The 51,115-nt window shown below is 34.5% G+C and overlaps 1 protein-coding gene and 1 long non-coding RNA gene across 2 annotated transcripts; both read right to left on the reverse strand.

Annotated features, from left to right (window-relative positions):
• Positions 1 to 1,984: 1,984 nt before the first annotated feature.
• LOC143057938 (uncharacterized) lies at positions 1,985 to 7,501 on the reverse strand. The gene is made up of 3 exons (XR_012972885.1): positions 7,096 to 7,501; positions 2,895 to 2,957; positions 1,985 to 2,149 (listed from the first exon to the last, which is right to left on the reverse strand). It is a non-coding gene; the product is annotated as an uncharacterized LOC143057938 (long non-coding RNA).
• Positions 7,502 to 22,991: 15,490 nt separating this feature from the next.
• LOC143060287 (uncharacterized) lies at positions 22,992 to 26,158 on the reverse strand. Its single transcript, XM_076233593.1, has 2 exons — positions 25,865 to 26,158; positions 22,992 to 25,594 (listed from the first exon to the last, which is right to left on the reverse strand). Exons 1-2 carry the CDS (start codon positions 26,130 to 26,132, stop codon positions 23,178 to 23,180), a joined length of 2,685 nt encoding a protein of 894 aa, XP_076089708.1. The 5' UTR covers positions 26,133 to 26,158; the 3' UTR covers positions 22,992 to 23,177.
• Positions 26,159 to 51,115: the final 24,957 nt, after the last annotated feature.

Here is a 51,115-nt window from a genome sequence, read left to right on the forward strand (position 1 = left end):
TGACCATACTTCACATTAATCCAGAAGCCTTGTCCTACACATTTGACCTTGTCAACTATAATGGTTTTATAAGTGACCTTGTCACCACCAATATATTATCAGTAAAATCCATTTATACACGTGACCATGTCGACTTAATCTTTATGACCGTGTCACCGCCACCTAGTAGGATCTAACATAATCGCCAAGACTGGTGTTATGAATTGTTCTTGAGCAAATAGAATTTGGTTTCGACCCTCTTACAAAGATACCTTCTATATTTTTAAATTCAATGACATCTGTAACATGAAATGAGTTGCGGCCCCTGACTAAGGTAACGGGTCTGTGAGTAGCTCCGCAAAAAAAAACTTTTAGTATCAATTCTCGGTGAATATTGAATGCAGATTATTTAAAATAGTAAAGACTACAAGCAATGATAATCATTGACTCGTAAAATTGCATTTGCAATTTAAAACTAGCAAGATATTATAGTGAACATGACCAAATCAAACACGCAAGAAGAATCCAATATGGCGCCGTATGCCGAAGCATTTAAAAGAGGTCCTAAATCAGAAACAACTGACTCTCTGTCCTCAGTAAAACCTGTGTTTGTGGAAGAATCAGACGTCTTTAGTCATATCCCAAAAGAAGCCACTAGAGGCTTATTTTTAACCATATCTGAAATGTATAAGGCTGTAGGTGCAGTCGTGCCAGACAGATCAGTTATGGGCCTTCAGAGAATTAAAGGTCTGTGGAGAATATATCTTGACACATTAAAAGGAAAAGAATTTCTCCTTTCAGAAGGTCTTGAAATTCGAGGCAAATCTATCTCTATATACTCTATGAATCCTAGAGTTCGAATACAAGAAAATTCAACAGATGTGAAAATTCGCATTAAAGATGTACCACTCTCGGCTGACGATGGACAGATTTTGAGAGCCTTAGAGGGGTACAATTGTGTAATTTTGAAGCACTTAAGAGAAAGGTTACGTTACAATGACATGATAACAAACTGTCAAACTGGTGACAGAATAGTTTATTGTGAAGGTCCATTGACCTCTGTTATTCCAAAGTCTATTCCAATTGGGAAATATAGAGCAACGGTTATTTACAGAGGTCAACAAAATGACGAACATTAAATGCAACAAGTGCATGGAGCTCGGACACACAACCAAAAATTGTGAAAATGATTGGAAGTGTAGAATCTGTGGTGAATCAGGTCACAGGCAAAATGAATGCACCAGTGAAATGTCTTCTGAGCAGGAGCAAGAAGGTGCCACGAGCGCAAATCATGAAAATCATTATGATACGAGTGACGTAAACACACAACCAACATACAACAATGATAACCTTGATGATATGCAACCAACTGTAAATGAAGCACATGCAGAAAACGATTCTGCCTCACTTACGATGATTCTATAAGATCACAATCAATCTTGACTGAGGACCAGAGCTCGAGCCCTATATGAGATCAACAAAATCAACCTCCGGCAGCGAGACCGAAAATAAAACCAGGTCGAAGGGAAACGAACAAACCCTCACATACATCCAGTGAGGCTACCAGCAGAAATTCCCGTGGTCAATCACAAATCACCAGTTTTATTCACGGTCCAAATCAGTCTACACGTAGAAACCAACATCAAGATACTCCAGTCAAAACTTCTAACAGAAGTGGTTTAGAGAAGTCTCCAGTGACGCCCACAGAGAAACTACATGACGGTGCCAGTAACAACACAAGTAAAAAATCAAAAACAACAAAAATCTAGTTTAAGTTCTGGAGATATCATATATATTGAACATTGAAATTAACAATAAACTATTTCAACTTAGTTGATATTATTTTTTATCATTTAAAAAAAAATTAAAAAAATGTCACTGTATATAACACTTTTCACTTTTTCTTTTCTCATTGCTGGTATATATTTAGAATGTAGTCCGCTGTATTCTAATTTTCTGATTTTGGCAAGTGATACCTATCACAGACTAAAAAGTAAAGAAACTGTAAAATACAAAACATTTAATTGGTATCAAACTACTTATTTTTTACAATCACTATTATCAAGCACACTGTTAAATGTTTCCAGTAAAGCTACATTGGAAAAAATCAAATTTTTATTAATCTGGTCATATTTCTTCATTCAAATTCAGTCAGAGAGGTCTTCTTATCCTAAAAATAAAAATAAATATCTTTTACCATGTATGTATATAAATATTGTTCTGTTTTTTAAAATTGATTTGCATATGTATTTCAATATGAAACACATAAATAATTGTACTTGTATTTGTTTAACAAACATTGAGTGTGCTAAAATTAAGAGGCACATGTTAATGCCTGTTTCTGAAGTCACATGGATGACCCAAATAATGACCTATGGGGTATATGTAAAAGAAAACAATAGATTGTATCTATTTACGAATGTATATGTAACTTGTTATTGTATGCTTTTAATAGAAACAAATTGTGTTAACACTTTACTTGTGAATACATGTAAAAACATTCAAACGAAATACGCATTTCATCCTTTTTGCAAAAGGATTGTAAATACAAATACAGGTAAAAAATTTACCCTGTTTATAAACATTATTTACAAAGATAACAATCATGACAATCATAACATTGTCAATAGTAAAAATTGTATAAACTATAAAATAAACAATTTAAGTTTCAAATGTAAAAGAAAAACCAATAACTTATGCTTATTCATAATACAAATCGTAGATAAATGTCCTAGAACAGAGAAAAGTGATAAAAATAAAACAACTGAAAAGATGTCTATTTATAGTCTCGTGCTCTGTGAAGGTCAACTTCAGTGTGACCCAATTGTATCACTCAACGGAAATTTACCTATGTTAACTTTTAAAATACACATAACACCGTATTTAAAAAGACTACAAATAAATTAACTACTCACCAATCATGGTATTTAACAAACATCTTCATATCTGTACAGTTAATTGTAAAGGTCTGCAACAATCTGATAAAAAAAAAGATTGATTGAATGGTCAAAATCCCAAAAATGTGACATTCTTCTAATGCAAGAAACACACTTTACAGATAATTTAATAAACAATTTAAATACTGAATTTGAAGGTAAACTTTTACTAAGTAATGGTTCTAGCAATTCAAGAGGTATTGCCATATGGCTGAATAAAATTTTAAACTTTAAAATAATTGATGACTATAAAGATAAAGAAGGAAGACTTTTACTTGTTAATATTGAAATAAATGATACTATAATAACAATAGTTAATATTTATGCACCAAACAATCCAAAAAGCAGAAATACTTTTTTCAAAACTGTCCAAACATTAATAGAAGAAAAAAGTTTAGGTCAACTTATTTTAGGAGGAGATCATAATGAAATTTTATCTCAAATTGATTCAAAAAGTAAAACTAAACAACAAAAAAATAGGAAAAAGTTCACAATTTAAATAAACTTATAAAGTCCCTAAAACTCAATGATGTGTGGAGAACCAAAAATCCAAATAAAGTTCAATTTACATGGAGCAGTAAAGATAGGTCAGAGTCAACACGAAAAGATTATTTTTTAATAGCTCCAGAAGTATTCAAAAACTGTGTTTCATGTGACATTAGACCAATAGTATTACAATACACAGACCACAACTGTGTTTCTTTAAAAATAAATTTAAACAGAGGCCAAAAAGGAAAAGGATACTGGAAATTAAATAGCAGTGTACTTCAAAATGAAGACTATGCTGAAATAATTAGGAAAATAATTAAAAAATTTAAAAACAAAGCTAAAACAAGAACAGATCTTGACATACTGTGGGACAATTTCAAAATAGAAGTTAGAGACCAGACAATAAGCTATTGCAAAACAAAAGCTAAGAATAAAAAAAACCTAATCAGCAAATTGGAAAAAAAATTAACAGAATTAAATAATATTATTGATACATGCAATAATAAAAACAACAATAATATATTAAAAGAAATAGATAATATAGAAAATGAAATAGGAAAACTCTATAACGAAAAAATAAAAGGGAATCAAATAAGAGCAAGGGTAAAATGGGTTGAAGAAGGAGAGAAAAATTCTGCATATTTTTTAGGGATGGAAAATCAAGACAGAGTAGAAAAACAATAACCCAATTATATGATGATAAAGGTCAAATTACAAGAGATCAAGACAAAATATTAAAATTAGAAGCAAATTATTATAAAAATTTATATTCTACAAAAAACCCTGAAATAGAAGCAACTAAAAAGTATTTAGATTCTCTCAAGGAATATAAGAAATTAACTGATTGTGAAAGTAATTCTTGCGAAGGGGAAATAACTGTAGATGAATGTACTGATGCGATTTTTAAAATGAAACTTAATAAAGCACCTGGGCTAGACGGACTAAATGTGGAATTTTATAGAACATTCTGGGATGAACTTAAATCTTTTATAGTCTCCACTTTCAATTACTGCTATAAAAAAACTATCTAACACTCAGAAAAGTTGGCTTAATATCTCTAATTTATAAAAAGAATGATCCCTTTTCTCTAGACAATTACAGACCTATTACTCTTTTAAACTATGATGCTAAATTACTTGCTTATGCCTTAGCACAAAGATTAAAACCCCTGCTACCAAGGATTATACATACTGATCAAAAAGGATATGTCAAAAATAGGTATATTGGTTTCAACATAAGACAAATACAAGATGTCATAGACTATTCTGAAACTTTCAAAATTGATGGGTCAATTTTATTTCTTGATTTTACAAAAGCATTTGACTCATTAGAATGGGACTTCATGTTTGAGACTTTAAAAAAATTTGGATTTAAAGATAATTTTATAAGGTGGGTTCAGACAATGTACTCTGATATTAAAGGATGCATTATTAATAATGGATGGGTTTCCTCCCGTTTTAGGGCATCTCGCGGGATCCGACAAGGATGTCCGTTATCATCGTTACTATTTGTTCTAGCTGTAGAAGTTATGGCGATAAAGATAAGGGAAAATAAAAACTTAAAAGGACTAGAAATAAAATTAGACGGTAAGAGTAACACCCTGAAAATCTGCCAATTAGCTGACGACACTACTCTATTTCTTCAATCAAAAAAAGATGTATCTCTAGCAATTAATTTAATAGAAACATTTGGAACTCTCTCAGGTTTGAAATTGAATAAAACAAAAACCGAAGGAATATGGCTTGGTCGATTAAAACACAGTCGGAAAACATTTGAAAATATAAATTGGTGTACTACACCAATCAAAAGCCTCGGAATTTACTTTGGTAATAATAAACAAGAATGTCAAAAACTTAACTTTGAAAAACAACTGTTAAAAAGTAAAAAAAAAATATCTGATTGGAGTAAAAGAAATCTTACTATCATAGGAAAAATAGTTGTCATCAAATCTTTAGTTTTACCAAACCTAACATATGTTGCATCAAACACCATTATTCATAAGGAAATGTTGCAAGACTTTAAAACTTTAATATACAATTTTATTTGGAAAGGCAAAAGAGATAGAATAAAAAGATCAACACTTTCAAATGATTTTTTGGAAGGTGGACTTAAAATGACAGACATTGATGCTTATATAAAATCACTACATATCAACTGGATTCTTAAATTAAATGAAAATAAAAATGACAACTGGACAATTATTCCCAAATTCTACTTCAACAAATTAGGAAAAAATATTCTTGTATTTAAAATGAATTTAAAGAATATAAACGATATTGATAAAGATAAGTTACAATATTTACCGGACTTCTATAAACAACTAATTAAAGATTGGATAAGTGTAAAGGGAGGTAATAAAAAATATCCTAAAAATTTTCTTGAAATTAGAAAACAAGTTTTGTGGGGAAATGATAATATCCGGTTTAATGGAAAATGTTTAAACTTTGAAGATTGGATAAAAAGTGACATTATCAATATAAATGATGTAATTGATGAACAGGGCAATATCTCTGAAACTATCATTTTAACTAAACTAAAATATAAACAAAATTGGATAAGGCAAATATATATGTTAAAAAAGCAATACCAACTGATTGGAAAACAATTCTTTGCACTGAAGATTCATTCAAAACTAAAGTTAAATTTATAAACGACTTAAAAATTATGCACAGGACAATTACTCCCTTGATGAGTACAAAAGAACTCTATAAAATATTCACACTGAAAAATAGTTGTGATAAACCAAATGGTTTTCTTATGTGGGAAAAAATATTTGAGAAGCGCTTAAATTCTAAATTGAAAAATACTTTTGTTTTCATTTTTCAATATCTAACTGATAATAGGTTGAAAATATTTAGATGGAAACTTATTCACTACATACTGCGAAGTAATGAACTTTTAAACAAGTGGAAAATTACTGAAGACAACTTATGTAAGCATTGTAAAAAAAAGGAAGACTATGAACATTTTTTTGTCAATTGCTCATATAATAATGACTTTCTAAAAATAATAATGACATTAATTAAATCCCTAGGTATTGAAAAAGATATTATAAACCTAGAAAATTTAGTAACAGGGTACAAAATTGAAGACTTAGCATACTTTGATATTAATTACATATTAACTATTATATCCTTCTCAATACACAAATCACATTTTGTCTCAGAAAAGAAGACAAAAAAATAAACATTTTAAAAATTTTCCAGAAAGAAATTTCAGAAATTATTGAAATAAACAACTTTAATAACAAAAAAACTAATCAGATAATTCTAAAAACAAATAGATTCATTGCAAAAATTCAATTGAATCAGGACTAATCTTTTTACGAAGCACAAAATATTGTGTACACAATTGATTATTGTACACAAGACAAATATGGTAATATTTATAATCAAGTTCAACCATGCATGTTCAATATTTGTAAGCATGTTCAGCCATGCATGAGTCACCACATATAAATTATACTGCATTTTTTATATTTTAAAATGTGTATTTACAAAAGATAAAAAGAATTGTTATAGTATAAATGTATCCGTACGTTTATTAATTAATGTGGAAAAATAATGTATCATTTCGGATGTCGAGTGTTCCAACTTGTTACACTTAAATTACCTATTTGTGAATTACACACATACATTTCGACAAAAAAAGATCAGTAGATAATTAAAGAAAACTTGAATAGTAAACTCACCATATATAATCGTTAAATCCAGTGGATAATATTTATATAATTTAGACGACACACATCAAAACTATACCCGATAACGCACATGCGAAAAACAACACTGTGGCCAATACTAATGGAAACACGGATCATACCGATAACGGAGTTGATTCCGGAAAAAAAATTCTATGAAAAAGAGAAAAAGAAGCAAAATGTAATGTATGTGTATGATCATAATAATTTATCAAATATATTTTGTGAAATATTTTATGTTATGAATACTAATATTATGAATAAATAATACCTTGCCAAATAGTGCTTCCCTTAACTATTAGGTAAGCTAACATGAGGGATACTAAGTTAAAGCTGTAAACTTAGTAAATTGTTACAGCAAATATGCAATAAAGATATTGTTACGTTGAAAAAAAAAGAAAAAAAAAAGACATCTGTAACATATATCATCTGGTATTTTTATCGAAAATCTTAGTCCAATAGGCTGCCGATTTCCATTTAGGAACAATCAAGGTACTATTAGCCTTACAGTAAATCAAGTGTTTAATACATCGAACAACAGAATTAACAGGTTGTACTCACCAGTTCTTCTGATTTGACCAATCTTGTCTGAAAGAATCTACAGATATTGCGCATGGGTTCCAAAATAGAGAATTATATCATTATCTACAGATTTTTGCATTCTGAATATAAGCAAACCAGTATACTGTGCAAGGACCCCATAAATCATTCATAAATTGAAAAAAATCTCATTTGATACACCCCAGTCATCTCAATCAACCATTCTACTGATGCAATCAGCTTTAGATACAGACCGAAAATATCGACAAAGCTAAAATTTGTAGTGTCTCATTCATACTACCAGCTTTTACAATTTTTACACAGTTCTAGTTATCTGTGTACCATTTAAAATAGGGACGAAAGATACCAAAGGGACAGTCAAAGTCATAAATCTAAAATAAACTGATAACGCCATGGCTAAAAATGAAAAAGACAAACAAACAATTGTACACATGAAACAACATAGAAATCTAAAGAATAAACAACACGAACCCCGCCAAAAACTAGGAGTGATCTTAGGTGCACGGGAAGGGTAAGCAGATCCTGCTCCACATGTGGCACCCGTCGTGTTGCTTATGTGATTACAAATTCGGTAAATTAATAATGTCGTCATAGGTAAAATAGCGATGAACAGATTATCATTGGTCATCTTAACTCGATTGCTTTTCTCGCTTTCGACGTACGGGCTCAAGCGAGAAAATCAATCTCGTTGAGATGATCAACAATAATCTATAAATATTGTCAAATTCTGTCTATATCGGCAATAAAAGAGGGACGAAAGATAGCAGAGGGATAGTCAAACTAATAGATTGAAAATAAACTGATAACGCCATGGCGAAAAATTAAAAAGAAAAACAGACAAAAAATTACAGAAGACACAACATAGAAAACTAAAGACTAAGTAACACGAACCCCACCAACAACTAAGGGTGATCTCAGGTGTTTCGGACAGGTAAACAGATCCTGCTCCACGTGTGGCACCCGTCGTGTTGCTTATGTTATTGCAGTAAATAGTCTAATTCGGTAGGTCACATTCGTGAAAGGGAAGGGAATTGTAGTTACGACGTAAGGAACATATCCGATATCATGTGTGAAACGGTTATTACATAACGGTCAACCAACTCGAGATGGCGTCCGTAAAATTTACGAAGGGATGATTTCAACTTCACCATTTGGAACTCTTGGTTAAATAGCTTCCTTGTGAGCAGTAACCCTCTATCAAGAAAATCATGATAGGAAATGCAAGCCCGGGAATATCGTATCAATTGGGAGATATATACCCCGTATGAAGGTGCTGCTGGAATGTTGCTGCTAATAAATGGAAAGTTCACAATTGGAAAGCTGAAATCATCTCTTTTGTCGTTTAGTTTTGTTTTCAACCGACCCTCTAGTTCGATGGAATAGATACGTTCCACATAGTCACCAAGTTTTGAATTATTTAATGAAAGAACATCATCTATATAGCGGAAAGTAGAGTTAAAGGATATTGCTAACTTCTTGTCTTTCTTCCTAAGAAGATCCTGAATGAAGTCAGTCGCATAATAATAAAGAAACAAGTCGGCAAGCAGAGGGGCACAATTTGTTCCCATTGGAATTCCGACTGTCTGTTGAAAAACACGTCCTCCGAACGTGACAAATATGTTGTCAATCAAGAAAGCATCATGATAATATTAGTTTCAGAGAATGTTTTGTTTGAATCATAGTGATCCTTTACAAAGTAGGATTGATCCCTTCCTAAGACAAGATACTTTGTCTTTTAGTTTGGAATGTGGAATACTTGTGTAAAGAGAAGAAAAGTCAAATGTTTTAATACTGTTACAAGATGAAAGAGATTTAGATTGTATGTATTCTAAAAGATCTTTGGAATTTTTAAGTATCCACATCTGATTCACGCTACCTCTAGATTTAAGTGTTTTGCTTTCAAAAACATTTTTGAAAGATATCAAGTTCAGCTCTATAGCTTTCAACTCCTTCCATGTTGAAATTTCTTTTGCTTCAGAAAAATCCCACTTTTCATGAACAATTTTCTTGTCAAGTTCTACTGGATATGCACCTGTCCCTTTACCACTGGCGTCACGTCAGAGTAAATTACAACATGTGATTTTGAGTAATGACCCAACAACTTAATGTTTAGATTAGTAATACTTTGTAACCAAAACTGAAGTTCTGATAAGACTTTTTAAGGACATGGAAACAACATCCATTTGTCCCATTCTGTTCTACACTCTATTGCCATATAGCAAAATTTTATCATAACTCTATCAACATTGCCAATGACTGGAGCCATGGAAATAATTCTACCTACAACCCGAGCTAAGTTCCAAGCAGTTAGTTTTGGAAATCTTCCAATAACTGATACATGGGATACATGCAGATCATCTACACGTCTTTCTGGGATAACAAGACAAATGATTCATTCAGTAGTGCCGATTTGTTATTCGATATTACTCTTAAAGAGCATTTTAAACGGTGGGGCCATAAATGGAATGACATAACAGTTTCTTATTGTGTCAATAACAAAAGAATTTGCTCCAATACTTTTCCAAAATTTTACATGCTTCGCTAACCGTCCTTTAACACCCGTAAATGATATGAAATTATGACTAATTTCTTCAAAATAATGAATTTGAGTTGATAAATTATCTAATTCATACTGTGACCCATATTCACATTCATAACAATCAAAATCAGTAAAATTATACTTATCATTTACATTTCTGAATGCATCTGCAGATTGACGTCAGATTGGCAACTTCAGACGATCCGCCACCAACGGATCCAGATTTGAGGGAGCAATTTTTACTCCAAACTGCTTAAAAAAAGTCAACTGGAATGCCTCAAGCCGTTCGACGCTGTTACGAAAGGGCTGCCCCAGTAGCTGTTGATCGTAGGTGGGATTAACATAGGATTCGGCTGTAGGCAATCTGGGTTTATTAGAATACGGAGCAAGACTCCCGTTTGAGTTATCTTTCTTCGTGAGCATGGTTCGGATCTCCGCCTGGCAAATTTTCTTCATATCTTCACTGTCAAAAGCAATATCAGTATAAAATTATAATCGTACTCACGGACTTTTGACCATCCTGTCGGTGAAGAATCTGCGATCCATATTAGCTTATAACCGCCTTTAACTTTATCTAGCAAATCCAAAACAACACGAATACTATGTGCTTCTGTTGACGGAATAAACTTATAAAGCTTATTAAGTTCATTAACGGTTTCTTCGTTAAACTTGAACTGAATTCCTGTTTGAACTTGATACAAACTTCTTTCTTTATCTTATTGGACATCGCGTCTTGTTCGCGTATTGAATTGGATTCAAGATTATCCATTTTCCCGTCCATGTACAACTTAAATACAGAGAAGGGGCGTGTAAGTTCCTAGCATAGATTGATCTGGTTGCAACATCATTGCTGATATCAAGCAATTAGTCGTCCTGTAGAAGTAGACTTTATTCTGTTTGTTCGGTTATATTGAAGAGAAATGAACAGAATAAATTGTCCGAAAGCAAGCGTCGAATGACACAAAATTACACAAAGATTTACCGTTACAATTCTTTCCGCTTAGTTTTGCTCGTGAAATACTCAGAGTATACCTTATACCGATATCTAGTCATGTGACAAATGTCCAAACAAATACACGTGTTCATTATAACATTAATAAAAACATAGTTTCGTTCCACTAAAGGTTATTCATAAACATAGCCGTATTGAAATTGATACTTTAAACAAAGCTTTTATTGAAGTGTTTTATTTAAATGACTATAACAAACAAACCCAAGTTAAGTAGATATAGTCAAAATCCACATATATAAATGCATCAATGCACAAAACAAACCAGAGAGTTTTTCTCTACTTGTGTGTTATTACTTAATAAAAGAGTCGATCCGAAATCAGAAGGAACATGACTTTTTTTTCATTATTTATTTTTTTACATAAATTAGATCGCTAATTTTTTCATTTGAAGTGTTTTACATTTTTCATTCCGGGGCCTTTTATAGCTGACTATTGCTCATTGTCGAAGGCCGTACGATGACCTATATGTGTTAATTGCTGTGTCATTTGGTCTCTTGTGAATAGTTGTCTTATTGGTAATCAAATCACTATTTGTTTTTTCTATAGTTACGTTTTCATGATACTGTTCAGTTAAAAACTTTGTTAAACTTATAGTAAAGTCGTTCCTCTTGTTCCTCTAAGACAACACATATATTGTTCTCCCCGCAGATAAAGCTCCAAACAACATCGTTTTTGTGTCAATATCATTACACAAACTGCTTGATAAATGAATTAGGTATTGACAATTCACATGGAAACGGAACATATACCCTCACGACATTTTTACCAAAGAGGAAATCCTGGATAATCATAGGTCTACTCTATGTTCCTTTGGAATTTGAAGAAAAGATGAACCATCACTGTATTGGATACCTAAACTACATAAGTGTCCTTACAAACAACGGTATATTGCTGGTTCTTCCAAGTGCACTATGAAACCTCTTTCTAAATTTTGAACATCTATTTTATCAGCAATCAAAGCCAGGCACCAAAGTTATTTTGAAACTGCCTATTCTAGAGGTTGCGTGAATCAGATGTTGATACTAAAACAAATTTAAAGATCTTTTAGTTACAGTTAAGTCGGCCTCATATCTTGACTTACATCTAGAAATTGACAATGAGGGTCGGTTGAAAACAAAACTAAACGACAAAAGAGATGATTTCAGCTTTCCAATTGTGAACTTTCCATTTCTTAGCAGCAGCATTCCAGCAGCACCTGCATACGGGGTATATATCTCCCAATTGATACGATATTCCCGGGCTTGCATTTCCTATCATGATTTTCTTGATAGAGGGTTCCTGCTCACAAGGAAGCTATTAAACCAAGAGTTTCAAATTGTGAAGTTAAAATCATCCTTTCGTAAATTTTATGGACGCCATCACGAGTTGGTTGACCGTTATGGAATAACCGTTTCACAAATGATATCGGATATGTTCCTTACGTCGTAACTACAATCCCCTTTTCTTTCATGAATGTGACCTTCCGAATTAGACTATTTACCGGATTTGTAATAACATAAGCAACACGAGGGGCGCCACACGTGGAGCAGGATCTGTTTACCTGTCCGGAACACCTGAGATCACCCCAGTTGTTGGTTGGGTTCGTGGTGCTTAGTCTTTAGTTTTCTATGTTGTGTCTTCTGTACTTTTTTTGTGTGTTTGTCTTTTTATATTGCGCCATTGCGTTATCAGTTTATTTTCAATCTATGTGTTTGACTATCCCTCTGGTCTCTTTGATAATCTGTTCATCGCTTTTTTACCTCTGACGACATTATTAATTTCATGACAACTGGCACGTGCGTCCGTAGTTTCTAGCGATAATTTTCGTATCATTCGACTCCACAGAGAAAGAAAACTATCAGTCAGCAAGATCAAATGAAAAAGTCGTAAAATAGCGATAACAGTTATTATCACACATGCATGTACATATTTTTGATTATTTCTTCAATTCTTTTTTTTTAAAAATTTTTGTTGAAATTATTTAAAATAATTTAATATATATGCTTTCTTTTTCGACCGGTGGAAAATATTTTAATAAATAGATTATTACGTCATTTTCCATATTGGCACTGGTATCATATCAAGCTCTCTGGCTTAAACCTTCTGGTTTGATATGGGTGTCTAGGGCCGATACCCGGGCAAATATGAAAAATACCATGTAAAAATCTATATAAACTCTGCATTTGGTAGATATCAAACGAAATGAAACAGCAGTCCAGCAACACCTTCGTGATGCAACTCATTGTGTCTTTTTAATGTTCTGATGTGTATGCTATTTACTATTTCTCCTATAGAAAGCATTCTTATATAGATATTAGAAGATGTGGTATTAGTGCAAAATGACAAATCTCCATGAAAGTCACCATTTGTAAAAGAAAAACCACTATAGGTCAAAAGTACGGTTTTCAACACAGAGACTTGTCTCACATCGAACTGTAAGCTATATAGAGCCATACAATATAACTAGTGTAAAACTTTTCAAACAGGAAAAGCAATGGTCTAATATATATCAAAACCGAAAAACGAGAAACACTTCAATAAACGGCATCTACTGAACAGCAGGTTCCTGACTTAGACAGGTGCAAACCAATGCAGCAACTTTAAACATTTTGTTTGTATAGATTAGTTGCAATAATCATGGACATTGCTAAACATAGACTTTTCAAACCCATATCGACTACATCCAATAGGGAGGAAAAACGTTATTTTTTAAGGTACGCCAATAAAGGTTTAGATGCTGTAAATATTAGCAATATTTTCCATCAAAAATCTGTACAAAAAACTATACCTGATTACTTAAAAAATAAAGCTACCCCTGTTATTTCTTATACTTACACCAAGTCTATTGCATCCAAGAGTTTTAGAGGCTTTTAACCTCAAAAATACAAAATCCAAGCCTCCGGATTGCTCATATGCATCGTCACAATACAATTATAGTCCAGCTGGTCATGTTATTACTGGTGACCTTGGAATTGTTACCAATAAACAACTACGAGAGTTGTTAGCCAAGGGACCAAAGATAGAATCCCCCAGCCCATCAACTGGAAAAAGAATTTCAAGTTACTGATGGATGCAGTTGAGGACTATGCAGGAAAATGGGTAAAGCGCGAACAAGACAAACCAGAACTGGACACTTTGTCTGAATGGATCAAAGCTATTCGATCATGCATTCAGAGGCGCATACAAAAACTACGATGTAATATGAGTACAAGAGTTACTAACCCTTTGAAGAATCCGGATGTTGTGGATGCTTTATCCTCTTTGCATGACAAACATGTCGTTGTTCCAGCAGATAAAGCATCCATAATATTTTCTTCATATGTGAAAAACATTATTTGCAATGTCTCACAACAGAACTTGGAATAAACAAAACTACTGGTAACCCTACATATTCTTTAACATCATTTACCAAGGACGAAATTTACAAAATCACAAATCTGTCCTTCTTTCTTTTGGTATCAACATCAAAGAAAACGAAGAAAACTTACTTTCATTATACTGGATACCTAAATTGCACAAAAATCCATATAAAGAACGATAAATAGCTTGGTCTTCAAAATGTTCGACTAAACATCTTTCTAAAGTACTGACTGCTATTCTTTCTACAGTTAAAGATGGGCTTCAAAAATATTGTGATGAGATATATTCTACCAGTGGTGTTAACCAGATGTGGATTCTCAAAAATTCGAAAGATCTACTGCTTAATCTGTGTTTCTTTGTCAAATGTGTTCTCCTATTTATTTATATTGTAGTCCTGTAATGTTGTGTTGTCATTTTAATGTTATATTTCACATGGCAATAAAAGAGAGAAGTTTGACATTCTACAAAACCAGGTTCACCCACCCATTTTTTCCTTTAAAAATGTCCTGTACCAAGTCAGGAAATTGGCCAGTGTTATATTATAGTTCGTTTTCTGTGTGTGTTACGTTTTAACGTTGTGTTTCCGTTGTGTCGTTTGTTTTCTCTTATTTTTGAGTGTGAATTCACATTACTATAAGACGTGTCACGGTACTTATCTGTCCCAAATTCATGTATTTGGTTTTGATGTTATATATGTTATTCTCATAGTATTGTGTGTAATGCTTAGTCCGTTTCTGTGTGTGTTACATTTTAATGTTATGTCGTTGTTCTCCCCTTATATTTAATGCGTTTCCCTCAGTTTTAGTTTGTTACCCCGATTTTGTTTTTTGTCCATGGATTTATGAGTTTTGAACAGCGGTATACTACTGTTGTCTTTATCTCAAAGGTACTAACCCTGACCCGAAACAATCACCACATAGAAACACACACTATTAAATATCAATTAAATCAATCAAAGGACATATATTAAGACAAATGAGCATACACTAAACTAAACCAATTAGATTTATTACACAATGTAAAGACACAATCAATCAAATAAGGGCTGAATAAATAAAGGCAACAGTAGTATACAGCTGTGAAATGTTAAATAAAAGAAAGTAAACCATTACCTTGTACAAATAATCTTGCCGCCAAAAACATAATTGTATAATAGTATCAACAGGTCACATTAACATTAAACTGAGTAGTAAATGTCTTAAATACAGGATACGATAGAAACAGTCTTTCATATTCACAACGTACTAGTATATTAACTTTGATATTTAAAAAGGGGGATCCATTACTTTTAGAAAACTATCGTCCAATATCACTTCTTAATATAGATTTTAAAATTTTGTCATATGTTCTTGCGCAACGTTTAAAAAAGGTACTTCCAAAAATTATAAATGAGGATCAAACCGGTTATATTAAAAATAGATTTATTGGGTTTAATCTGAGACAAATCCAAGATGTTATAGACTACTCAGAAACATACAAAATAGAGGGAGCAATTGTTTTTGTGAATTTCACAAAAGCATTTGATTCTTTAGAATGGGATTTTATGCTTGGAACTTTGAAACATTTTGGGTTTAATGAATCATTCATTAAGTGGGTTAAAACTATGTATACAGATGTTCAAACATGTGTTATGAACAATGGGTGGGTATCAGAAAATTTCAAAAATTCATGGGGAATCCGACAAGGCTGTCCTTTATCAGAATTGTTGTTTGTTTTGGCTGTTGAAATTATGGCTCTTAAGTTGAGGAACAGCAACGAAGTAAAAGGAATCACTATTAAGTTAGATGGGAAAAGTCACAGCATTAAAATTTCACAACTAGCAGATGACACAACATTGTTTTGTAAAGATAAAAACGATGTAATATCTGCAATGAATATAATCGAAATTTTTGGCTCATTTTCAGGACTTTTGGTAAAAAGAAATAAAACAGAAGGATTATGGATCGGGAAATTAAAATCATGTAAAGATAAAATTGCGGGAATTAATTGGGGAGATAAACCCATTAAAGCATTAGGGGTGTTTTTTGGACATGATAAAGATGAATGCAAAAAAATCAAATTGGAATTGTAAAATAGAGAAAATGATGAAATTGTTCAAGACATGGGAAAAAAGGAATCTATCAATTTTAGGGAAAATACTAATTATTAAAGCATTAATTTTGCCGTTATTTACGTTTTTGGGAAGTGTCTGCTTAACTCCTGAAAATTATATTAAAGAAATAGAAACAAGAAGCTTTAAATATATTTGGGATGGGAAACCAGACAAAGTAAAACGAAACCTGATAACACTTCCTTATGAAAAAGGAGGCCTACAAATGGTCGATTTTAAAAGTTATTTTATATCGCTTAAAGCATCATGGGTATATAGACTAGTTAATGGTAAATTTGCCAACTGGAAGCTTATACCTTTTAAATATTTAAAAGTGTCTAATAATATTTTAGTTATATTCAATATGAATTTAAATGATATAAAACATTTAGAATATTTTAAATATGTTCCAGAATTTTATAGAGAAGTAATAAAGTCCTGGATTTTGACTGGGGGTGGGCAAACAAAACAAGCAGTGACATATGCTGATATAAGAAAACAAACAATTTGGGAGAATACATTTATTTCATTTCATAAGAAACCAATTATTTTTGAAAACTGGATTAGAAGTGATATAATATACTTGAATGACATTCTAGATGACACTATGTCACTTTCAGAAAATTATATTTTGAACAAATTAAAGTGTAAAGTAAACTGGATTGTTGAATTTCATAAATTGAAACAATCCATTCCACAAAATTGGATTGACATAGTTAAACAAGAAAATTCTGTCCAAAGTAAAGTAAATATCCAGAGAAATAAGATCACATGGAAATATCGTTATTTTGAGACTACATTTTTTTCAAATAAAATGTTATATGACTCTCTAGTGAATAGTAAAAAAGAAACGTCAGTAGGGATAAACAGGTGGCTCAAAATTTTACCGTTGCAAGAAGCTTCAAATATGAATTCATTATATAACTTTATTTTCAAATACTTAACTGAAAATAGATTAAAAATATACAGATGGAAACTACTACAGTTTATTGTACCAACCAAAAAGCATTTATTACAATGGAAAATAACTAATAACAGTTTGTGTAACTTTTGTAACATAGAAGAAGACTATGCTCATTATTTTTTCAATTGCTCTTATTTAACAAGATTTCGGCAACAAATAAACGATCTCTTAAAAAAGAGTAATTTAGATTTTTCAATAAAATTACAACACATGATATTGGGATACAAAATTACAGACAGCAAGTATTACCCAATAAATTTTTTGGTTACAATTATTAGTTTTTCAATATATAAGTCGTATTATGTATCTGAGCAGAAAACAAAAAACATAGACGTATTCAGAATTTTTATTAATGAATACACCAAGAGAGTAGATACCAATATTAATGGACATAAGACAATAAGTCCAATGTTGCTTTCAATTAAAAGAAACATAATCAATGAATAATTTCTATATTGTTATAATAGAGTTTTGTAAACAAAATGTATGTCAATTAATTTAATCAGCTGATTATTCCCTGGGTAGTCAGTGGATTGTAACAGGGTACGCCAAGAGAAGCTTGGAATCTTGATGGTTTATGTAACAAGCAATATTTGATGAATAAAATTATTATGTAGTTAAAAAAACAACAACATTAAACTGAGATTTGAGAGTACACGCAGTTACTATTTAAAAGCCAACATCCGTTAATAATAAAAGAAAATCATGCATCAGAGACTAAAAGAAACTAAAGCACATCCCAAGTTTTTAGTATTTTAACGTCATGGACAGTCAAAGAAGACATGACTTTTGCAATGCCAAAAATAAAAGTATCGACAAGCTGTAGAATAGTAAGAACTAAACCTCTATATAAAAACAAAATGAATGTGGATGTGTATCTATACATCAAGCTTTTTAAACCTATACCTCGAATTTGACATACTTTGTACCAAAATCTATGACAAACGCGACGAGTTTCATTTTGAAATAATCTATTTTCCTCACCTTAGTAGCAATATACCAATTCACCTGCATATGGGATATACATTTCCCAACTTATTCAGTATACAAGAGCTTCTAGCACATACTCAAATTTGGTGAAACGTCACCAGTGTTTAAGCACAAAGTTGAGGAACCAGGGGTATGTCAAAGAACGTCTCATAGTGTTAAAAAAAAATGTTCATTGGAATTCGAAGTTACCAAGACCTTTTTGATAAATATTCTGTGTCAACTTAATAAATAATTCTCGATGGTCGTGAAGTATAGATTCTGGGTACTGACGTTGTTTTATCATTTAAGTAACGTGTAATGCTATTGTTTTATTTGTCTTTATGAATATTACTTTTACTGTTTAGTCTGGTTTTTTTTTTACATCAATTTGACGTGGCTCAGTACTTGTACATCCCGTCATTGTGTTATTGTTCTATGATAACTCTCATTTTTTCATATTTGTTAACTTGCTTTGTCTCAATGCCTTAAGGTGTTTATTTTAATACATATGGCGTGGTTCTGTACTTATACATCCCGTCATCATGTTATTGTAAAATAGTTTTGTCTTCTTCTCTTTTATTTTTGCTAATGTGATTTGTCTATATGCCTTTTTATGTTTATTTGATACATTTATAAAATGGCTCTATACTTATATATCCCGTCATTGTGTTATTGTACTATGGTCAATTTATGTATTCTTGTCTTAAATGTTTGCTAATATGCTTGGTCAACATACCACTTTTTGCTTCTTTGTTACATATTTGTTTGTTTTTATAGTGATTAAGATAACAATACAATGTTGACCGTTGTACCCCTTTTTGACATTTTTACCTATTAAGGCTGTTTGTTTTGTTCGCACATCGTTGTCCATATAATGGAATTTGATGCGACTTGCATACAGGTGAGAGGTTTAGTTAGCTTTTAAACCAGGTTTCATATGACAGTTAATATCTGTTCGTTTGATATGTTTGAGTTTTTCATTTTGCCAATTGATTACTAGGTATTTTCCTCGAATGATCAATATATTTGTAATTTTACTTTTTTTTGTAACAATTTTTTTGTGTTTTTCAAATGATAACTGAATATTAAGGGTTGAGAATTGCATAAAGATTATGAGTACAATTCCGAATACATTATTCTTGACTAATGGTAGCACTTGAACATTCTTCATTGTGGAGGTCAAAACATGGTAGCGTCTAGATTTTAAAAACTTTGTGAAGCAGGAAACGAAAATATACGTTAACATTCCGACATTTGTGCAAGAAACATACACTTCAATTAGTTGACGAAGAACATTTAAATTGTCACTTAATATCGTATGTTTTTAAGAGTAAAGACTCTTCGCACTATCAGCACGTGGTAATTGTATACCTACATTTTCTACATTTACACGTGCTCCTGTTATAGGCGCTTGTTAATTGGATGCAGTCAGTTACCACTGAAACAAATGAAAATCATTAACTCGTGGATCCGAAATTCTCTCTCAATCTCCATAGAAATTAGATATGTCAATATTAATACAACTGCAAGTCAAATATCAATAACCTACCACTATGATTCACCATTAAATGACCTATTTAAACAAAAACATCGACATGTCACTAAGCATGGTTTAAAAGGTAAATAGTTCATGACCGGGGGGGGCAAAATAATCTCCATGGAAATGAGATGTACCAATACTAATGTAACTGTATACTAAATATCATTGAACTTTCACTAGCAGTTTCTAACAAATCACAAACAAATACATTGTTTACGCCATCCCCTATGTCAGAAACAGCATACCTATGTCTTGCTTTATGAATCCGTTAAGATGAGACAAAAATTGAAAGTGCTAATTCTTCTTTAATATAAACATTTACAAGTTATGATTATTACAAAAACATATTTTAGTCTCATTGACTTACTAATACTTCATGGACAAAGTCGAACTATGTGATAAAAAACCAATCAGTTAATAACATTGTAGTAACAAAATAATGTCATTACTAACAATAAACATCTCCATTGTACACATACAACAATCATCAGTAAATACCTCTTAGGTAAACATATGTTTAAATCATCAGTAGATACAATGTGATTAACATATGATAAAATCATCAGTAGATAACAATGTGGTAAACATATGAAACAATCATCAATTAATAACTCTGTGGTTAACATATGTTAGAATCACCAATAAACAACTCTGTTGTAAAACATATGTTAAAATCTTCAATAAACAACACTGTAGTTAACATATGTTAAAATCATCAATAAACAACTTTGTGGTAAACATATGTTAAAATCAGCAATAAACAACTCTGTGGTAAACATATGTTAAAATCACCAATAAACAACTCTGTGGTAAACATATGTTAAAATCATCAATAAACAACTCTGTGGTAAACATATGTTAAAATCATCAATAAACAACTTTGTGGTAAACATATGTTAGAATCATCAATAAACAACTCTGTGGTAAATTTATATTAAAATCACCAATAAACAACTCTGTGGTAAACATATGTTAAAATCATCAATAAACAACTTTGTGGAAAATATTTATTAAAATCACCAATAAACAACTCTGTGGTAAACATATGTTAAAATCATCAATAAACAACTTTGTGGTAAACATATGTTAGAATCATCAGTAAACAACTCTGTGGTAAACATATGTTAAAATCATCAATAAACAACTCTATGGTAAACATATGTTAGAATTATCAGTAAATAATTCGGTGTACTATATAGTTACTGATACTTTTAACATATGTTAAATACAGAGTTGTATTTAAACAACTCTATAGAAAACACATGTTATAAAAGTATCAATAAACATCTCTATCGTAACCATGTGTTAAAATAATCAGTAAACAACTCTATGGTAAACATATGTTAAAATCATCAGTAAACAACTCTGGGGTAGACATGCAGGTTTGTTAAAAAAATAGTAAATAATTCTGTTCTAAACAAATGACAAATTTATCAGTAACTTAGTCTATGGTAACAAATGCGAAAAGCATCAGTTAATTCAATTTTGTGCTTAACAAATGTGAAATTTATAGTTTTATCACTGTGTGTTAACTTATGTAAAATTATCAGAAATTAATTATACATTAACAAAATTCCAAAATATCAATAAATTACTCTGTGATCAATTTAAAAATGAGAAGATATGGTTTAACCGCCAGTGGAGAGAACTCTTCACCAGAATTCAAATGAGGTGAATAAAGACATTCTCAGTAGGGAGACCTAAAGTTGGTTTCTATATGTCTTTTTTTTGTATTGTTGGATTGCTGTCTCATTTACATTATTATAAACATAATATTTTCTATATTGTGTAAAACGTTACCTGCTTAAAAAAGTATGTCCTAATACTTGTAACCTATATTTCTTATAAGAACATAACTTGACCAATTCCATTGTAACTTTTGGGCATTTCAACAATCAATATTTCTTTAGTGATACTCAATGTTTTTATTATTGAAAGCCCAATACAAACATTGCATTGATTATAACAAACAATTAATACATGTTTGTACATTCATATTAATGTTACATTCGTCCTCAATTTAAAATATAGTAGACTTAAGCACCTAGTCGACTATTTATGGCAAAATACTATGCTAAAGGTTATGGTAATACTATTGATATCAAACACTAATTAATTAAAAATGAAGGAGAGGTCGCATCAGTTTAACATGCCAACTTTTATAAGTACAGAATGAATAATTTAGACCTAACAATGATTCTATGTATAGAGAATACATTTGACATTCTTCTTACAATATTTTGACCATTTACCTTTAAATTAACTATACAAAATTAACAAAACCAAATCAAGCACCCCATTTTTCTATTTATTAAAGTTATTATGCTGAAACTTGAAATCAGTTGATCTGAATTGTGTCACACTAACGTTATCAATTTTAACAATCATGACATATTATAACTTTTTTTATTTGCAAAAAGAATGGTTTGCCTCTTTATAATCCTTATAAATTTGGTCACCATTTTCTATAAAATAACTACAATAAAAAACATTGGCATATCTAATTGGGAAATAATCCAAAAATGAGAAAAATAACGCCCTGAATTATGCTTAAGAAATTAATATATAGTCCGTTATGGACTTTTAGCTTGATATGATATTTGTATTTCGTTAATTTATTTTGTACACAAATCAGGTTGTTAGTTTTCTCGTTTAAATTGTTTTAAATTTGTCATTTTGGGAACTATTGTAGCTGATTATGCGATATGGGTTTTGGTCATTGGTGAAGGCCATAAAGTGACCTACAGTTGTTAACCTCTATGTCATTTGGGCTCTTGGTGAGAGTTGTCTCGTTGGCGATCATACCACATCTTCTCATTTTTATTGCTCAGACTTTTTGTGATTTACTGGATGACAGTTTTGAATTACAGTGGCAAATGTTGGAATACAATTATATCTATTATAAAAAGATTGAGAACAAAGTATAAAACAAGATGGTAAATTTAAAATTAAGTTTAAAATCGTCGAAATAATTTGATTAAAAACAACAAAGACTTGTGCCTTTGACTTTATATGTAATAAGTATACTCATATCAAAAAAGCTGATATCTCATTCCTATTCTGCTATATATCCTCAGATATCACAGTTAATTTCCTGGAATGTTCATTTATCAAATTAACTATTTCACTATGGCCTTTTTCAGATGCAATCATTACAGGTGACCAAATATCATTGTCACATTTATTATAATCTGCTCCTATGTCTAACAACATCCTTACTATTTCTGTATGTCCCTTACTACAAGCATTCATTAAAGGTGACCAACCACCATTGCTACATTTATTATAATCTGCTCCAATGTCTAACAACATCCTTACTATTTCTGTATGTCCCTTACTACAAGCATTCATTAAAGGTGACCAACCATCCTTGTCACATTTATTATAATCTGCCCCTATGTCTAACAACATCCGTACTATATCTATATGTCCATTACTACAAGCACTCATTGCAGGTGACCAACCATCATTGTCACATTTATTATAATCTGCTCCAATGTCTAACAACACCCTTACTATTTCTGTATGTCCATATCTACAAGCACTCATTACAGGTGACCAACTATCATTGTTACATTTATTATAATCTGCTCGTATGTCTAACAACATCCTTACTATTTCTGTATGTCCATATCTACAAGCACCCATTACAGGTGACCAACTATCATTGTCACATTTATTATAATCTACTCCTTTGTCTAACATCATTCTTACTATTTCTGTATGTCCATATCTACAAGCACTCTTTACAGGTGACCAACTTTCATTGTCAAATTTATTATAATCTGCTCCTATGTCTAACAACATCCTTAATATTTCTGTATGTCCATATCTACAAGCACACATCACAGGTGACCAACCATCATTGCCAAATTTATTATAATCTGCTCCTATGTCTAACAACATCCTTACTATTTCTGTATGTCCATATCTACAAGCACTCATTACAGGTGACCAACCATCATTGTCAAATTTATTATAATCTGCTCCTATGTCTAACAACATCCTTACTATTTCTGTATGTCCATATTCACATGCAATCTTTACAGGTGACCAACTATCATTGTCACATTTATTATAATCTACTCCTTTGTCTAACAACATCCTTACTATTTCTGTCAAACCTTTAGCGACGGCTATACACAATGGTGTTATTTCCCAATTCCCACACTGATTAACATCAACACCATGATTAACACACCAATGAATCATAGGAATATCAACTATTAAACATAATACAATTAACAGAGTAATATTGTTATATACATCACAGGTGAGTGCTAGTTGTCTCTGGTAAGATACATCCAGTTCATTCAAAACACATAAAAATCTCTGTCTAAACTGAGGTAGCTTCATATTGATGTTAAAAAATACATTTTGAACTTCACCTTTTGACCAGTCATAAATCATTCTTTGTATATACATTTCATGATAGTTAGACGGCACAATTGTTATAAACTGATCCATCTTTACTTGTTTTTCTAGTAAAAATCTTTCCTTGATCAAACTACTATGTGCATTCTTTATCAAGCATTGACACATTTTCTGTCCAAAGTAGTACACTAGAAAGTCAAATATTTTATCGTGAATAGTTTTGTACATGTTTTCCTCCTTTTTCAGGAATGTATGTATAAGTGAGTTCAGTTCATCCTGTAAAGTAATCCTTGATGTCCCTCTATCCAGTTTACATGCCTCACAAGTGTTCTCAATAATAGTTCTTGTTTCTTCATTCACCTCCCCTGTTAATAGTGAATCCTTTAAATTGTTGTTAAACATAACACATAAAGCCAAAGCACAATATTTACTAAAAAATCCTTTTTTCTGTAACTTGTCAATCTCTGCTTCATAAACTGTAAATGGGTTCTGGAAAAAATCTTTGATATTAAGTGCAGGATTTTCATTATACAATTTACATAAGAGTGGGAAACAATCATATAAATCAAAATAATCTGTAATCTCAGAAGCTTTAGTTTTCAGATATAACTCAGCTATTGACTTTTTTTCAGTTTTTGTCAAGCACATGTGTTCTGATAATAGGTTACATACACATGATTTGAAAACTGATAAACATTCAAATTTGTCATCCTGATACACTTGTAATCGACATGCTACAAGTATCTTGACCAGATTATTTGATAGGATCTTTTTAATTCTCTCCATGACAGGTTCCCAAACTTTCATGTCAGTCTGGTTTAAAGAATAGTTTCCACATAAATCATCGATAACAAACAATGTTTTATGTTTTGGGTTATAAAACTTCACAATGTCACCTGGATCTGTCACTAAAAGTACATCGTACCCTTCATCTGACATCTGAGAAGCTACATGTCGGAGTGTGGCTGTCTTCCCTACGCCAGAACTAGCAGCGATAGTTACACAACTATTCTCCTTTATGCATTTCAGTACGTGTTTGGTAGCTTCTGTTGTTATAAACTTCTTATCATTGTCCTTCCACTCCACAAGGATCTCATTAATTTGTGCTAAAAAATAAATAATAAAATATTATTCTGCAGTTCAAGTATTTGGTTATTTGTGTTTGTGTTTGGCATTGTGTACAAGTTTTATAGCATTTGGTTGAAGCAAACTAAAGTTAGAGAATGGGAACCAACTTTGGGGCGTACGGACATACAGACGGATAAAGGTAAAACTTTAACCCCCCCCTCCGCTACAAGGGGGGAATAAAAATCAGATATAGTTTGAAATAGAACCTCCTTCTTGTATATTACAATTGTTGACTGCCAAATATTTACCTCTAATATTCCACGGAACTGTATCTTCATGAGATATTTTCAACTTTTTCACTTCTACTGTCATATCTTCATTGGTTGTTTTTAACCTTTTCACTTCTACTGTCATAGCTTTCTTTGTCCTCATCAAGCTCTTCACTGAATTATTCAAGCTCTTCACTGACTTTTTCATCACCAACATTTCATCTTTTGAACGTTTAATGTCCATCATTATTTCCTGATTAGTCTGATCCAGTATCTTCACCTTCAAGTTATCACACTCCTCCTTCATTTGCTGTCCACCTAATCTACCGATAGCCTAGAAATGAATAGAGAACATTCTTCATCAATTAAATAACAAAGATTAGTATGACTTAACACACTCCTGATTCATTGGATGTCCACCTAATATACTGATAGTCTGACTTAACACACTCCTGATTCATTGGATGTCCACCTAATATACCGATAGTATGACTTAACACACTCCTGATTCATTGGATGTCCACCTAATATACTGATAGTATGACTTAACACACTCCTGATTCATTGAATGTCCACCTAATATACCGATAGTATGACTTAACACACTCCTGATTCATTGGATGTCCACCTAATATACCGATAGTATGACTTAACACACTCCTGATTCATTGAATGTCCACCTATGATACCGATAGTATGACTTAACACACTCCTGATTCATTGGATGTCCACCTAATATACTGATAATATGACTTAACACACTCCTGATTCATTGGATGTCCACCTAATATACCGATAGTATGACTTAACACACTCCTGATTCATTGGATGTCCACCTAATATACCGATAGTATGACTTAACACACTCCTGATTCATTGGATGTCCACCTAATATACCGATAGTATGACTTAACACACTCCTGATTCATTGGATGTCCACCTAATATACCGATAGTATGACTTAACACACTCCTGATTCATTGGATGTCCACCTAATATACCGATAGTATGACTTAACACACTCCTGATTCATTGGATGTCCACCTAATATACCGATAGTATGACTTAACACACTCCTGATTCATTGGATGTCCACCTAATATACTGATAGTATGACTTAACACACTCCTGATTCATTGGATGTCCACCTAATATACCGATAGTATGACTTAACACACTCCTGATTCATTGGATGTCCACCTAATATACTGATAGTATGACTTAACACACTCCTGATTCATTGGATGTCCACCTAATATACTGATAGTATGACTTAACACACTCCTGATTCATTGGATGTCCACCTAATATACCGATAGTCTGACTTAACACACTCCTGATTCATTGGATGTCCACCTAATATACCGATAGTCTGACTTAACACACTCCTGATTCATTGGACGTCCACCTAATATACTGATAGTCTGACTTAACACACTACTGATTCATTGAATGTCCACCTAATATACCGATAGTATGACTTAACACACTCCTGATTCATTGGATGTCCACCTAATATACTGATAGTCTGACTTAACACACTCCTGATTCATTGGATGTCCACCTAATATACTGATAGTATGACTTAACACACTCCTGATTCATTGGATGTCCACCTAATATACTGATAGTCTGACTTAACACACTCCTGATTCATTGGATGTCCACCTAATATACTGATAGTCTGACTTAACACACTCCTGATTCATTGGTTGTCCACCTAATATACTGATAGTATGACTTAACACACTCCTGCTTCATTGGATGTCCACCTAATATACTGATAGTATGACTTAACACACTCCTGATAGTCTGGATGTCCACCTAATATACTGATAGTATGACTTAACACACTCCTGATTCATTGGATGTCCACCTACTGATAGTCTGACTTAACACACTCCTGATTCATTGGATGTCCACCTAATATACTGATAGTCTGACTTAACACACTCCTGATTCATTGGATGTCCACCTAAGATACTGATAGTCTGACTTAACACACTCCTGATTCATTGGATGTCCACCTTATATACTGATAGTATGACTTAACACACTCCTGATTCATTGGATGTCCACCTAATATACTGATAGTATGACTTAACACACTCCTGATTCATTGGGTGTCCACCTAATATACTGATAGTATGACTTAACACACTCCTGATTCATTGGATGTCCACCTAATATACTGATAGTATGACTTAACACACTCCTGATTCATTGGATGTCCACCTAATATACTGATAGTATGACTTAACACACTCCTGATTCATTGGATGTCCACCTAATATACTGATAGTATGACTTAACACACTCCTGATTCATTGGACGTCCACCTAATATACTGATAGTCTGACTTAACACACTCATTGGATGTCCACCTAATATACTGATAGTCTGACCTAACACACTCCTGATTCATTGGATGTCCACCTAATATACTGTTAGTCTGACTTAACACACTCCTGATTCATTGGATGTCCACCTAATATACTGATAGTATGACTTAACACACTCCTGATTCATTGGATGTCCACCTAATATACTGATAGTATGACTTAACACACTCCTGATTCATTGGATGTCCATATACTGATAGTATGACTTAACACACTCCTGATTCATTGGATGTCCACCTAATATACTGATAGTCTGACCTAACACACTCCTGATTCATTGGATGTCCACCTAATATACTGATAGTCTGACTTAACACACTCCTGATTCATTGGATGTCCACCTAATATACTGATAGTATGACTTAACACACTCCTGATTCATTGGATGTCCACCTACTGATAGTCTGACTTAACACACTCCTGATTCATTGGATGTCCACCTAATATACTGATAGTATGACTTAACACACTCCTGATTCATTGGATGTCCACCTAATATACTGATAGTATGACTTAACACACTCCTGATACATTGGATGTCCACCTAATATACCGATAGTATGACTTAACACACTCCTGATTCATTGGATGTCCACCTAATATACCGATAGTCTGACTTAACACACTCCTGATTCATTGGATGTCCACCTAATATACCGATAGTCTGACTTAACACACTCCTGATTCATTGGACGTCCACCTAATATACTGATAGTCTGACTTAACACACTACTGATTCATTGAATGTCCACCTAATATACCGATAGTATGACTTAACACACTCCTGATTCATTGGATGTCCACCTAATATACCGATAGTATGACTTAACACACTCCTGATTCATTGGACGTCCACCTAATATACTGATAGTCTGACTTAACACACTACTGATTCATTGAATGTCCACCTAATATACTGATAGTATGACTTAACACACTCCTGATTCATTGGATGTCCACCTAATATACCGATAGTATGACTTAACACACTCCTGATAGTCTGGATGTCCACCTAATATACCGATAGTATGACTTAACACACTCCTGATAGTCTGGATGTCCACCTAATATACTGATAGTATGACTTAACACACTCCTGATTCATTGGATGTCCACCTAATATACTGATAGTCTGACTTAACATACTCCTGATTCATTGGATGTCCACCTAATATACTGATAGTCTGACTTAACATACTCCTGATTCATTGGATGTCCACCTAATATACCGATAGTATGACTTAACACACTCCTGATAGTCTGGATGTCCACCTAATATACTGATAGTATGACTTAACACACTCCTGATTCATTGGATGTCCACCTAATATACTGATAGTCTGACTTAACATACTCCTGATTCATTGGATGTCCACCTAATATACTGATAGTCTGACTTAACACACTCCTGATTCATTGGATGTCCACCTAATATACTGATAGTCTGACTTAACCTGATTCATTGGATGTCCACCTAATATACTGATAGTCTGACTTAACACACTCCTGATTCATTGGATGTCCACCTAATATACTGATAGTATGACTTAACACACTCCTGATTCATTGGATGTCCACCTACTGATAGTCTGACTTAACACACTCCTGATTCATTGGATGTCCACCTAATATACCGATAGTATGACTTAACACACTCCTGATTCATTGGACGTCCACCTAATATACTGATAGTATGACTTAACACACTCCTGATTCATTGGATGTCCACCTAATATACCGATAGTATGACTTAACACACTTCTGATTCATTGGACGTCCACCTAATATACTGATAGTCTGACTTAACACACTCCTGATTCATTGGACGTCCACCTAATATACTGATAGTCTGACTTAACACACTCCTGATTCATTGGATGTCCACCTAATATACTGATAGTCTGACTTAACACACTCCTGATTCATTGGATGTCCACCTAATATACTGATAGTATGACTTAACACACTCCTGATTCATTGGATGTCCACCTAATATACTGATAGTCTGACTTAACACACTCCTGATTCATTGGATGTCCACCTAATATACTGATAGTCTGACTTAACACACTCCTGATTCATTGGATGTCCACCTAATATACTGATAGTCTGACTTAACACACTCCTGATTCATTGGATGTCCACCTAATATACTGATAGTATGACTTAACACACTCCTGATTCATTGGATATCCACCTAATATACTGATAGTATGACTTAACACACTCCTGATTCATTGGATGTCCACCTAATATACTGATAGTCTGACTTAACACACTCCTGATTCATTGGATGTCCACCTAATATACTGATAGTCTGACTTAACACACTCCTGATTCATTGGATGTCCACCTACTGATAGTCTGACTTAACACACTCCTGATTCATTGGATGTCCACCTAATATACTGATAGTATGACTTAACACACTCCTGATTCTATGGATGTCCACCTACTGATAGTCTGACTTAACACACTCCTGCTTCATTGGATGTCCACCTAATATACTGATAGTCTGACTTAACACACTCCTGATTCATTGGATGTCCACCTAATATACTGATAGTCTGACTTAACACACTCCTGATTCATTGGATGTCCACCTAATATACTGATAGTATGACTTAACACACTCCTGATTCATTGGATGTCCACCTAATATACTGATAGTATGACTTAACACACTCCTGATTCATTGGATGTCCACCTAATATACTGATAGTCAGACTTAACACACTCCTGATTCATTGGATGTCCACCTAATATACTGATAGTATGACTTAACACACTCCTGATTCATTGGATGTCCACCTAATATACTGATAGTATGACTTAACACACTCCTGATTCATTGGATGTCCACCTAATATACTGATAGTCTGACTTAACACACTACTGATTCATTGGATGTCCACCTACTGATAGTCTGACTTAACACACTCCTGATTCATTGGATGTCCACCTAATATACTGATAGTATGACTTAACACACTCCTGATTCTATGGATGTCCACCTACTGATAGTCTGACTTAACACACTCCTGCTTCATTGGATGTCCACCTAATATACTGATAGTCTGACTTAACACACTCCTGATTCATTGGATGTCCACCTAATATACTGATAGTATGACTTAACACACTCCTGATTCATTGGATGTCCACCTAATATACTGATAGTATGACTTAACACACTCCTGATTCATTGGATGTCCAACTAATATACTGATAGTATGACTTAACACACTCCTGATTCATTGGATGTCCACCTAATATACTGATAGTATGACTTAACACACTCCTGATTCATTGGATGTCCACCTAATATACTGATAGTCTGACTTAACACACTCCTGATTCATTGGATGTCCACCTAATATACTGATAGTATGACTTAACACACTCCTGATTCATTGGATGTCCACCTAATATACTGATAGTATGACTTAACACACTCCTGATACATTGGATGTCCACCTAATATACCGATAGTCTGACTTAACACACTCCTGATTCATTGGATGTCCACCTAATATACTGATAGTCTGACTTAACACACTCCTGATTCATTGGATGTCAACCTAATATACTGATAGTCTGACCTAACACACTCCTGATTCATTGGATGTCCACCTAATATACTGTTAGTCTGACTTAACACACTCCTGATTCATTGGATGTCCACCTAATATACTGATAGTCTGACTTAACCTGATTCATTGGATGTCCACCTAATATACTGTTAGTCTGACTTAACACACTCCTGATTCATTGGATGTCCACCTAATATACTGATAGTATGACTTAACACACTCCTGATTCATTGGATGTCCACCTACTGATAGTCTGACTTAACACACTCCTGATTCATTGGATGTCCACCTAATATACTGATAGTATGACTTAACACACTCCTGATTCATTGGATGTCCACCTAATATACTGATAGTCTGACTTAACACACTCCTGATTCATTGGATGTCCACCTAAGATACTGATAGTCTGACTTAACACACTCCTGATTCATTGGATGTCCACCTACTGATAGTCTGACTTAACACACTCCTGATTCATTGGATGTCCACCTAATATACTGATAGTATGACTTAACACACTCCTGATTCATTGGATGTCCATCTAATATACTGATAGTCTGACTTAACACACTCCTGATTCATTGGATGTCCACCTAATATACTGATAGTATGACTTAACACACTCCTGATTCATTGGATGTCCACCTAATATACTGATAGTCTGACTTAACACACTCCTGATTCATTGGATGTCCACCTAAGATACTGATAGTCTGACTTAACACACTCCTGATTCATTGGATGTCCACCTACTGATAGTCTGACTTAACACACTCCTGATTCATTGGATGTCCACCTAATATACTGATAGTATGACTTAACACACTCCTGATTCATTGGATGTCCATCTAATATACTGATAGTCTGACTTAACACACTCCTGATTCATTGGATGTCCACCTAATATACTGATAGTATGACTTAACACACTCCTGATTCATTGGATGTCCACCTAATATACTGATAGTCTGACTTAACACACTCCTGATTCATTGGTTGTCCACCTAATATACTGATAGTATGACTTAACACACTCCTGATTCATTGGATGTCCACCTACTGATAGTCTGACTTAACACACTCCTGATTCATTGGATGTCCACCTACTGATAGTCTGACTTAACACACTCATTAGATGTCCACCTAATATACTGATAGTCTGACTTAACACACTCCTGATTCATTGGATGTCCACCTAATATACTGATAGTCTGACTTAACACACTCCTGATTCATTGGATGTCCACCTAATATACTGATAGTCTGACTTAACACACTCCTGATTCATTGGATGTCCACCTACTGATAGTCTGACTTAACACACTCCTGATTCATTGGATGTCCACCTAATATACTGATAGTATGACTTAACACACTCCTGATTCATTGGATGTCCACCTACTGATAGTATGACTTAACACACTCCTGATTCATTGGTTGTCCACCTAATATACTGATAGTATGACTTAACACACTCCTGATTCATTGGATGTCCACCTACTGATAGTCTGACTTAACACACTCCTGATTCATTGGATGTCCACCTAATATACTGATAGTATGACTTAACACACTCCTGATTCATTGGATGTCCACCTAATATACTGATAGTCTGACCTAACACACTCCTGATTCATTGGATGTCCACCTAATATACTGTTAGTCTGACTTAACACACTCCTGATTCATTGAATGTCCACCTAATATACTGATAGTATGACTTAACACACTCCTGATTCATTGGATGTCCACCTACTGATAGTCTGACTTAACACACTCCTGATTCATTGGATGTCCACCTAATATACTGATAGTATGACTTAACACACTCCTGATTCATTGGATGTCCACCTAATATACTGATAGTCTGACTTAACACACTCCTGATTCATTGGATGTCCACCTAAGATACTGATAGTCTGACTTAACACACTCCTGATTCATTGGATGTCCACCTACTGATAGTCTGACTTAACACACTCCTGATTCATTGGATGTCCACCTAATATACTGATAGTATGACTTAACACACTCTTGATTCATTGGATGTCCATCTAATATACTGATAGTCTGACTTAACACACTCCTGATTCATTGGATGTCCACCTAATATACTGTTAGTCTGACTTAACACACTCCTGATTCATTGAATGTCCACCTAATATACTGATAGTATGACTTAACACACTCCTGATTCATTGGATGTCCACCTACTGATAGTCTGACTTAACACACTCCTGATTCATTGGATGTCCACCTAATATACTGATAGTATGACTTAACACACTCCTGATTCATTGGATGTCCACCTAATATACTGATAGTCTGACTTAACACACTCCTGATTCATTGGATGTCCACCTAATATACTGATAGTATGACTTAACACACTCCTGATTCATTGGATGTCCACCTAATATACTGATAGTCTGACCTAACACACTCCTGATTCATTGGATGTCCACCTAATATACTGTTAGTCTGACTTAACACACTCCTGATTCATTGAATGTCCACCTAATATACTGATAGTATGACTTAACACACTCCTGATTCATTGGATGTCCACCTACTGATAGTCTGACTTAACACACTCCTGATTCATTGGATGTCCACCTAATATACTGATAGTATGACTTAACACACTCCTGATTCATTGGATGTCCACCTAATATACTGATAGTCTGACTTAACACACTCCTGATTCATTGGATGTCCACCTAAGATACTGATAGTCTGACTTAACACACTCCTGATTCATTGGATGTCCACCTACTGATAGTCTGACTTAACACACTCCTGATTCATTGGATGTCCACCTAATATACTGATAGTATGACTTAACACACTCCTGATTCATTGGATGTCCATCTAATATACTGATAGTCTGACTTAACACACTCCTGATTCATTGGATGTCCACCTAATATACTGTTAGTCTGACTTAACACACTCCTGATTCATTGAATGTCCACCTAATATACTGATAGTATGACTTAACACACTCCTGATTCATTGGATGTCCACCTACTGATAGTATGACTTAACACACTCCTGATTCATTGGATGTCCACCTAATATACTGATAGTATGACTTAACACACTCCTGATTCATTGGATGTCCACCTAATATACTGATAGTCTGACTTAACACACTCCTGATTCATTGGATGTCCACCTAAGATACTGATAGTCTGACTTAACACACTCCTGATTCATTGGATGTCCACCTACTGATAGTCTGACTTAACACACTCCTGATTCATTGGATGTCCACCTAATATACTGATAGTCTGACTTAACACACTCCTGATTCATTGGATGTCCACCTAATATACTGATAGTCTGACCTAACACACTCCTGATTCATTGAATGTCCACCTAATATACTGATAGTCTGACTTAACACACTCCTGATTCATTGGTTGTCCACCTACTGATAGTCTGACTTAACACAGTCCTGATTCATTGGTTGTCCACCTAATATACTGATAGTATGACTTAACACACTCCTGATTCATTGGATGTCCACCTAATATACTGATAGTATGACTTAACACACTCCTGATTCATTGGATGTCCACCTACTGATAGTATGACCTAACACACTCCTGATTCATTGGATGTCCACCTACTGATAGTCTGACTTAACACACTCCTGATTCATTGGTTGTCCACCTACTGATAGTCTGACTTAACACACTCCTGATTTATTGGTTGTCCACCTACTGATAGTCTGACTTAACACACTCCTGATTCATTGGATGTCCACCTACTGATAGTCTGACTTAACACACTCCTGATTCATTGGTTGTCCACCTAATATACTGATAGTCTGACTTAACACACTCCTGATTCAATGGATGTCCACCTAATATACTGATAGTATGACTTAACACACTCCTGATTCATTGGATGTCCACCTACTGATAGTATGACTTAACACACTCCTGATTCATTGGATGTCCACCTAATATACTGATAGTCTGACCTAACACACTCCTGATTCATTGGATGTCCACCTAATATACTGTTAGTCTGACTTAACACACTCCTGATTCATTGGATGTCCACCTAATATACTGATAGTATGACTTAACACACTCCTGATTCATTGGATGTCCACCTAATATACTGATAGTCTGACTTAACACACTCCTGATTCATTGGATGTCCACCTAATATACTGATAGTATGACTTAACACACTCCTGATTCATTGGATGTCCACCTACTGATAGTCTGACTTAACACACTCCTGATTCATTGGATGTCCACCTAATATACTGATAGTATGACTTAACACACTCCTGATTCATTGGATGTCCACCTAATATACTGATAGTATGACTTAACACACTCCTGATACATTGGATGTCCACCTAATATACCGATAGTATGACTTAACACACTCCTGATTCATTGGATGTCCACCTAATATACCGATAGTCTGACTTAACACACTCCTGATTCATTGGATGTCCACCTAATATACCGATAGTCTGACTTAACACACTCCTGATTCATTGGACGTCCACCTAATATACTGATAGTCTGACTTAACACACTACTGATTCATTGAATGTCCACCTAATATACCGATAGTATGACTTAACACACTCCTGATTCATTGGATGTCCACCTAATATACCGATAGTATGACTTAACACACTCCTGATTCATTGGACGTCCACCTAATATACTGATAGTCTGACTTAACACACTACTGATTCATTGAATGTCCACCTAATATACTGATAGTATGACTTAACACACTCCTGATTCATTGGATGTCCACCTAATATACCGATAGTATGACTTAACACACTCCTGATAGTCTGGATGTCCACCTAATATACCGATAGTATGACTTAACACACTCGTGATAGTCTGGATGTCCACCTAATATACTGATAGTATGACTTAACACACTCCTGATTCATTGGATGTCCACCTAATATACTGATAGTCTGACTTAACATACTCCTGATTCATTGGATGTCCACCTAATATACCGATAGTATGACTTAACACACTCCTGATAGTCTGGATGTCCACCTAATATACTGATAGTATGACTTAACACACTCCTGATTCATTGGATGTCCACCTAATATACTGATAGTCTGACTTAACATACTCCTGATTCATTGGATGTCCACCTAATATACTGATAGTCTGACTTAACACACTCCTGATTCATTGGATGTCCACCTAATATACTGATAGTATGACTTAACACACTCCTGATTCATTGGATGTCCACCTACTGATAGTCTGACTTAACACACTCCTGATTCATTGGATGTCCACCTAATATACCGATAATATGACTTAACACACTCCTGATTCATTGGACGTCCACCTAATATACTGATAGTCTGACTTAACACACTCCTGATTCATTGGATGTCCACCTAATATACCGATAGTATGACTTAACACACTCCTGATTCATTGGACGTCCAGCTAATATACTGATAGTCTGACTTAACACACTCCTGATTCATTGGATGTCCACCTAATATACTGATAGTATGACTTAACACACTCCTGATTCATTGGATGTCCACCTAATATACCGATAGTATGACTTAACACACTCCTGATTCATTGGACGTCCACCTAATATACTGATAGTCTGACTTAACACACTCCTGATTCATTGGATGTCCACCTAATATACCGATAGTATGACTTAACACACTCCTGATTCATTGGATGTCCACCTAATATACTGATAGTCTGATTTAACACACTCCTGATTCATTGGACGTCCACCTAATATACTGATAGTATGACTTAACACACTCCTGATTCATTGGATGTCCACCTAATATACCGATAGTATGACTTAACACACTTCTGATTCATTGGACGTCCACCTAATATACTGATAGTCTGACTTAACACACTCCTGATTCATTGGACGTCCACCTAATATACTGATAGTCTGACTTAACATACTCCTGATTCATTGGATGTCCACCTAATATACCGATAGTATGACTTAACACACTCCTGATAGTCTGGATGTCCACCTAATATACTGATAGTATGACTTAACACACTCCTGATTCATTGGATGTCCACCTAATATACTGATAGTCTGACTTAACACACTCCTGATTCATTGGATGTCCACCTAATATACTGATAGTCTGACTTAACACACTCCTGATTCATTGGATGTCCACCTAATATACTGATAGTCTGACTTAACACACTCCTGATTCATTGGATGTCCACCTAATATACTGATAGTATGACTTAACACACTCCTGATTCATTGGATGTCCACCTACTGATAGTCTGACTTAACACACTCCTCATTCATTGGATGTCCACCTAATATACTGATAGTATGACTTAACACACTCCTGATTCATTGGATGTCCACCTAATATACTGATAGTATGACTTAACACACTCCTGATTCATTGGATGTCCACCTAATATACTGATAGTCTGACTTAACACACTCCTGATTCATTGGATGTCCACCTAATATACTGATAGTCTGACTTAACACACTCCTGATTCATTGGATGTCCACCTACTGATAGTCTGACTTAACACACTCCTGATTCATTGGATGTCCACCTAATATACTGATAGTATGACTTAACACACTCCTGATTCTATGGATGTCCACCTACTGATAGTCTGACTTAACACACTCCTGATTCATTGGATGTCCACCTAATATACTGATAGTCTGACTTAACACACTCCTGATTCATTGGATGTCCACCTAATATACTGATAGTCTGACTTAACACACTCCTGATTCATTGGATGTCCACCTAATATACTGATAGTATGACTTAACACACTCCTGATTCATTGGATGTCCACCTAATATACTGATAGTATGACTTAACACACTCCTGATTCATTGGATGTCCACCTAATATACTGATAGTCTGACTTAACACACTCCTGATTCATTGGATGTCCACCTAATATACTGATAGTATGACTTAACACACTCCTGATTCATTGGATGTCCACCTAATATACTGATAGTATGACTTAACACACTCCTGATTCATTGGATGTCCACCTAATATACTGATAGTCTGACTTAACACACTACTAATTCATTGGATGTCCACCTACTGATAGTCTGACTTAACACACTCCTGATTCATTGGATGTCCACCTAATATACTGATAGTATGACTTAACACACTCCTGATTCTATGGATGTCCACCTACTGATAGTCTGACTTAACACACTCCTGCTTCATTGGATGTCCACCTAATATACTGATAGTCTGACTTAACACACTCCTGATTCATTGGATGTCCACCTAATATACTGATAGTATGACTTAACACACTCCTGATTCATTGGATGTCCACCTAATATACTGATAGTATGACTTAACACACTCCTGATTCATTGGATGTCCACCTAATATACTGATAGTATGACTTAACACACTCCTGATTCATTGGATGTCCACCTAATATACTGATAGTATGACTTAACACACTCCTGATTCATTGGATGTCCACCTAATATACTGATAGTCTGACTTAACACACTCCTGATTCATTGGATGTCCACCTAATATACTGATAGTATGACTTAACACACTCCTGATTCATTGGATGTCCACCTAATATACTGATAGTATGACTTAACACACTCCTGATACATTGGATGTCCACCTAATATACCGATAGTCTGACTTAACACACTCCTGATTCATTGGATGTCCACCTAATATACCGATAGTCTGACTTAACACACTCCTGATTCATTGGATGTCCACCTAATATACTGATAGTCTGACCTAACACACTCCTGATTCATTGGATGTCCACCTAATATACTGTTAGTCTGACTTAACACACTCCTGATTCATTGGATGTCCACCTAATATACTGATAGTCTGACTTAACCTGATTCATTGGATGTCCACCTAATATACTGTTAGTCTGACTTAACACACTCCTGATTCATTGGATGTCCACCTAATATACTGATAGTATGACTTAACACACTCCTGATTCATTGGATGTCCACCTACTGATAGTCTGACTTAACACACTCCTGATTCATTGGATGTCCACCTAATATACTGATAGTATGACTTAACACACTCCTGATTCATTGGATGTCCACCTAATATACTGATAGTCTGACTTAACACACTCCTGATTCATTGGATGTCCACCTAAGATACTGATAGTCTGACTTAACACACTCCTGATTCATTGGATGTCCACCTACTGATAGTCTGACTTAACACACTCCTGATTCATTGGATGTCCACCTAATATACTGATAGTATGACTTAACACACTCCTGATTCATTGGATGTCCATCTAATATACTGATAGTCTGACTTAACACACTCCTGATTCATTGGATGTCCACCTAATATACTGATAGTATGACTTAACACACTCCTGATTCATTGGATGTCCACCTAATATACTGATAGTCTGACTTAACACACTCCTGATTCATTGGTTGTCCACCTAATATACTGATAGTATGACTTAACACACTCCTGATTCATTGGATGTCCACCTACTGATAGTCTGATTTAACACACTCCTGATTCATTGGATGTCCACCTACTGATAGTATGACTTAACACACTCCTGATTCATTGGATGTCCACCTACTGATAGTCTGACTTAACACACTCATTGGATGTCCACCTAATATACTGATAGTCTGACTTAACACACTCCTGATTCATTGGATGTCCACCTAATATACTGATAGTCTGACTTAACACACTCCTGATTCATTGGATGTCCACCTAATATACTGATAGTCTGACTTAACACACTCCTGATTCATTGGATGTCCACCTACTGATAGTCTGACTTAACACACTCCTGATTCATTGGATGTCCACCTAATATACTGATAGTATGACTTAACACACTCCTGATTCATTGGATGTCCACCTACTGATAGTATGACTTAACACACTCCTGATTCATTGGTTGTCCACCTAATATACTGATAGTATGACTTAACACACTCCTGATTCATTGGATGTCCACCTACTGATAGTCTGACTTAACACACTCCTGATTCATTGGATGTCCACCTAATATACTGATAGTATGACTTAACACACTCCTGATTCATTGGATGTCCACCTAATATACTGATAGTCTGACCTAACACACTCCTGATTCATTGGATGTCCACCTAATATACTGTTAGTCTGACTTAACACACTCCTGATTCATTGAATGTCCACCTAATATACTGATAGTATGACTTAACACACTCCTGATTCATTGGATGTCCACCTACTGATAGTCTGACTTAACACACTCCTGATTCATTGGATGTCCACCTAATATACTGATAGTATGACTTAACACACTCCTGATTCATTGGATGTCCACCTAATATACTGATAGTCTGACTTAACACACTCCTGATTCATTGGATGTCCACCTAAGATACTGATAGTCTGACTTAACACACTCCTGATTCATTGGATGTCCACCTACTGATAGTCTGACTTAACACACTCCTGATTCATTGGATGTCCACCTAATATACTGATAGTATGACTTAACACACTCCTGATTCATTGGATGTCCATCTAATATACTGATAGTCTGACTTAACACACTCCTGATTCATTGGATGTCCACCTAATATACTGTTAGTCTGACTTAACACACTCCTGATTCATTGAATGTCCACCTAATATACTGATAGTATGACTTAACACACTCCTGATTCATTGGATGTCCACCTACTGATAGTCTGACTTAACACACTCCTGATTCATTGGATGTCCACCTAATATACTGATAGTATGACTTAACACACTCCTGATTCATTGGATGTCCACCTAATATACTGATAGTCTGACTTAACACACTCCTGATTCATTGGATGTCCCTTTAAGATACTGATAGTCTGACTTAACACACTCCTGATTCATTGGATGTCCACCTACTGATAGTCTGACTTAACACACTCCTGATTCATTGGATGTCCACCTAATATACTGATAGTATGACTTAACACACTCCTGATTCATTGGATGTCCACCTAATATACTGATTGTCTGACTTAACACACTCCTGATTCATTGGATGTCCACCTAATATACTGATAGTCTGACTTAACACACTCCTGATTCATTGGATGTCCACCTAATATACTGATAGTCTGACCTAACACACTCCTGATTCATTGAATGTCCACCTAATATACTGATAGTCTGACTTAACACACTCCTGATTCATTGGTTGTCCACCTACTGATAGTCTGACTTAACACACTCCTGATTCATTGGTTGTCCACCTAATATACTGATAGTATGACTTAACACACTCCTGATTCATTGGATGTCCACCTAATATACTGATAGTATGACTTAACACACTCCTGATTCATTGGATGTCCACCTACTGATAGTATGACTTAACACACTCCTGATTCATTGGATGTCCACCTAATATACTGATAGTCTGACTTAACACACTCCTGATTCATTGGTTGTCCACCTAATATACTGATAGTATGACTTAACACACTCCTGATTCATTGGATGTCCACCTACTGATAGTCTGACTTAACACACTCCTGATTCATTGGATGTCCACCTACTGATAGTCTGACTTAACACACTCCTGATTCATTGGTTGTCCACCTAATATACTGATAGTATGACTTAACACACTCCTGATTCAATGGATGTCCACGTAATATACTGATAGTATGACTTAACACACTCCTGATTCATTGGATGTCCACCTACTGATAGTATGACTTAACACACTCCTGATTCATTGGATGTCCACCTAATATACTGATAGTCTGACTTAACACACTCCTGATTCATTGGTTGTCCACCTAATATACTGATAGTATGACTTAACACACTCCTGATTCATTGGATGTCCACCTACTGATAGTCTGACTTAACACACTCCTGATTCATTGGATGTCCACCTAATATACTGATAGTCTGACTTAACACACTCCTGATTCATTGGATGTCCACCTAATATACTGATAGTATGACTTAACACACTCCTGATTCATTGGATGTCCACCTAATATACTGATAGTATGACTTAACACACTCCTGATTCATTGGATGTCCACCTAATATACTGATAGTATGACTTAACACACTCCTGATTCATTGGATGTCCACCTAATATACTGATAGTCTGACCTAACACACTCCTGATTCATTGGATGTCCACCTAATATACTGATAGTCTGACTTAACACACTCCTGATTCATTGGATGTCCACCTAATATACTGATAGTCTGACTTAACACACTCCTGATTCATTGGATGTCCACCTAAGATACTGATAGTATGACTTAACACAACCCTGATTCATTGGATGTCCACCTAATATACTGATAGTATGACTTAACACACTCCTGATTCATTGGATGTCCACCTACTGTTAGTCTGACTTAACACACTCCTGATTCATTGGATGTCCACCTAATATACTGATAGTATGACTTAACACACTCCTGATTCATTGGATGTCCACCTAATATACTGATAGTATGACTTAACACACTCCTGATTCATTGGATGTCCACCTACTGATAGTCTGACTTAACACACTCCTGATTCATTGGATGTCCACCTAATATACTGATAGTATGACTTAACACACTCCTGATTCATTGGATGTCCACCTAATATACTGATAGTCTGACTTAACACACTCCTGATTCATTGGATGTCCACCTAAGATACTGATAGTCTGACTTAACACACTCCTGATTCATTGGATGTCCACCTACTGATAGTCTGACTTAACACACTCCTGATTCATTGGATGTCCACCTAATATACTGATAGTATGACTTAACACACTCCTGATTCATTGGATGTCCACCTACTGATAGTCTGACTTAACACACTCCTGATTCATTGGATGTCCACCTACTGATAGTCTGACTTAACACACTCCTGATTCATTGGTTGTCCACCTAATATACTGATAGTATGACTTAACACACTCCTGATTCAATGGATGTCCACCTAATATACTGATAGTATGACTTAACACACTCCTGATTCATTGGATGTCCACCTACTGATAGTATGACTTAACACACTCCTGATTCATTGGATGTCCACCTAATATACTGATAGTCTGACTTAACACACTCCTGATTCATTGGTTGTCCACCTAATATACTGATAGTATGACTTAACACACTCCTGATTCATTGGATGTCCACCTACTGATAGTCTGACTTAACACACTCCTGATTCATTGGATGTCCACCTAATATACTGATAGTCTGACTTAACACACTCCTGATTCATTGGATGTCCACCTAATATACTGATAGTATGACTTAACACACTCCTGATTCATTGGATGTCCACCTAATATACTGATAGTATGACTTAACACACTCCTGATTCATTGGATGTCCACCTAATATACTGATAGTATGACTTAACACACTCCTGATTCATTGGATGTCCACCTAATATACTGATAGTCTGACCTAACACACTCCTGATTCATTGGATGTCCACCTAATATACTGTTAGTCTGACTTAACACACTCCTGATTCATTGGATGTCCACCTAATATACTGATAGTATGACTTAACACACTCCTGATTCATTGGATGTCCACCTAATATACTGATAGTATGACTTAACACACTCCTGATTCATTGGATGTCCACCTACTGATAGTCTGACTTAACACACTCCTGATTCATTGGATGTCCACCTAATATACTGATAGTATGACTTAACACACTCCTGATTCATTGGATGTCCACCTAATATACTGATAGTCTGACTTAACACACTCCTGATTCATTGGATGTCCACCTAAGATACTGATAGTCTGACTTAACACACTCCTGATTCATTGGATGTCCACCTACTGATAGTCTGACTTAACACACTCCTGATTCATTGGATGTCCATCTAATATACTGATAGTATGACTTAACACACTCCTGATTCATTGGATGTCCATCTAATATACTGATAGTCTGACTTAACACACTCCTGATTCATTGGATGTCCACCTAAGATACTGATAGTATGACTTAACACACTCCTGATTCATTGGTTGTCCACCTAATATACTGATAGTCTGACTTAACACACTCCTGATTCATTGGATGTCCACCTAATATACTGATAGTATGACTTAACACACTCCTGATTCATTGGATGTCCACCTACTGATAGTCTGACTTAACACACTCCTGATACATTGGATGTCCACCTAATATACTGATAGTCTGACTTAACACACTCCCGATTCATTGGATGTCCACCTAATATACTGATAGTATGACTTAACACACTCCTGATTCATTGGACGTCCACCTAATATACTGATAGTATGACTTAACACACTCCTGATTCATTGGTTGTCCACCTAATATACTGATAGTCTGACTTAACACACTCCTGATTCATTGGATGTCCACCTAATATACTGATAGTATGACTTAACACACTCCTGATTCATTGGATGTCCACCTACTGATAGTCTGACTTAACACACTCCTGATTCATTGGATGTCCACCTAATATACTGATAGTCTGACTTAACACACTCCCGATTCAATGGATGTCCACCCAATATACTGATAGTATGACTTAACACACTCCTGATTCATTGGATGTCCACCTAATATACTGATAGTCTGACTTAACACACTCCTGATTCATTGGTTGTCCACCTAATATACTGATAGTATGACTTAACACACTCCTGATTCATTGGATGTCCACCTAATATACTGATAGTATGACTTAACACACTCCTGATTCATTGGATGTCCACCTAATATACTGATAGTCTGACTTAACACACTCCTGATTCATTGGTTGTCCACCTAATATACTGATAGTCTGACTTAACACACTCCTGATTCATTGGGATGTCCACCTAATATACTGATAGTCTGACTTAACACACTCCTGATTCATTGGATGTCCACCTAAGATACCGATAGTATGACTTAACACACTCCTGATTCATTGGATGTCCACCTAATATACTGATAGTCTGACTTAACACACTCCTGATTCATTGGATGTCCACCTAATATACTGATAGTCTGACTTAACACACTCCTGATTCATTGGATGTCCACCTAATATACTGATAGTCTGACTTAACACACTCCTGATTCATTGGATGTCCACCTACTGATAGTCTGACTTAACACACTCCTGATTCATTGGATGTCCATCTAATATACTGATAGTATGACTTAACACACTCCTGATTCATTGGATGTCCATCTAATATACTGATAGTATGACTTAACACACTCCTGATTCATTGGATGTCCACCTACTGATAGTCTGACTTAACACACTCCTGATTCATTGGATGTCCATCTAATATACTGATAGTATGACTTAACACACTCCTGATTCATTGGATGTCCATCTAATATACTGATAGTATGACTTAACACACTCCTGATTCATTGGATGTCCACCTACTGATAGTCTGACTTAACACACTCCTGATTCATTGGATGTCCATCTAATATACTGATAGTATGACTTAACACACTCCTGATTCATTGGATGTCCACCTAATATACTGATAGTATGACTTAACACACTCCTGATTCATTGGATGTCCACCTACTGATAGTCTGACTTAACACACTCCTGATTCATTGGATGTCCACCTAATATACTGATAGTATGACTTAACACACTCCTGATTCATTGGATGTCCACCTAATATACTGATAGTATGACTTAACACACTCCTGATTCATTGGATGTCCACCTAATATACTGATAGTCTGACTTAACACACTCCTGATTCATTGGATGTCCACCTAATATACTGATAGTATGACTTAACACACTCCTGATTCATTGGATGTCCACCTAATATACTGATAGTATGACTTAACACACTCCTGATTCATTGGATGTCCACCTAATATACTGATAGTCTGACTTAACACACTCCTGATTCATTGGATGTCCACCTAATATACTGATAGTATGACTTAACACACTCCTGATTCATTGGATGTCCACCTACTGATAGTATGACTTAACACACTCCTGATTCATTGGTTGTCCACCTAATATACTGATAGTATGACTTAACACACTCCTGATTCATTGGATGTCCACCTACTGATAGTCTGACTTAACACACTCCTGATTCATTGGATGTCCACCTAATATACTGATAGTATGACTTAACACACTCCTGATTCATTGGATGTCCACCTAAGATACTGATAGTCTGACTTAACACACTCCTGATTCATTGGATGTCCACCTAATATACTGATAGTCTGACTTAACACACTCCTGATTCATTGAATGTCCACCTAATATACTGATAGTCTGACTTAACACACTCCTGATTCATTGGATGTCCACCTAATATACTGATAGTCTGACTTAACACACTCCTGATTCATTGGATGTCCACCTACTGATAGTCTGACTTAAAACACTCCTGATTTATTGGATGTCCACCTAATATACTGATAGTCTGACTTAAAACACTCCTGATTCATTGGATGTCCACCTAATATACTGATAGTATGACTTAACACACTCCTGATTCATTGGATGTCCACCTAATATACTGATAGTATGACTTAACACACTCCTGATTCATTGGATGTCCACCTAATATACTGATAGTCTGACTTAACACACTCCTGATTCATTGGATGTCCACCTAATATACTGTTAGTCTGACTTAACACACTCCTGATTCATTGGATGTCCACCTACTGATAGTATGACTTAACACACTCCTGATTCATTGGATGTCCACCTAATATACTGATAGTCTGACTTAACACACTCCTGATTCATTGGATGTCCACCTAATATACTGATAGTATGACTTAACACACTCCTGATTCATTGGATGTCCACCTAATATACTGATAGTATGACTTAACACACTCCTGATTCATTGGATGTCCACCTAATATACTGATAGTATGACTTAACACACTCCTGATTCATTGGATGTCCACCTAATATACTGTTAGTCTGACTTAACACACTCCTGATTCATTGGATGTCCACCTACTGATAGTATGACTTAACACACTCCTGATTCATTGGATGTCCACCTAATATACTGATAGTCTGACTTAAAACACTCCTGACTCATTGGATGTCCACCTAATATACTGATAGTATGACTTAACACACTCCTGATTCATTGGATGTCCACCTAATATACTGATAGTATGACTTAACACACTCCTGATTCATTGGATGTCCACCTAATATACTGATAGTATGACTTAACACACTCCTGATTCATTGGATGTCCACCTACTGATAGTATGACTTAACACACTCCTGATTCATTGGATGTCCACCTACTGATAGTATGACTTAACACACTCCTGATTCATTGGATGTCCACCTAATATACTGATAGTCTGACTTAACACACTCCTGATTCATTGGATGTCCATATACTGATAGTCTGACTTAACACACTCCTGATTCATTGGATGTCCACCTACTGATAGTATGACTTAACACACTCCTGATTCATTGGATGTCCACCTAATATACTGATAGTATGACTTAACACACTCCTGATTCATTGGATGTCCACCTAATATACTGATAGTATGACTTAACACACTCCTGATTCATTGGATGTCCACCTAATATACTGATAGTATGACTTAACACACTCCTGATTCATTGGATGTCCACCTACTGATAGTCTGGAAATGTACCAGTCATCATCAGTTAAAATAAATTGACAGGTTTTATTAACTTATTTTGTCCGATAAAAAGATAAATAACAAGAGGCTGTCAGGAGACAGCAAAACGGATTTTTACTGCAGAGGTCAAACCCTGAACAGTTGAACAAGTATAGACACAACATTTAAGCTTAAACCAGCTTTGAATTTGAATTGTGATACAAATTTTAGATTTTATGTTTTTATGAGTTATGGTTCACAATTTTGAAATCTTTCAAGAACAGTAACTCATTTTTTTAATCTTAAAAGAACCATAACTCCTGATCGGTGAAAGTGAAAATCGTGAATATCAAATTTGACCTCAATGTTGTCATCAGTAACAACATATTAAAATTTAATAAGCATTGGTTAAACGGTTCATGAGTAAATGCACAGACACGACTGGAAACGCCATTTTTTCAATTTGTCAAGAACTGAAACTCCTGAACAGTAAAAGTGAAAATCGTCATTATCCTACTTGACCTCCATTTTGTCGTCAGTAACAACATTTGAAAATTTGAAAAGCTTTGGTTGAATGGTTCATGAGTAAATGCAACGACATGACTGGAAACGCCATTTTTCAATCTTTCAAGAACCATAACTCCTGAACAAGAAAAGTGAAAATCGTCATTATTGAACTTGACCTCCATTTTGTCGTCAGTAACAACATATTTAAATTAGAAAAGCTTAGGAGGAACGGTTCATGAGTGAATGCATGGACACGACTGAAAGAACCATACCACCTGAACGGTAAAAGTAAAAAAAACCTGACCCTCATTTTGTTGTCAGTAATAACATATTAAAATTTCAAATGCTTTGGTTGAACGGTTTATGAGTAAATGCACTGACAACATTTGGTTGCCGCCCGCCCACCTGCATGACCGCCAGCCGTACATCCCAAAATTAATAACAAATATTTTCTTCAAAAATCCGGTTAAGAATTAAACTAGAGGCTCTCAAGAGCCTGAATCGCTCAACTGTAATTTATTCTTAAATCTTTCATCAATGATTATTTTTGCTTTTCAATATATATTAATAAGTGGCTTACAAATTCAATTTAAATTTTCTTTGTATCTGTCATATTTTCTTCAAAAGCAAAAAAATGCATTTTATCCCTATGTTCTATTTTAGCCATAGTGGCTATGTTTCTTGACGTACAAGGAAATAAAATACAAAATTTATATAAGACACTCTGAAACTCATTCAGCCCAAATTTGGCTGAAATTGATTCAGTAATTTCAAAGGAGAAGATTTTTTAAAGTAAGCAAACTAGATGAAAATATTGTGAAAAATTGTCTTTAAAGGGCAATAACTCCTTGAGGGGTCCATTGACAATTTTGGTCAAATAGAACTTATTTGTAGATCTTACTTTGCTTAACATTTTTGCTACTTACAGTTTATCTTTATCTATAATAATATTCAAGATAATAACCAAAAACTGCAAAATAACTCATCAATTCAATTAGGGGCAATAACCTAAAAATCAAATACCTGATTTGGCTGATAATTTCAGAGTAGGTAGACATTGACCTAATAAATACTTTAAATTCTTGTCTGATTTCCTCTAAATGCTTTAGTTTTTGAGATATGAGTCGAAAACTGCATTACCCTATGTTCTAATTTTAGCCATGGCAACCATGTTTTCTGAGGAAACAGAAAATAAAACGCAAACTTTATTCCAGATACACTAAGGATCGTTCTAGATACCCTAAGGATCATTCAGCTTAAGTTTGGTTGGAATTGGTTCAGTAGTTTCAGAGAAGATGTTTGGAATAGTTAACACAGGATGGACGACGACGACGGACGCCAACTGATGGCAGCTCACCGTTCCTTTGGACTAAAAAAATGGAAAGCTTTGAATTTAATAATGACTAAAAGATTGATCAAATGCATGCATTATGTACATTTTTTGAAGAAAATATATGCTCAGGAAGGGTAAGCATATTCTACTCAAAATGTGGCACCCATCATGTTGCTCATGTTAGTACAAACCCGGTGATTAGTTTAAATTGGTAGGTCACATTCTGGGAAAGAAATGTTTAATATATATACTTCTAACAAAATAGGTCCTTTTGAACGTCCTTATGTTAAATTGACATAGCACAGCTTTTAAATTCATAGAAAAATATGCCATGTTTACAAATAAAAGCATGTTAGAGCTGTGATGCAGCCAATCTGACTACCCACAATTTAAACTATAACATTAAATCAAATATTTTAAAATATTTTATTTGAAGCAGCAAATGTCTGCAGGCCTTTTATTTAGTAATACAAGGGATATGAAGGGGACATGGTTACATTGTGTTTCACTTTTTAACATCTTAATCAAGCAAAGTTCGTTATTTAAATGAAGTTTAATCAATAGTTCAATATCAGCTTTTATAGATAGTTGTCTTATATACAATCAAACCACACCTTTTATTCTATTTTGTAAACGTCAATAGTTTTTAATTCATAAAAAAAAAAATCAAAATCCGAGTTTTAATTTTAATGCAATTATAACCCTGTTGCAATTTTTGCAATAATAAAAATATCGCAATAATTTCTGAA

The sequence above is a fragment of the Mytilus galloprovincialis genome, chromosome 1 (assembly GCF_965363235.1).
Source record: "Mytilus galloprovincialis chromosome 1, xbMytGall1.hap1.1, whole genome shotgun sequence".
Classification (NCBI taxonomy): Eukaryota; Metazoa; Mollusca; class Bivalvia; order Mytilida; family Mytilidae; genus Mytilus; species Mytilus galloprovincialis.

Excerpts from the sequence above, each read along its gene's own strand:
- LOC143060287 (XM_076233593.1), bottom strand. The coding sequence starts at position 26,132 with ATGAAGGAGGAGTGTGATAACTTGAAGGTGAAGATACTGGATCAGACT. Across the intron at positions 25,595-25,864 it reads AGTTCCGTGGAATATTAGAG|CACAAATTAATGAGATCCTT; the intron begins GTAAATATTTGG and ends TTTATTTTTTAG.